Raw genomic sequence first — 72,089 nt, 5'->3', positions numbered from 1 at the left:
TATTCCCATCCCTCCCAACATGCGACCAAGTGATAAAATCAAAGAAAGCACAATTAGAAAAAACATCATCCAAAACTGAATCAAGGTAAGTGAGATAAGTAACAGCCTTCGAGAGTCTAGACACAACCATTTCACAGTCCGTGGTGGAGTCTAGTACCGTTTAGTTTAGTACCGTTTGGAACGGAACAAGTCTGGAAAAACTTTTGTCCTCCTGTAATTGCTCCGTATGTTACTATGGACAAATTGTCCATTAATATTTAAACAAGGTACTAAACGTCATTTAAAAAAAAAAGATACTTTGGATTATACTGTAATTTCATCTAGTGGAGTATAAAATAAAAAAACAAGGGCGCCGCAAAAAACTCCGGGAGACAATGTGGGCATGTTTTCATCAACAACGTGAGGTGAACATAACACAAGATATGAAATTAGTTCATCCAATTAGATAGAATAAAATGGGATAGTTGTAAAATTAAATAAATGAACATGGAAGAAGGATGAAGACATTAAATAGTGGAGTAGAAGAGGAAGAAAGTGGATATACTGTATTTATTTAATGATTAATGAATAGCGGGGTGCATCAACTAACATCCCTATCACGAGCCTTGCATGTCGCATGTCCGAACCTCGTCTTCTTTTTTTTATCCCCATATTCCCGGTATAGAATACTTAATAAATTACTCCGAGTACGGGGTAGTGTTTGTATTAGTATTAGTATTACTTCGATTTTGAATTGAGGATATTCGGTATTGTAGGGAGTTATACACTTACTCCATCAATAATACATTTCGAGATGATCTTAATTAAGATGTCATGATTAAACCATTTTTTTGTAGGTTAAAAATTAGAAACAGTATATATACTTAATTAAATAAGACAAATAATGAAATTAGTATGTAGTACGAAGTATATGAAATAGTAGATATTGGCTTTACTTGACAATTACGGATTACACGTTAGCTAATATTGCGAAGTTGTTTGTATTAAATGATATGACTATCTGATTGTATAAATTTTTTTTACTTAAACTAATTTGACTGTATAATTGATTTGACTAGTTGGACACATTATTAGTTATTTGTGAAAATTAAAAGATAAAAAATTCAAAGGGAATTTAAACAAAATTTATCATATGCACTCGATGGATGGTAATCACTCCACCCTAAATGTTCTTTCCATTGTATTATTAAGAAAACTATGTGCATTTTGTATATATAGCTTTCTATTACAACTAAAATAAGTTATTGTTACACTTTTTTAAGTTTAAGCAAAAAAATTAAATTCAAACAAGTGTAGCTATGATATTAATTCAAATAAGTGAAAGTGAATAGAATAAACGTTTACTTATAACAAGTCATTGCATTTTTTTTTATGAAAAATAAATCATTAGAAGGTTTTGTGTCGAACGGACTCACGTGAGTTCGGTTTATGACTATGAAAATAATGTATCGCGCTTAAAATCTGTCTACACCAATTTTTGATCGTTGTATTTCTTACAAGATTATCTCCGCTGTAGTCTGTCAGATTTACGGAAGAACAATACTCAATAATCATGTTGACGACTTTCTGGTCATCGTCAATCCAATAATGGAAGCCTTCGTAATGTTTTCATGGTCTAACGACTTCAATAGTCTAGCTTCTACACATAATTCCCCAAGATTTTCCAAGACTCTTCTTTTCCTGGTAATACTTTTATCTTACTCCAAGCAATTTCAGTACCTTATCTAACAGTGCCAGTTCCTTCTTCTTTGATTTCTTCAGTGAGTGGTGGACGGTACTACAGGGGAGGAGTTGGTAGGATGGGTGTTTGGTTTTTTTTTTACCTGATGAATATAATTTAATACCTGACCAATATTATCTAATACCTATCAATATTATCTAAAATCTGATTTTTATAATCTAATTTCTGACAATTATAATCTAATTTCTGACCATTATAATGTAATGTCGGACTATTATTATCTAATTTCTGACCATTATAATCTAATATCTAACCATTATTATCTAATTTATGACCATTACAATCTAATTTCTGACCATTATAATCAATTATTTGACTATTATTATCTAATTTCTGACCATTAAGATTTTTATTCTTCAATTTTTTTTCTTCTTGTTTGTATGATCGGACTCACATGAGTCCGTTCTACACAAAACTTTTACATAAATCATACTCCTCCGCAACGAAAAATAGTTAAATGGAAAAAAGGATATTGGCTTACACCATTATGAAGTAAGTATGTTGCGGCAGTGTGTACCTTACTAGCTAATTAATTGTATTTAACGAGTGGTCATCAGCTTTAGACTTTTTTAAGGGTGCCTGATTGGCCACGATCTTTAGTTTATTTGTACATTGATTGGCATACTGAAACATTAAGTTGAGTATTATGCTTTTATTATTAAACATACCAAAAATTAAATATGGTTGTTTGTTGTTAGAATAAAAAGGAACAATCTATTAAAAATGAGGGGAAAACGGTGTTGTGCATGAAAGAGCCAAAACACACGGACGCACCTAAATAATACAAGTATGTGAAACTTGTACGAAAACTGATTGAAGTAATGTTATATTGAAATTAATATGATAAATAAATCAACAAACAAGAATAAAGATTTTATGATTCACATGATAGTCATTCGAAGGGGGCTTATTGATTACTTAAAGCAATGATTCGAACTTAAGGGTATGTTCACATTTACTGAATTGAGCTGAAATGAACTGAATAGAGTTGAAATGAATATTTTTATGAGACAATGAAATTAAGAACTGAACTGAAAATAAGCTGAAGTGAACATGTCCTTCATTTCTATTTTAATAAACATTATACCTTGATCATGAATATTTTGCCTATCCTCTTGCAGCATTTCCCATAGTATGGGCCTAAATCTGAATTGCCACTACGAGTCTACGATCATGCATTTGAGCCTTTGAGGTTGTGAAAAAAAATACTTGTTTTCTTCAATGGGTAAATTAAATACCTAATTCTTGAATTGCCACTAGGATCATATCATGCAATTTGTTTTTCCTCAATATGGCACAAAAAAAAAAAAAAAAAACAGTGAAGTTTTATTGATCAACTTGAAAATAATATTACTACCTCCGGTCCAAATTACTCGCAACTTTGGGGTATTATTTGTGAAACATAAAATATTCCAAAGTTGCAAGTAATTTGGACCGGATATAGTATATCTTATGAGTCTATCCAAATGAGATTGAAATTTTTTATAAGGCCAAATATTATTATGCGAGAATGGGAAAGTTTAAAGGTGTCAAAGAGAGTAATCTATTATTATAGGATTTATAGCTTTGTATGGTTTATATTGACTTGTTCAGTGACTAATATGTCCAAAAAATCCTTCTTAACTAATTAGTTATACGTAAGAAATTAAACTTTGTGTCTTTGTCCTTTCAAACAAAGAGAAAAAAAAAGAAAGAAAGAACCGTTGTCCCTTAAGTATTTAAACAATTTTAGAAGGGTTACATTATACTAATTATAATTTAAACAACCAAAAGTAGGACGTGCAACTATCATGCTAGGACCTGTCAAAGTACTTGCACGACAATACGCGGTGATTAGCGGAACCAAGTTCATTAATCACTATATTATTCCCTAAAATCATGTAAAACTGTCTTCCAACTCATGAAATCAAGCTTACTTGTATTTTGTTTTATATTATGTAGTATGATGGAAGCATCATGGCCTTATTTTGAGGGGGAACGAATTAAATTTTTAATATCCAAATCATATATTATAGTACTTGGTACTCCGTATTAAATAATATGATTATATAGTAGTAATAAGAACCTAGGTAGGTATAAAATTAATGAGTTGATGTGAGTGGTGAGGCAGTAAGTTGAGTTAGTATGTAATCTTAGCTAACAGTTGTAACTTGAATTTAGTCAAAGCAGATAACACGTGAGAGTGTCAGCTCGCACGTTGGACTCATTTAATCACTTAACTCGTTCTGCTTCAAATTATGGGTTCATGACATTCTCATTACCTTGGAACATTTTTCTTTAATTCATTGGCAATCTAGCCAATAATAAACCTTAAAACATTGCTACTAATAATGATCTAGATCCTATCAATGATATAGGTTTGTTGATTATAATTGAGGAGAGTGCTTGTTTTTTAGTAAAATGCAAGTATAATAATACAATATAACTAGCCTTCTGACCCGTGCAATGCACGGGTTATTCATATAAAATTATATTGAGATATAAGTGAGGAAATATCAGTAAGTTATTATAGGGTAAAATATGTAATCGGAAACATGATTAAAGAAATTAAAATTTTGGAACTTTAATAAAAAAAGAGGCTTAAATAGAAGGTGTAAGGGCTAAAATTAAAGAGAGAATAGGAAAAGGTTGAATTAAAGGGGAGAGATGAAGATGAAGAGATGAAGTGTGTATGAAAGATGAAGTTTTTTTTTTTTTTTTTGGTGTTTAGAGAGCCACAAGGGCGGGTGATGAGAATCGATCCTAAGATCACCTGGGATCGGGAGGGGAGCTCTAACCACTTGAGCTATCCCTCACTCTCATGAAAGATGAAGTATAAGTTTAATGAAAGAATTAAAAAAAAAATGTTATAATAAAAAATTAATAGTGTAAGATGACATGTGACACTATGGTTAGAAAAGTGTAATAAAATGGATGGGGACATGTGTCTTTCTTAGTTTTTTTGGTTATAATTTTTAAATACTAAGTATAGATGTGTCTTTCTTAGTTTTTTTTGTTATAGTTTTTAAATATAATACTAAGTATAGATTGTGAAAGTTGTAAAGGTTTGTAAAAAAATTTACACAAGCTCATAATAAAATATGTAGTAACTACTCTATCATTGTATATATTTTGGAATTTGATTACTTGATAAATGCATATCCTATGTGACATTTTACTCTTACAATGATCATGTTATACATATTGAAATATACTCATAACAATAAGTAATAATAGTAGTAGTGAAAATTGAAATTAGGCGTGCATTTTGCAAATATAATATGGATCATTATCATGATATTGTGATAGTCACTCATTAGCGTTGCAAATTAATTATTAATCTTTCCAGATTAATGAATGGGAGGTTTCTATCACGAAATAACAACACTTATACTTGTGATCATGACCTTATATATAGGTACGCATATTAGTATATTACTAATTATTAACACATTCTATGAATATAAGTTAATCACAAGTGAATTTTAGCTATTTAATTTTGTTATGCCATCTTATAAGAACACAACTTTTGGACCGAGCATCACTTATAGAAGCGAACTTATGATCTAAGCATCCAATATACGAGTACAATTTTTTTTTCCTTCCATAGTTCCATTTACATTATACTTATCCTATTCATGAAATACGTACATGCTCCCTCTATATTTCTATTTGTTTGCCAAAATTTTCATAAAAGAGTATCTCTTAAAATTTGTTCCATTATAAAGAAAACATAAGCTCTTTAGGCATTATGCATGCTCTATATAATCACCTTAACAAATTTGTTAAAAAAAATACAAATTTAAATCATTTGAGCCACCTAACAAACACATGCTAAGAAATTGAACTCATATGAGTGAGACGTTAGGTTAGTTTATTGTAATATTTATGAATTAATTAATTGTGATTGCACAATTCCTAGGATTCTATTTTCTCCATAAATTAGGTACGTCCAATTCTCATAAAAATGACATTATACCCTTCTAACTTATTACACGTGATGATTAAAGGGTATCGTTAACTTCATGCAATTAGAAAAGACGTGAAATCAACCTGGACAATGTTGATACATATTTAATACAAGTATATAATATAAACAATGAAATTATGTAATTAAAGTAGTAATAATAAGTAGTGACCACTTACCAGGGTGTGATGAGTAGGATTTAGCGTAAGTTTATGGCAAAGTTATATAGATCGAGGCTTAGCTTGCGTGGCAATGGGCTTGCCTTGGAAAACAAGTTAAAGTTTTGTATTGGTTTCCAATTTCTAACTACCATATGAATTATGTGCATGTGTTTTTAGTGCATTAGTTCTTCAATCGTTTGCCAACAACATTTATTAGTTTATGTGAGAAATTAAGTAATTGTATAAATTGGCTAAACATGATTAAAGTTCTTAACAAATAAGTTGACTTATAAGCCATAGAGTGCTTATTCATTAGGTTATAACAATTTTTTCACGTGCGTAATCAAGTTCGACCAATGTCATGATTTTGGCTGAACCACGATAGTGTTATGGTATAAATCATCTTGTAAATGTAGATAAAATTAGTTTTTGTGTTAAAAGAGGACAATTATTGATAGAGTATTGTTTTAAAGACAAAATACTCGCTCCATTTTTGGGATAAAGTAAAAAAGGTATGATTTTACCACTTATAATCTATAAAATTCAACTAATTAGTACAATGTAATATATTTTTTTGGCAAAAGCTAATGAGTTAAATAATAAGAGAACTAAAAGTGGAAATATTAGAGTAAGCAATATTAATTACATTAACGACGCGTAATTTTGTTATGGATTCTTAAGTTAATACTATTTTAATCAATATATTCATTACTTATTGGGACACTAGTTAGCAAGATCTTAGGCCCTGTTCTCATCAGATTATTTTCAGTTCATTTCCTAATTTCCTTCTCTCATAAAATATTCAGTTCAATTCAGTTCAGCTCTAATAATTTTAGTTCTGTTTAGTTCAGTTTATTTCAGTCAATGAGAATAGGCCCTCAGCTTGTTTGGAACATTAATATCATTATCTCAAGTAATAATAAAAAGTAAAATACGGGAAGTTACTATAACAAGACACTGGCAAAATTGAATTGGGGGATGCATGAATGAAGTCACTGTAATTGACTTCATTGCAATATTTTAGTTGGAAAGAAACAGGTAGTTGGCCTGAAATTCCACCTTTCACCACCTACAGGCTACAATGCTCAATAGCAAATTGAGTTCGGTTTTTCTACTCTTAGTTTAGCAATAATTAATGCTTTAATTTTGTGATTTGGACATATTTACTTCCTATCGACAGTTTGGCTATAACTTACATTTACTGGCTTTACTAATACATAGTAGCACACAACAATAGTAGGGATGACAATTTTATATGCTTATTAGCAAAAGATTCATGACACGTATTCTTTTTTTTAATTGTATCATCATCCCTATAATTCTTATTTCTAATCCACAAGTAAATACAAGTTTCTCATGATGAGAAACTAAAATTGTTTCTCACATGACATACATGATATTTTCGTAAATAACTTAACAAGCAACAGGAACTACATGAGCTACAGGAACTAACTTTTTTTTTTTAATTATTATTCTGGGCTCTCTAATTGATGGTGATTGGATAAACTTATTACGGAGTAGTTTATTTACGAAATTACCATATAATGAGAAACAATTTTTGTTTCTTACTATGAGAAATTGGGGCAAGCCTACCCCTGCAGCCGGGTGAATTGGAAAGGAGCTACTAATCTTGCTAAACATCAGAGTGTAGGAGTCTATTAACTTCATCCTTCAATTCATCTCGGCTAAACTCAGCATCCCAAACTCGAACCTATATCAATGTCTTCGTCATGGCTAACAACAAGATTCTTCTCACCACTATCCAAACTCGAATCTATTACATTGTCATCCTCATGGCAGTCAGCAAGATTCTTTTCATAGGTTTCTTGCAATGTTTACAGTATGTTCAATCATGTATAACAATCTACGTAAAATTCAGCAGTCTTATTTCTATTATACATACGTCTTTAATACACAAGAACTAACAAATCCAATCAAATTAAACTTCATAGTACCCTTGTACAATACATATTAAACAACAATAACTTTATTTCAACCAACCTCTTGGTAATCAATAAAAAGTAGAACAATGTAGCACCTAGATAGTAAACTTAAACCAAATTTATGTTATATAGGCTCAATTCGGTAACTCTAGCTTTATCACTCAATCTCACCTAGATTAGTCAAGTTAAGAACATTTAGGGCTCATTTCATCGTTATATGTCATATTTTGTCCAAAATGTGTTGTTTCGCTTCCAACATTGGACTAATGAACCTAAATAATGAACAAAAACCTAATTTAATCTATGTTGAATAGGTATACTCCATCGATCTCACCTAGTTTGATCAAGTTATGGACATCAAAGGCTCATTTCGTCGTTATATGACTATATTTTATATTTGTACTGTCTATTTCATTTACAATGTAACATGAAAGAATAGAAACCAATTACCTTGATCTGTTTCGCTTCATTTACAAGGTATTTTAATTTGTCTTTAAATTACCCTATATTTCCTTCATATGGGACATCCCATACAAATCACCAGTAATAGGCAACACATCTTCATTCTTCTCAGCCTTAGAGTGAAATGCACTTGTGTCAAAAAAATAAGAAGTTAAAAAATAAAATCAAAGTTGTCTAAGACTTACCTTCCTTTATGGATGACAATAGGTTGGTTCTTCTTTAATTGAATTTGTCTCTTTATGATCATGGGACAAATGCTCATGGATATTTTCAAGGGCATCAACAAATGTAAACGGGTCGAGAATACTTGACCCAAACCCGCTTATTTCGTGTCGTGTCAGCTTTTGACAGCCCTAGGTGACATTTCGCACGGTTTAGTTAGGGGCAAAAATGTAAAGAAAATAAAACAAGCCATTTTGTAAGTTATTCCCGTTTTGAAATTAACGTCTGGTAACCGCTCTACTCTCTTTGTTTCTTAAAATCTCCAATTTCACTTCCTTCATCACTCAAATTGAAACCCTTAATGGAGATATAGTCAGCTGCAATGTATAAATCAAAGACGGCGACAAAATTCCTACTCTTTGGGGTTAAACATGCCCCTTATTTGACCCTTTAATCTTAGGGTGGAAAATGGTGGCGGTGCACTGGACATGGCTGAGAAGGTTGCCAAAAAAGTCGATCTTGACTGGCTGGTCGAGGAGTTGTTGAATAGCCGGGCTAATCGCAAATTTGATGACAAGTTGTTCAATTCGGAGTCGGTGGAGGAGTTGTTCAATTAGCGGGGTAATCGCAAAGTTGATAACCAGTTGCCGGATAGTCAGTGGAGGAGTTGCTCAATTGCATGTAATGGTGAATTGTTTTTAAATTTTATTGGTTGTTTCTCCAGATTTCATTGAGATGGCGTCAAATTTTCCATCCAATTAAGACCTGTTACACTATTGCAATAAAATATTGCAACTACGGAGTCCTAGTCAGGATTCCACTACTTTACAAACACAGATCAGAAAAAGTTCCAATTATTTATGATATTGCCATGATATCAACATAGCTTGTTGATATATGATATTAATGGGGACTAGCTCCTTTAACTGTATCGGCATCGTACATACGCCTGTTCTTACATAAAATGCATAGGGATCTTACTTCATCTAAGTCTTTGGACTCGGGACAAATTCAATAAACTCATCTTACTTCATAGAAATTTGCATTGAAAGATAATGAGAAAATACCAATATATCATTATGGGTATAATGTGTAATTCAAAATATAATTAAAGAGACTAAAATTTTGAAACTTTAATTCAAAATGAGGCTTTTACAAGAAAAGGTAGGAGACTAGGAGGACTAATATTGAAGAGAAATAAGGAAAATATTGAATCGAAAATATGGAGATGAAAATATAAGTTTAATGAAAGTATTGAGATAGTGTTTGGGAGATGAAACTATAAGTTTAATGAAAATGCAAGAAGACATGTCACATGTGACATATTCGGTTGAAAAAGAAAATAGGGAAGTGTAATAAGATAGGAACATGTGTCTTTTTAGATTTGAGTTTTTACACATTAGGTATAGATATAGATATAAACTAGCTTAATTATAAGAATTAAAATGGGCTAATTTAATTCGTTCACTCAAATTAATTAAATTAAGTTAAACCCTGATTTTAAAAAAGTTTGAAATAACTCTTATGAATATTATTTAGATAGCTACACCATCTAAAATCTTTATTTATTTCTTTGCTCTTATTAATGTAAATTGTTGCTCTATTAATTTTTTTTAAAATAGTGTATTGACATTTATACCCTTAAAATCATATGTTCACTAATTTTCTCTCACTAATCCTACCAACAACCAAAATAGTGACAATTTTGGTAATTTGGTTCTTGTTTCGATTTTTGAGTTATGTGCCTACACCTAAAAATATGCATATGAAGTTAACTTTTCTTGTTTGATCGCAGATAATACTTTTTTTTAGAATTTTCACTCTATGAAAAGGAAAGGGGAAGGTGGAGATGGTAATTGTGGCCCTCAAGTTTGATATGAGTAAAGCGTACGATAGGGTGAAATGGGTTTTCATTGAAAAAGTAATGCTGCAGATGGGATTCCAGATAGCCTGGATTAATCGGATAATGCAATGTTTGTCGAGTGTATCATTCTCGTTTAAGTATAATGGTGCTATTTTAGGTGCTCTTATGCCGTCTCGTGGTCTCCGACAAGGTAACCCAATTTCCTCGTATTTATTTCTGATTTGTGTTGAGGCTTTTTCTACTCTGATTTTGAAAGCAGCAATAAAGAAATTGATCCATGGGGGTAAGAGTTTGCAGGGATGCGTCAAGAGTATCAGACCTTTTCTTCGCGGATGATAGCATTTTATTTGCGAGGGCTAATTTTGCAAGAATGCCCTATAATTGTTGATATTATTAGTACCTATGAAAGAGCTTTCGGTCAGAAAGTCAATATTAGCAAAACGGAGGTATCCTTTAGCAAAGGTGTGGATTATGAGAGAAGACAGATGATTACAGAGACTCTTGGTGTACGGGAGGTGGATAGACATAAGAAGTACTTGGGATTGCCGACTCTTATTGGGAGATCTAATAAAGCAATTTTTACATGCCTTAAGGAATGCATTTGGAAGAAATTGCAAGGGTGGAAAGAAAATTGTTATCTTGCCCATAAGGAAGTGTTGATTAAGGCGGTGGCTCAAGCAATACCAACATACATGATGAGTATATTCCGAATTCCGGATGGTCTTATTAGTGAAATCCATTCACTTTTAGCTCAATTTTGATGGGGGTTCGATGGCTCGTCTAGAAAGATACATTGGCATCGATGGGAGATAGGATTTATACCTTCCAAAATCTATGGGAGGGATGGGTTTTAGGGACTTAAAATGCTTCAATCATGCTCTTCTTACTAAACAAGGGTGGCGTTTATGTGATGAGAACAATACTCTTTTACATAAATTTTGAAGGTAAAGTACTTCAAATATTTTGATTTTTGTGGTGCAACGAGAGGGTTTGATCCAAGCAACTCTTGGAGAAGTATTTAGGGAGCGAAAGGTTTGCTTCTTGAGGGATTGAGGTGGAGAGTGGGTAATGGTTCCTCAATTAAGGTGTGGGAAGATTCATGGTTGCCTATAAGCTGTAATAGTGCTACCCGAATGCCTCAATTGAATTGTGACATTGATTTGCGAGTTTGTGAGCTAATTGATTTTGATAATATGTGCTGGAATTCTGTGAAAGTGTCTTGTCACTTTTAAGGATGCAGACTGTAGGGTGATTGTTGATATCCCACTGCCAAAGGTGTGGTCGACATATAAGAGGTACTGGTGGCCAACATTAAATGGGCTTTTCTTTATCGAATCAGATTATTAGTTGGGAAGGCTAGGCAAAGTGTAGTCTTGGGAATTTTTACACGGTGATCGTGAACGTGAGCACTAGAGAGATGTGTGGGATTTAAAGGGACCTCCAAAACTTTGTCACTTCATATGAAGGGTGTGCAAAGGATCTCTCGGTGTGATGGATGTCCTATATATTTGCTCGTTATATTTGACCATCAAGTTCATTCTCTATTTGTGGAGCTGCGCGCAATGTTCCATTGCGCTTATGCTAACAGTATATGGCAGCACAACGAGTTTATGAACCCGATAAGTGAAGGGACCTCTTCCTTTTTTCATCATTTCTTTAGTTGAATTATGAGCAAAATTGATAAGACTCAACTCATGAAATTCCTATGTCTTGTGTAGGCGGCATGGCATTTTAGAAACAGGGTCATCTTTGATGGGGATTTGCGGTGAATGCGGTGATGGTGGTTTCTAGTTTCGTGAAATGGTACGAGGAGTATGTTACATACAATGCAAAGGTTGGGGGCTGTGTGTTTGCTCCGCTCAACTAATCCAAAGCGTGATGGTCTCGCCCTAATCATCATTGTGTTAGGGTGAATGTTGACACATTTGTGCCGAGGGATATGGATGTATGCTTTGGGGTGGTGATCAGGGATGAACAAGGGAGTCTCCAGCTTGTAGAGCCAAGAAGACAAAGTGTAATTGGACCCCTGAATTTGCAGAGGCAACAACGGCAAGGTATGAGATCGAACTTGCTTGTAGAAAGGGTTATGGCAATGTGATGTTGGAGTTTGATTCTTTAAGTGCTGTGAAGGCAAGCAAACTGAACCAGGAGGGTGCGGCACCTATATTTCATTTCTACGAGGATGTATCTCGTATGAGTATTGCTTTTATTAATTTTGAGTGTGTTCATGTACGATGGCGCAGGAAACACTGTTTCTCACCTAATGGTTAGGTGGGATACGAAATCTAGTGATGAATTTATTTGTACGAACTCTTTTCCCCAAAATTTACAAGCTTTGACGAACATTGATTTAAATGATATAAGTTTCTCGCGGCGGTTTAAAAAAAAACATCTACTATGGCACATATACAAATTTTATGTGCCTACACCCCTTTAGAAGTGTGTATGTAATGGATTGGGTTTTAAATGGGTCATCCTAAATCTGTTCAATATTAGCTAAACTCTCTTATATACAAATTTTTACCTACACTAGAGTGTAGGTAGAACTCCCTATACCCCATCCCCACTGCATCATCCTACACCTCTCTCCTCTCTCCACTACATCTCCTCCCATCCTTCCCCCGCTCATCCCAAGTTATAGCAGCTATAACCATTCACGACATCTTATCTACAAATTATATACAGTATTTATCTTTATTAACTCTAGAGAAATCCATTTTCAGCGATCTCATCGCCATTATCTCCTTCCCCAACGATATTATAAACCTCGACTCATTTGTGTAACTGTCGTGTTATAAAATCCAGTTGAATGACAAGACTAATCACTTAAAAACACTTGATTTTGATAAGGAATCTTTGACATTTGAAATTAAATTTAATGGCTGTTTACACAAATTTCGAGTCTAAATAAATAAAGACGGGAAATAAAGTAACAAATGAATTTATATTAATATGTGATTTTTGGGTACAATCTCTGTATAAAAGTTTATAATAAAATAAACTAAGTCCTCTGATTCTGTTTCGCAACTTGATGATGACACGTATGTGACACCTGTAGGTTGACGTTTGATGACGTCGACTTGAGTTTGAATGCAGGTGACGTTTGATGATGTCAACCTATATTCAAGGGTTTTGTTTGAATACACCTGAACGAGGGCTTTGAAGCTTAGTCCCGTTCAAATGTGTTTGAGTGTATCTGAACAAGTCGGCACGAGTTAGATATGCTTGTTGACTTACTTCAGAGAGAATTCCGTTTGAGTTTTATGAGCTCTTGGAATAATGATTTTTGGATCCCCTCAACTGATGGAGGAATGGTATATTTATAGGAGATGAGAACCCCTTAAGTTAACTTAGTTGGTTAGGGCCTGGCCCATTTTATGACTTAAAAGTCTTTTAACTGGTCCATTTAGCTTATTTTATAATCTGAATTGTATTTGATTAATTCGGATTAATTATTTGGGTGGGCCTAAAAATAATTAAAATGGATCATTCATATTATTTAAACCTAAATTAATTTATTTGATTTAATGTATGACACTTATAAAATTTCCGTGTCTACAAATTGCCCCCTCGAGACTGTGTCACATACACGATTTGAAGTGTTTGGCGTGACAAGGTCTCGACCCTTTTATTTGATCGACTTGGAAGTCACTAGTACTTTTTTTTTTTAAGTACTAGGTTTTGTTCACGGGAATTCTTGAGCCCCAAGGTTAGACTCCTAGTTGTACTAGGTTTTGATCTCCTAAAAGATTGTCGTCTACCACAACTTATAAATCAATGTAAACCTAATTGTCAACAACCCTTTTCTTGCCGAGTTAACATCCCCACTTTGATCACATCATCACTGTCGTTGGCCACGCTAAACCAACTAACATAGTCAAATCAAGGTAGTTCTCTTCCACCCCAAATTTAATCATTCGTCATCTAGGAGCAAGGAATCTCAACACCTTGATCCTTTTTATGTAGGCACTGTCATTCACAAGATTAATTAGGCTACAGATATTTGCTTAAGTTACATATTGACTTTGTATTGCCTAACTTCCTTGACGATTTGACTTGCTTTGTCACAAATTTGATAGATTAATTAATCAATCTTGCTCTTCTCTTTATTGGTGTGCAGCACCAAGATAATAAGAATTTGGGTGACTTTGGATTTTGTCTGCAGCCGAAATCTCCAAGAGACTACACAGATATATAGTCCTTTACGTCCATCCAAACCAATAAGTAGTCTGAACGGCTCCTTTTATTTTAAATTTTTTTTTTGCATTCGCACAGTAATTTAATTAAAGAACTAATCAATTACTTGTTAAATTTGCCACCCCTTAATTTGAGTATTCGTCAAAATCGCAATCTTGGCAAAGTTACACCAGTAACCAAAGGTAATTGTACCAAATTTAGGCCTCTTTACTACTCATATTCATGTCAATATAATCACAATCAATCATGATTACTTGTTTAATACAGTATGAGAGTGTAATTTTTCGTTTGCGGGTGCTCACGTCAACCACAATTATATTATGATACTACCTGCATCAAGTAATATCTTCCTCTTTTTTTTTTTTTTTTTTTTTTTTTATCAATCTTGATATTTTTTTCTTTTTGCAACCTAATATTTATTAACTTCTCCTTAAGCCTAGTTGCAATCCAAACCAAATCAATACCCAATATTTGTATTGTGCACTTTGCTGTGGTTTTTTTTGTGTGAAATCTGCACGTATATATCCTACAAAAATACACTTTTTTTTTCTTGTACTGTATATGTTTGTTCTTTGTAATGTTGTGCATATGACAGATTCACAAGGTAGCCATATGTTGCCGCCCATGTCGCGGTGGGTCAAGACTCTTTGTTATGAACCCATCGGGGATGTCAAGTCATGTATGCTAATCGTTATGAACTTGACATCCTAAGACTGGCCGTGTAACTTGAAGATTTGAAGTCGCCCTTGTCGCGATGAGTCAGGTTCCTTTGTTATGAACTCATCGGAGGCGTCATGTATGCCAGTCGTTATGATCTTGACGTCTTTAAGACAGGTCTGATAACTTGAAGATTTGAGTCACCCATGTCGCGATGGGTCAGGACCCTTTGTTATGAACCCATCGGAGATGTCAAGTCATGTATGCTATTCCTTATGAACTTGACATCTTAAGACTGGCCTACTCGAAATTCCAATACGAGATTGAAGACTTCATGACATACTCATTATACATGTGCCATGTCAAACACTAACGATTTTTTTTGCCTTGACGTTCACACTTTATACTCTTGTGAGCTAGGAGGGTTTTTTTTTTTTTTTTTAATTACTGTACACAATTTAAACTCTTGCGGACCAGGAGTAATTTTTTTTTGTTTGTTTAGCCGTACACAGTGTATACTCTTGCGGGACAGGAGTAGAGATTTTTTTTTGTTTATTTAGCCGTACACAGTTTATACTCTTGCGGGCCAGGAGTAGAGATTTTTTTTGTTTGTTTAGCCGTACACAGTTTATACTCTTGCGGGCCGGGAGTAGTACAATGATGATGATTTTTTTTTGATGTGGCTGCACTTGATTTTTTTTTTCAAGCTGCCTACGTACTTACTAAATAAACGGGTTATCTTGCAAGATCAAGCCAACGTAGTTCAAACAATGCTTTTTTTTTTTTTTTTTTTTGTAAGTAGTTTATCCTCTTACTTGGGAGTTGACAAGGCTTTCACTTCATGAATAGTAGCGCTTTAAAAACTTGCCATTAATTGGACCTACGCGCAATCCCTCAGCATCAACAATTTTGTATGCTCCATTAGTGTAGACTTCTCGTACCACATAAGGACCATCCCATTTTGATGTGAACTTATTTTCAGTTTTGCGCGAAGTAATGATAGGCCTTCTCACTGCCAGGACCATGTCTCCCACTTGAAAAGAATGAGGTCGAACCTTTTTGTTGAATGCACGTGTCATGCGAGCTTGATAGCATTGCAATTTCTGTTGAGCTTGTAATCTTTTCTCATCAAGTGCTTCAAGCTCAGCCAATCGAAGCTTGTCATTTTCATCACTAGTTAAATCCTCTTGAATGGCAATTCTTAGTGATGGAATTTGAACTTCTAAGGGTAGGACAGCCTCAACACCATACACCAACGAATATGGGGTAGATTGTGTTGCATTCTTGTATGTCGTCCTATATGCCCAAAGTGCTTCCCCTATCTTTTCATGCCAGTCACGCTTAGACTTTTCAACGACCTTGCTTAGCAAATTACAAAGCGTTTTGTTAAATGCTTCAGCTAGACCATTTGCAGGAGCATTGTACATAGATGACTTATGTTGCGTGAACTTGAACTTTTGGCAAAGGCTATCCATCAAGTTGTTGACAAATGGCTTTCCATTGTCAGTGACAATTCTTTGAGGAATTCCATACCTATAAATGATATGGGTGCGAATGAAATCGACAACATTTTCTTTTTTCACCTCACGAAGGGGAATAGCTTCAGCCCACTTAGAAAAGTAATCACTGGCAACCAATATATAAGCGTGACCACCAAATGACTTTGGTGTGATCCGACCAACCACGTCAAGACCCCATCCTTCGAATGGCCATGATGTCACAGTTGGATGTAGTGGTTCTGGAGGTTTGTGAATGAAGTTTGCATGAAATTGACATGCTTCACACTTTTTAACAAACTCCATGCAATATTGAACCATTGAGGGCCAATAATACCCCGCTCTTTTGATACGATCATGAAGCTTAGGACCAAATTGATGAGCTCCACAAATCCCTGAATGAAATTCCTCTATTGTTTTGACTGCCCCTTCATCTTCTAGACATCTCGACCATAGCTTGTCAAAAGATCGTCTATAAAGAGTCCCTTTGAAGAGAATAAAACGAGAGGCTCGACGGAGGATTTCTGTTCGATGTCGTGGATCATTAGGCAGCTTTTGGTAATCCAAATAGTCGATGATTGGTTGACGCCAGTCTTCTTTGTCAATTTGGCAGACAGTGATCATGTCAACCTCCTCGACCTTGTCATCTTCGACTTCATATTCTTCAGGTGCAACTACCCAATGATTGCAAACAGGCACATACATGATTTCCTCTGCCCCCAGTGCCAAAGTGGCTGCAAGACCAGCAAGCGCGTCAGCCATCTTGTTGGCACTCCTTGGAACATGGCTTAGCTTGACAGTGTCAAACTTGTCGAGCAATCTTGGTGCATGTTTGTGATAAGGAATTAAATCCTCTTTCTTGACTTCATATTCTCCTAAAAGTTTACTTATGACGAGTTGCGAATCTCCATAAACATCAAGATCTTGAATTCCCATTTCAACCGCCATTTGAAGACCCATAATAAGAGCTTGGTACTCAGCCATGTTGTTTGAGCACAAATGAGTAAGGTAAAACATACTTTTCTGGCGACACAAAGACTACCCCTGCTCCTGCGCCGTCTTGACAAGCAGCCCCGTCAAATACATTTCCCATGGTGGTAGTATTTCGATGTTAAACACATCTTCTCCAAGCAAATCAACGAACATCTCCCATTCAGGTGGTACTGGATGGACAACAAAGAAATCAGCGATGGCTTGTCCTTTGACAGACTTTTGTGGTACGAACATTATATCGTACTGTTTGATGTGTACGACCCATTTAGCTAGTCTTCCTGACAACACTGGTCTTGAGAGGATGTACTTGATTGGGTCAGATTTTGAGACGACATGGACTATATGAGCTTGCATGTAATGCTTCAACTTTTGAATGGCAAAAATTAACGCAAGACAAATTTTTTCAATTGGTGAATAATTCAACTCAGCACCCACCAACGTTCGAATCAAGTAATAAAGAGATATCTCCTTGCGATCTTTAATTTCTTGAGCACACATTGCCCCCAATGATCTTTCTTGAGCAGCTATGTAAAGGATTAGAGGTTTTCCTTTAACTGGTGCCCCTAAAACCGGCGGAGAGGACAAATACTTCTTTATATTCTCGAACGCTTTTTGACATGACTCATCCCATTTGAAAGGAGTATCTTTTTTTCATGAGATGACTAAATGGTTGACATCTGCTTGCAAGATTGGAGATGAACCTCCGAATATATGCAAGGCGCCCTTGGAGACCACGAAGTTCTTTGAGATTTCGTGGTACAGGCATTTCTTGAATTGCCTTAATTTTGGTTTGGTCAATTTCAATTCCCCTATGTTTTACGATGAAACCTAAAAATTTTGCTGAGGTAACACCGAACGCACATTTGAGAGGATTTATTTTCAATTGACATTTGCGTAGTCTTTCAAAGATTCTGAGAAGGTCACCTATGTGATCCTCCCTCTTTTTGGACTTAACCACTAAATCGTCCACATAGCACTCCACAATTTTGTGCATCATATCTTCGAAGATCTTTTGCATTGCACGTTGATACGTGGCCCCGACATTTTTTAAATCGAACGGCATAACTTTGTAGAAAAATATCCCTTTTAGGGTGCGAAACATCGTGGCTTCTTAATTTCAGGCGCCATTTGAATTTGATTGTATCCAGCTGTGCAATCCATGAATGACAATGCTTCATGTCCAGTGGTGGCATCGATCATGATTTCTGTGACTGGAAGTGGGAAGTTATCCTTGGGACATGCTTCATTCAAATCGGGGGAGTCTACACAAACTCGCAGTTGCCCATTTTTCTTCCTCGCAGGGACAATGTTTGCTATCCATGTAGGGTATTTGACTTCACGAATGAACCCTGCATCGATGAGTTTGTTTACCTCAGATTCAATTTCCGGGATCAACTCTGGCCTGAATCGCCTTTGTGATTGCTTTTTTGGACTCACACCTTTTTTAATTGCTAATCAATGGACGGCGACTTTCGGGTTAAGAACTGACATTTCTTTGTAACTTCATGCAAATACATCTTTGTACTCAGAGAGTAATTTGAAGTACTCTTGTTCTTCCACTTGGGTAAAAAGAGCACTAATATATATAGGGCGTGGGTCTTCAAGAATGCCAAGGTTTAACTCTTTTGACTCATCTACTGTTGCTTGCCCCCCGTCTTTAAGTGTCTTGGGAGCTTCATCAATTTCTATTTCCTCGTCGGGATTTGGCGCCTCTTCAGCCGTCACATGATTCGTGGAAACAATCTCCTTATGTTCCTCTATAGCATGGTCTGACGACTCATTTTGGTTAGTGAAAACCACAGTGCGAACTCTTGCCTTTAAAGGTTGTTTCTCAGTGATATCTATGTCTTGCTTTCTTTTCATGCGAGAGGGAACAACACTTTTTGACTCATCAATTTTCATAACATTGTCTTCCCTTTTCTTTATGCGACTAAAAGCTTACTGTCTTTGTTCTTTGCTAGAGGCATTTGTCATGCCTACGCGGTTAAAGACAGATACTTTTTGTCTTAAAGGTTGAGAACTTGAAGTTTCTTTCACCCTCTGGTCACATTCTCCAAGCCTATCAAACACTGAGACATGATTCCTCATAATAGATGGTTGAAGTCGATCAAATACAGAAGTTCTGGGTGTGGGGACATCGTTCTCACCTTCACCTTCCTTGAGTTCCTCGGTAGTAATGTATTGTAAGGAAGAAGCGTCTACTTTACGCCATACACCAATTTTGATTGGTTTGGGGTGTTGAAATCCTAGGACTGCCTTGGATTCTTGATAACTAGAGCCATAGTCAAGCAGTTTCTTCTGAGTATCATTGAGTCCGTTAGGTTTAATGTCTATGACCTTACCCATGGGTGTTGGGTTTTCAAAGTCATATCTGCCTTTGCCAATAGCTTGTATGCATTTTGGCCGAACTTTGCTTTGTTAAGCTCTTTTGCCTTAGATGAATCTGTTGATAACTTAGAAATTGGGCTTTGCGCGCCTTTACCCAATGGTACAGTTGTTTTACTCTTCAAGTTTTGGAGAGTAGTGCCATCAATTGGCTTTGCTACCTTAGCATCAAGGTTAACCTCTCGACACACGAAAGGTGATTCTCCCTCCTTGCGACGTGATTTTGGGATGTATCGCAAAATAGGAGTTGACAACTTTGGCTTTTCTTTTATGACGAGCCGAGAGACACTCTTTTCGTCCACTTATACCTTTTGTTGAGACTTCTCCTCAGCAGGAAATATCTTTTTGTCATTTCAAACCAAAGCAATGCTCTCCTTAACTTCTCTTTTTCCTGTTGAAAGGACTTGGGAAGGTAGTATCTCACTTGACGCCTCTTCTTCTTCAAAAAACTTGGCGTCAGCAAAGTAAGAATCTGCTTTGCTAAAGGGTTTGACATCCCCATTTATCTTATTTTCGCCTCCACGATAGTACTTGAGAAATTGATGGAGGGTCGATGCTACCACACCATTCTCATGCAACCAAGGGCGTCCTAGTAACATTTTGTATGACATCTTTGTGTCAATCACATGAAAGAGAGTTGATGACGTTAACTCTCCCATTGTGAGTTCTAGGCGTATTATGCCTATTGCACGCTGACTGTCAAGGTTAAATCCTTGGATCGCTATGCGACTGGTAGAGAGTTCATCCATCTTGATTCCTAACTCTATCATAGTGGATTTTGGCATGATGTTGACAGCAGATCCACCATCAACTAAAATGCGACTCACTTTTTGTTCAGGGATGTACCCTGACACAAACAAGGGTCTATTGTGGGGTTTTAACCCCATCAACAAATCATCATCTGTGAACGCCAAGGCTGCGTTGCACGACATACATTTCGTGGCATCTTCCGCAGGTTCTCCAGCATTTTTCATCTTATCGGCATACAACTCTGGTTGTTGAAGTGCAAGAGTTAACTGTTAACACATTTCTTTAGGCAAATGAAAAATTTGCCTCCATCCCATGCGTGAAGGAAGAGCATCCAAGACAGTAGATATTTTTAGATTTACTATCACCTCGGATTGTTGTACAACTGCTTTTGTTGATGTATCATCATCAACTTGTTCCTCCTCACTTTCCACAACGGAAACCATATTCACCGTAACCACTGTAAATTAGTCTTCCGGGAAATATTCCTCCAAAGTTACAGGAGACAACGGCTCTTGCTCAAGAAAATCAATAGGGAGGACCTTTTGCTTGCTGGCCTTTTTTTTTCTTTCTTTTTACCCTTTGAATTCTTGGATTTCCTCTTCTTTTGTTGCTTTCTTTTGCGATGAAAAGGTTGTGGTTTAGGATTATGCACTTGTTTCCTTGGCCTTCTCCTTGTCACCAATGTCCACCCTTCGTCATCATCTTCATCTCGGGAGTTAACATGTGTTTGGTGTTTGTAGGGAATAAATTCAAGCATTAACCCCTTGCTTGAACCCCACTCTAATCATACACTAAAGTATGGTGGCGTCCAAAAGGGAAAAAGATAGAGTAAAAGAGTCGCCAACAAGTTTTAGGAACTTATAAACCGTTCACAGGGTGAAGGTTACACCCCTTAACGATCCAAGAGATCGTCAACTCCATAAGGTCTAGAACCAAATAAGGGTTCGGGGATGAGGGTACAAATCCAATCTAAAAGAGATTGAATCTGCCCTAATAATAGGCCTCTACTTTATTCTGATTGTATTCATGTGCGCTTTTTGACTAACATGCAATCAATAGGATTAACCCTAAGCCTGTTTATCTATGTTGGTTGAATATAATGCACAAATAAATCTATTATTGGCGATCACTTGAAATCATAATCAAATTAACCCTAACAAGATTATTAATTATCTTATTAAGCGTGATTACAAGTACAAATTCCCTTTAAACATGCATAAAATATGTGATCAAGCAATAAAAATAAATTATCAAGCAACATAATAATAATAAATATCATGACAATAACAATCATCATAACAATAATAATCATAATAATAATAATAATAATATTAATCATCATATTAAAATGATAATCATAATAATAATAATAATAATAATAATAATAATAATAATAATAATAACATTCATAATCATAATAAATTATAATTATTATAATCATAATCATGTTCATGTTAATATTAAAGCATAATAATAGCAAGATCTCAGGCATGATACTAACAAGATTAATAACAAATCCTAGCATGTCACTTAAGCAATAAAAATCAAATCTTTAACCCTAACATGATACTAATAATCATAAGTATTAGGAAGAAAATAGGAAGCATCGTAACAATCATATTTAATATTAAAATTACCCTAGACATGATACTAGGAATATCATAATAACAACATAAACATGATTTCTACATCATAACATCAATAAAACAATCAAAGTACTTACTTTGATGCCTCGTACCTTTTTCTAATCACAAAATACACACGTTAGTAACTTCAAGGAAAATAATAAACAAACAATTAAACTAAATAATTGAAATAGAGATTTGGGACCAAACCCTCAGAAGTTAAACCTTTCACGTCTAGGGCGAAGGCAATTTCGAATATGGCTAGGTGTTTCTAGATCTTGTGAATGCGGAATTTTGTATGTAAAAACAAGTTTAGAAAAGAAAAAGAAAGAGAATGAATGAATGAAGGTTTAAGGAAATCTTGATCTGATGAGAATTAGCGAATGATTAAAGAGAATGAAAGAGAATTGAAAACTGGTTGTAGGTGAATGAAAACGGAGTTTTTAATACGTTATTTATAGAGAAATCAGCCAAAAAGATAATATTACAAAACAGAGCATCTGGCGCATGTGAAACAGAGCTGGCGCCAGGCGCCAACAGCTGGCGCCAGGCGCCAATGCCTGGCGTCAGGCGCTAGTCCTGCTTTTGACGCGTTTTCGAAAATCAGATAAGTTTTTCCGTACATAAGGATAAAATCGTATCTTTTCCTCGAAAATGCTTTTTGATTTTAATTAAAACTCTGAAAAGTCAACAAAAGTCAATCTATCAATGCTAATTGAATTAGGAATGAAAAGAACCTTCTAGAAGAATCTAGAAGACTAAAACCATTCCTAATTACATTAGGAATGATAAATCATATTAGGCCCTCCTCTAGATCATTGGGCCGCATATATGGCTCAAACCGGGCCCAGTTTAGTAAATTGGCCATAACTTCTTCAATATTCATCGGAATTGGGCTTATAATATATCGTTGGAAAGCTCTTGTCAAGCCCCATCCAACTACACTACTATTGGACCCTTTCCATGGACCAAACAAACTGGATTGGCTGTCTTCTTAAAATAATTTTTCAAAAACAGAGAGAAGAGAAAAGAAATTAAAAATATCCGCAACACTAAACTTTCCATACTTTCGCTTCATTCGATTATGATTCGACGTGAAAGGTACTCATCACTGGGTTTGGTTTTGGGGAGACACATTTGGGTGTTTACAATGTTCAACCTGAGATGAGACTTCGTGTTGAATAGGTTGACTGTCAACAAGTATGATCACAGGCTCCAAACTTCCAAATTGCAATGTTTAAGCCTGGTTCAGTAGCTACCGAGGCATGATTTGATGTCACTGGCTCGTCGACATCTAGCTCGATTGTCCCATCCTTTGCCAATTGCATAATTTTCTCCTTAAGTGATACACTTTTTAATAGGATGACTGATCAACCTATGATATGGACAATAATTGGGATCAAATGTCTTGTTCACCTGTTCAGGGCGCTTTGACTCAGGCAACTCCATGATTTTGTTTTACAGCAATTTGTCTAATATGCCAGACAAGTCAGAGTCTGGGAAAGGGTACTTCTTAGCTTGAAACTCTTTCAAAGTGGGTTTATCTTTGACAAATCTCGAAGATGAACCCTTACTTTCTTCTTTCTTCTTCCCTGAAATTTTGATGGGTGCAGAAGAAGTAGTCACAGACAACGTCTCCTTATTTGAACTTTTGGAGGACTTGTCATTTTTATAATACTCCTTTTTTTCTTTCCTGGCTTGTGAAGCAAGCCCCTTTTTCTTCCTGTTGTAGGTGATCGAGAGTTCCATGTCATGAGCTCTCATCGCCAACTCTTGAAAAGATCTTGGTTTGATACCCTTTAGGATGTAATGTAGTTCCCAACTCATCCCATTGATGCACATTTCTATGGTGGAAGTTTCAGTGAGTCGATCCTTACATTCCAAACTTAGAGCGCGCCAGCGGTTGATGTAATCAATGACTGGCTCTTCATCCCACTGCGTAGTTTGAGTTAGCTTAGTCATGCTAACGACACGCTCAGTGCTGAAGAATCGCCCCAAAAACTCCATTTCCATTTGATCCCAACTGTCAATGGACTCAGCCTCTAAGTTGGTGTACCAGTCAAAAGCAGTTCCCTTAAGAGAACGAACGAATTGTTTAACAAGCAAGTCACCCTTGGTACCACCAGTGCTGCACGTCTCTATAAAGTGTGCAACATGTTGTTTTGGGTTACCCTTTCCATCAAAGAGTTGAAATTTTTTGGAGGTTGGTATCCAAACGGCATTTTCAGCTCATCTATCCTCCTAGTGTAAGGCTTCACATAACGTCGACTATTAAATGAACCTCCCCCTCCAAGTTGGCTCCTGACAGCATTGACTATCATAGCTTGAACTTGTTCAGCAGTGATTAAATTTTGTGCCTCATTTGGCTTTAATTCTGCCAATTTAGTGCTACCATATGAGTTGTCATCGCTTTCAGTCTCACTCGTTTTTTTCTCAAGTTTCTTTGTCAAAGCAGCAATTTGTTCATTTTGCTATTTGATTTGAGCATCTTTTTCCTCCCCATCTTTCTTCAGCTGTTCAAGGGTACTACTCATTTCAGCCAGTTGTTGTTCGACCGTCTTAGTGTGCGTCACCATAACAACAACAAAAGTAGGTTTGGGTGAACTTACACTAAACTCGTTCTCATGTCCTTCATAAGAGTGATCGAAGGATGAGTTTGTATGGATGACAGGATCTAATGAACCAAACACAAGACTCTCATGTGGTTCATGAGTGGAGGACGTGAGAGACCTCACAGAAGCAACAAGACGAGCGCGACTTTTTCGTGCTTTGGTTGGGATTGACGCGGCACGCAAGCTTCTTGCGGCGGAGTCAACAACAGCTTGCATTGCTTCATTCCTCTAGTAGCGATGCCCTCATCAGTTTGGCTGTTAAGCATTTCAGCCAACTCAGCAGCCCTTTGTTGAGCTGTAGTAGAGATCCTTTTGACGACAGGGGTCTTTGAGGCCATTTCAAGTTTTTTTTTTGAACGTGCGAAAACAGTGATGAGAGGCAGAGATAGTCCCACCGGGCGTGCCAAAAATTTGTTTACACAAATTCCGAGTCTAAATAAATAAAGACGGGAAATAAATTAACAAATGAATTTATATTAATATGTGATTTTTGGGTACAATCTCTATATAAAAGTTTATAATAAAATAAACTAAGTCCTCTGATTCTATTCCGCAGCTTGATGATGACACGTGTGTGACACCTGTAGGTTGACGTTTGATGACGTCGACTTGAGTTTGAATGCAGGATGACGTTTGATGATGTCAACCTGTATTCAAGGGTTTTGTTTGAATACACCTGAACGAGGGCTTTGAAGGTTTGTCCCGTTCAAATTTGTTTGAGTGTATCTGAACAAGTCGGCACGAGTTAGTTTGATATGCTTGTTGACTTACTTCAGAGAGGATTCCGTTTGAGTTTTATGAGCTCTTGGAATAATGATTTCTGGATCCTCTCAACTGATGGAGGAACAGTGTATTTATAGGAAACGAGAACCCCTTAAGTGAACTTAGTTGGTTAGGGCCTGACCCATTTTATGACTTAAAAGTCTTTAACTGGTCCATTTAGCTTATTTTATAACCCGAATTGTATTTGATTAATTCGGATTAATTATTTGGGTGGGCCCAAGAATAATTAAAATGGATCATTCATATTATTTAAACCCAAATTAATTTATTTGATTTAATGTATGACACTTATAAAATTTCCGTGTCTACAATGGCAGTAGCAGTTTTGCTTCTGGGCAACAAATGTGGTTGTGATAGTAGTCACGGTTATGGTGGTGGTAGATTTATCTTCCATTATATGGAATAGCGGCGGGAAATATTGCAGTTGATATTCTATCCCATCCCACCACCATGGATTGTTTGTCATGGAGGAACTGCAGCTTGAGCTAATTTAATTGGGATGGCGTGGCGGGTTAGAAAATCGAACAGGGGAAATTGTTGGCAAACTTTTACAATTGAACATTTAATATTTTTGAAATGAACATTTTTTAATAGACGTAAATGAACAATTTTGTTTTTGATTGTAAATGAACATTTATAATTTTATAAGTGAACATTTAATTATGGAGCATAACATATTGTGTGTGTCACAATTTAATTATTTGATCAATAAATCAAACAACTTTTAAAGAATATAATTGAAAAATAAGTACTACATATCTAAAAGTCAATAACATAAAAAATTTAAGATACGCCAATTAAAAAATATTTAAAACTTATATATATATATATATATATATATATATATATATATATATATTATTTTAATGTTCATTTGTATATGCACAAATGTTCATTATTACAATATAAATGTATAGAAAAAAAAACAACTACTTCATGATAATAGGTGTTTTAGTATCAAAATGAACATTTAAGTATATGTATATGTTCATTTAAAATAAATGCATTTACTTGTTCAATATGAAATGATCATGAATCATAATGAAAATGGACAATTATCAATATGAAAATGAACATTTACATATTATAAAATTAATTTATTTTTTGAAAAGTTAGTAAGCATATATGTGTACTATGGAAGGATGGAGTTTTAATATGTTATTAATTGTTTCGGGTGAAAACAATGGGACCTTGCCGAAGGTCCGCTGAAATGGAGAAGGCTGGATTCGGTCCAAGTTATGTTGGGCCGAAGGTTTCCTGCACAGTAAACACACGTAAACTAGCCTCGGGGGTGTTGCCGAGGAAGGCCCCTCCGATGCTAAAGTCAGTACAATGTGTAAGAAGAAGACACTATGCAAGAGAGTTTGTTGCTTGAGGCTTTTATGGAATATACCAGAATATATGAATGAACATGTGAATCTATCAATGAATCAGAATGAATCCCCCTTGAATGTATCAATATGATGGCTTTTATACCTCATCATACATGGAGAGGTTGGGCCTTAGCCCAATTGGCTTGCTTTGTGGGCTGACCTTTGACTTTAGCACAATTGGAGAGCTGAACCTTGACCTTGGGCTTTTAATTGGATCATTTAGTGCTTAGGCCCAATTGGACTAAATTGGACCCAAACAACTTGCCCCCCAGACCCGATTTGGAAGGATGACGGGTCGGGTTTGATTTAATTCAGAAAAGGAGGGAAGTAAATGATTTAATTAACCCAAAAATTTGAATTTAAACCGTAATTAATGAGATAACAACGGTTAATGATTGTGGAAGTTGGACGGATAATGGGCAGTTTAATCACAAGATCATGTGTTTAACGGTTACTTAGTGGAGTATTTAAGAGAAATTAAAACGCAGACTCCTCGTATCCGATACCTGGAGATATAAACAGAGGCGCGTCATCTCTCCTCACTTATTCACCAACACAAACCCAGAATTCTCGAGAGAGAAACCAAAAACCCGCATCAAAACTTCGCAAATTCCCCGAGCATTAAGCTTAGAAACTGAGACTTGCCACTACGAACTCGTAAATCGGCAACTTTCGCTTCAGATTAAGGTAAATTCCTTTGATTTCAGTTTATTTTTCTTCGAATTCGAACTCCTTCCCCTTTTCTTTCGACTTTTTTTCTTCGAAATAATCAATGGCAAGAGGAGTTAGAGGTAGAGCCCGTGCTCCAAGAAGAGCAAGGCCGATTCCCGATCCTAGGAACAGGATTGAGACCTGGAATGGACAAAGGCCAGAGTCTGACCCTGCTGAAGGGATTAGGGCGACTCCCCTTTCCTCGGCTCCTCCTCAGAGAACGGAGGAGCCGAGCGCTTCTGGACGGGATGATGAAGTTCCCGCTGTCCTTTGGGATATCCTCCCCGGGTTTTCAGAATGGGAGAATGCCGAAGTTGCTTCGGCCATGATAAAGAACCGCCCCTACTCATGGTGGGTGGAGAATGCCGATCAATATCGATTTTCCGAGAAAATTGAGTTGCATTACGGCATTTTTGAAGCTGATGGGTATTGGTGTCGAATGCCCTCGGCATCCGATAGAATCCATCGTCCACCCCCGGGGTATGTGGGGGTGTACACAAGACAGCTTCAGTACGGGCTGAGGTTCCCTTTGGACGTATTCGTCCGAGACTTGCTGATCCATTACAACATCTCTCTATGTCAGTTAACTCCCACCAGCATCCGAAGGGTGATGACTTACTTATGGGTCTGCAAGTTCTTCAAGTACGTGCCGAACCTGCACTGCTTCAAAAAGCTCCATCGGCTAGTGCCAAATATTCAAAGTGGGCACGGAAGCCATGGTTCTGGGTGGTACCGGATTGAGTCCCGACCCCAATACCTAACCATGTGGCCAAACGACTCTTCAGACAAGGACTGGAGAGGTCAATGGATTTGGGTTAGGGCACCCACAGATCCGGGCCACCCTTGCGTCTTCAGCGCTCCCCGGTACCTCGCTGAGCCTGATCCCGAAATGGGAAGTCTAGGTCCCCCCGCAGATAACGGGGCGGATCCGAACCTGGATCAGCAACATATCTTCGGCAAGCTGCCGAACCGGGGGGGCAGTGGCCGAATGCAGCATATCCCGGAGACTTGGCTCCCCGATACGCATTACGTTTTCCAAGAGAACATGCTAGCAGCTGTTGGCCTCAGCCGAAAGTTTAAGGATGGTAAGCTTCTTCGGCTGGGGCCGAGGCTTTTTAACTATCTCTTTTTCTTCTCTCGCTTCGCTTTTTTATGCTGTGCCAACCTATCTGAGCTAACCTTTCCCCTTTCCTTTTTTCAGAGCGGGACGAGACCAACGTTGGCATTAACTACGCTCGTCTTGGTGTCAACCGAGAACGAGTTGTAACTGAACGGGCCCCGTCTATCACTGAGCCGAGGCATAGGGAAGTTCATCTAGACTCTTCCCACTTCCAAATTGAGGCTGTTGCTCTGTATCAGAGGCAGAAGCCTTGGTGGAAGAAGAGAGACCCCTGGTTTCAGCTGCTGGACGAAGAAGCTGAAGCTGCCCGCACAGCCGAAGAGGTTGCACGGGTTCTCGAAGCTTGCGAAGGAGGAGAAGGGTCCTCTAGAGTTGCTGAAGCCGAAGTTGCAGCTAGAGCAGCTGAAGAAGACGAGGCTTTGCTGAAGACCTCGGTGAGCTTTCAGACTTAACTTTTTCTTTTTTCTTTTCTTCTTTTCTTTTTTATTTTTTTTACTCACATTCTTCCTCCCCCCTGTCTGTTACAGTCTGAAGAGAGTAACAGACACAGAGAAGGCAAAGCTCCTGTTCGTCCCGAAGACCAAATACAAGGAGAGTCTTCAGACTCAGATATGGACGAGCAGCCCCTTCTGAAAAGGCGCCGAAGGATGGCCATCATCGGCCCTCATGACTTTCAGCGGAGGCCGATGACCATCGGCGTTGCAATAAGGGAACCCGAGGAAGGCAATGGATCGCCGAGGGTTCCCCGGCCACCATCCCAATCACCTCAAAAGACCCCTCCGCCACCTCCTGAGATGGAGGTGGATCAGAGAACTCCCGAATCTAAGGGAGGGGTCCAAGAAGAAATTAAGGAGAGTGCTGCTGAGCACGAAAACAAGGATGCCGTGATGTCCAGTGCTGAGGGCTTCACGGCAGACATCGCAAGAGAGGTTGAGGCTTTCGTCCTCACCCCTGAAGAAGAGGAGGTCATAGTAATTGACTCCTCTGAGAAGGATGATGCTGAGCCATCCAAAGCTAATCAAGCTCCATCGTCATCCTTCCCTTCTTTCCAGACTCTGCAATCTGGAGAAATGGGTTTCTCGGCCCCCCGAATTCCAATCCCAGACCACATCTGGGACCTCATATGGGGTCAGAACCGAGAAGGAGCTGCAGCCTACTTCGGCGATTTTGCTGGCATGTCCGAAGTAGATAGGGCAAGGATCTGGTCGCTGAAGGCCACTGCTGGGATGGGCGAATCCAGCAGATCAGTTCCTGACCCAGCCAGGTCAAATCAACTGCTGATGATGCAGGTAATTTTCCTTGTCTTCATTTCCTCTGAAATTCAGCTCTATATATTTTTTTTTATTTATTATAATTTTTTTTGTCTTCCTGTTTTCAGTTCGTGCACAATCAGACTCTCACTGTAGAGCTGATAGATACCCTACAAGATAGGGTAGACGCTGCTGTGCACGACAAGAAGGTAGCTGAAGAGGAATTAAAGCTTGCTAAGCTGAAGCAAGCAGCAGCTGAAGAGAAGCAGCAGAAGGGTGAGGAGTATGAGAAAAGAGCTGCTGAAGCCCTCAAAACCTTCTGCGACGCTATGGAGAAGGAAGTTTTTCCCCCACTGATGGAAGGGGAAAAATTCCTCCAGGAGCATATGGGAGTGGACGTCTCCAAATTCAAGGCTGCTGTTGAGAGCCGTATTCAGGAAGGAGCTGCTGCACAAGCTGAAGTGCAGCAACGTCTAGAGGCTCTTGAAGCCAGCCGAATGGCTGCTGAAGAGCTGCTCCAGGCCAAAGATGTCCAACTCTCAGAGGCTGCTGCTGCTGCCGAAGCTCAGAGAGCTAAACTCCATGAGGCTGAGGATCAACTGATGACCCAAAAAGTTGAAGTGGCCCAAGCTCAGACAAAGGCTTCCCAAGTTCAGCAGGAGCTGAATGAGCTGAAAGGTTCCTCCTCCAAGCTCGCTGATGAGCTAAAGAAATCCAAGGAAGACTTGGAGGAGACCCAGAAGAAGCTGGCTGATGCTGAGGCTCTACTCAAAGTCCGTGTCTATACCCAAGAGGAATATGAGATGGGTTTCAGAAACGGGTTCCGAGTATGCCGAAGAGTCTGCCTTCATGCTGAACCGAAGCTGGACTGGTCTAAATGTGCTGAATGGGTCCAGAATCCCGAAGACCCTCATATGAAGTATGCAACTCCAGCCGAAGCTGAAATCCTTAAGGCTGAGGAAGCCAAAGAGGAAGCTGAGAGAATGGAGTTGGAAGCTGAACAGAGGGAAAGGGAGGCTCGGCAGAGTGCAAAGCCCGCTTCTTCTGCTGCTGGGGCTGAGGCCGCCATGGGACTCAACGCTGATCAGTCTGATCCTCAGGCTGAAGCATAGGAACTCGGGCAGTCGTCTTCAGAATCTTGCGGTTCATCATGTGCTTAACTTTAGACTTGCCGCTTTCTGAATTTTTTGCCTTGTTTTTTGCTTCAGCTTGCCTTGTCGTACAGCAGTTTATTTTTTTTGCTTATGTACGTATTTCAGCAGCTGTTATTTTCCGCTTGTGGGCGGCTGCCGATACAGTTTAATTGAACTTGTAGCTCAATTTCTGAGCATGAATTATATATCTGATGCTCTTTTCTTCAGTTGCTTTGTTTTTGAATGCTTTACTGTTTCTGTTTCTTCAATTCTGCCGTACATACTTGCACTGAGAGTGCTTCTTGCCCCCCAGAAATTGAAGTATGACTTCAGCGGAATAAGCAATTTCTTCACTTCTTCAAAATGGGTATCCGAAACACAGGGCCAACTAAAGGCAATGCTTCTGGGATACAAGTCTTACTGAAGATTGACTTCATCTGAAAGTTGGATATCCGAAACACAGGGCCAACTTAAGGCAATGTTTCGGATAATGGCTCTCTGGGATACAAGGCTCAGTTAAGGCAATATCCCAGAATTGTCCATGGACTAATGTCTTTGGAGAACAAGTCTTACTGAAGTTTGACTTCAGCTGAAAGACCTGTGTTCTTTAAAAAGACGAGTTTTGTCAGCAATCTGAAACCCAGTTACCCGAAGGCGAAGGTTTCAGACGAGGCTGATATAAAAAATTTTCAACTGTTGCTGTTATCCTTGATTTTCTGTCTATCTTTGAAAAATGGATATCCGAAACACAGGGCCAACTTAAGGCAATGTTTCGGATAATGGCTCTCTGGGATACAAGGCTCAGTTAAGGTAATATCCCAAAATTGTCCATGGACTAATGTCTTTGGAGAACAAGTCTTACTGAAGTTCGACTTCAGCTGAAAGACCAGTGTTCTTTAAAAAGACGAGTTTTGTCAGCAATCTGAAACCCAGTTACCCGAAGGCGAAGGTTTCAGACGAGGCTGAATAAAAAACCCTTAAAGAGTAGATAGAACAAAGAAAATTTTGAAAGGATAAAAAGTTGCAAACATTTATATAAATGGCGGCTCCAAGGCCTTTCATTAGTTCAAAATGTACTTACAAAGATTGTTCTGCCCCGAAGGGTTTACACATGGTATTTTTTCAGTACATCAGCGTTCCAGTGATTTTTCAACTCAGTTCCATCCAACTGCCGAAGTCGGTATGTCCCTGGCTGAAGCTCATCATAAATTTCATAAGGTCCTTCCCATGCAGCTGAGAGTTTCCCATGGATTCGGCCTTTCTGAACTGCAGCAGCATTCCGAAGGACAAGGTCTCCAATTTTGAGAGGCCTTGCATGGACCCTTCGGTTATAAAATTTGCTGATTCTCTGCTTATAGGCGGCCATTCTATTTCGGGCTGAGTCTCTTACTTCGTCGAGGAAATCGAGAGATTCCCTCATCAGTCGCTCATTCTCAGCCGAGAAGTGGTGCACTCGAAGGCTCTCAGAGCCAATTTCCACTGGAAGGACGGCTTCGGCACCATACACCAGTTCAAAAGGTGAGTGGCCCGTTGCCTCTTTTTCAGTTGTCCGAAGGGACCAAAGGGTTCCAGGGAGCTCCTCTAGCCATTTGGACTTCTGATCTTCCACCCTCTTCTTGAGGGCATTTAAGATCTGTTTATTTGCAGCTTCGGCTTGTCCGTTACTTTGCGGGTGGCATACCGCTGAATATGCCAGTCTGATGCCGAACTGATCTGTATACCGCTTCAGCGGTAAGTTATCAAATTGCCTCCCATGATCGAAGACAAATACTCTCGGGATGCCAAAGCGAGTGATGATATTCTGCCAGATAAATTTTCTGACAGTTTGCTCTGTAATGTTCGAGGCTGCTTCGACCTCGATCCATTTACTGAAGTAGTCGACACCAATTATCAGCCATTTTTTCTGGTACACAGCCTCTGGAAATGGTCCCAGTATATCCAGTCCCCATTGGGCAAACGGGAGTGGATTAAGGATCGGCTGAAGATCCCTTGCTGGCTGATGGATAACTGGAGCGTATTTTTGACATTTTTCGCATTTCCGAACCAGCTCCTTAGCATCTGCGATCATGGTGGGCCAGTAATATCCAGCCCTCAATGCCTTGTGGGCTAAGGTTCTTCCCCCAATGTGGTTCCAACAGATGCCGAGGTGAATCTCCCGTAGGATGTAATCTGCATCTGTTGGTCCCACGCATTTCAACAATGGGGCTGAGAAGGACTTTTTCAGAAGTTCCCCCCTGAAGACAATGAACCTAGAGCTGGTTCTCTTCATCTTGGAGGCCAAAGCTTTATCCTCAGGAGTTTCTCCCCGAAGCTTGAAAGCTAGGATGGGGTCCATCCAGCTAGGCTCTGGGTCAGCGCAGCACACTTCAGGTGCTTCGTCGACACTTCTCTCTCGACGCACTTCTACATATACAGATCTGTTCAGCTCGGTAAAAGATGAACTAGCAAGTTTGGAGAGTGCATCGGCTTGAGTATTCTGACCCCTTGGGATCAGCTGAACCTCAAAAGTTTTCAGCTCTGCAATGACTGATTTGATCTTGGCAAGATAAGCTATCATGGAGGGCTCTTTGGCCTCGTAGCTGCCACTGATCTGATATGCAACTAGCTGAGAGTCTGTTTTTAAGCAGACATGATCGACTTCCAAGGAGATGCACAATTTTAGGCCGGCGATTGCTGCCTCATACTCGGCTTCATTGTTCGAGGCCTTAAAAGAAAACTTTAGTGCATACTCAAAGGATTTTCCTTCGGGAGAAGTTATCACTACCCCTGCCCCCGAACCGTTTTCGGTAGAAGATCCATCCGTAAACACGGTCCAGACTTTCTTTTCACTGTCTAGCGCTTCTTGGTATGAGCATTCGGCCAAGAAATCCGCTAGAGCTTGAGCCTTAATGGCAGCCCTCGGACGGTAGCTGATGCTGAATTCGGTGAGCTCAAAAGCCCACTTGGCTAGCCTACCAGATTTTTCAACCTTGCCGAGAACTTTTTCCAACGGTTGATCAGTTAAGACCACTATCTGATGGCAATCAAAATAGGGCCTCAGCTTCCGAGCAGCCACTACTACCGCGAAAGAAACTTTCTCGAGTAGAGGATAGCGAGTCTCGACATCCGTCAGTGTATGACTGACGAAATAGATCGGTTGCTGACTCTTACTCTCTTCCTTCAGCAATACTGCGCTGATGGTGGCTGGGCTAACGGCCACATATAGGTACAAAGTTTCTCCTTCAGCTGGGCTAGCCAGCGTTGGGAGTTGAGCCAGATGCTCCCGAAGCTGTTTAAAGGCGTCTTTTTGCTCTTCCTCCCAAACGAGCTCTTTTGTTTTCGGGAGTTTCAGGGCTTTGAAGAAAGGTAACCCCTTATCCGAAGCTCTGGAAATGAACCTCGAGAGGGCTGCCATTCTTCCGGTGAGCCGCTGAACATCCCGCTTCGTTTTCGGCTCAGGAAGGTCGAGCGCCGCTTTGACTTTAGAGGGATTGGCATCAATCCCCCTTTTGCTGACCATGAACCCAAGGAATTTCCCTGACTTCACGCCGAAGACACACTTCTTCGGATTCAGCTTCATTTGATGCTTTCTCAAGGTGGCGAAAGTTTCAGCCAGGTCCTTTACATGGTCCTCTAGTTTTTTGCTTTTGACGATCGAATCGTCAACATAGACTTCCATGTTTCGGCCCTTTTGATCGGCGAAAACTTGATCCACCAGCCTTTGATAGGTTGCCCCCGCATTTTTCAATCCGAAGGGCATCATTTTGTAATTGTACACCCCAGCGTTCGTGACGAATGCTGTCTTGGCTCGATCGTCGGGGTGCATAAAGATCTGATGATACCCCGAGAATGCGTCCATGAAGCTAAGCAAGGCATGGCCACTTGTCGAATCGACTAGCTGATCGATTCTCGGCAAGGGATAGAAATCCTTCGGACAAGCCTTATTTAGGTCCGTGAAATCAACGCACATCCTCCAGGTACCATTGGGCTTCTGAACCATCACCACATTTGCCAGCCATTCTGGATATTGGCAAGGTTCAATGAATCCTGCCTCCAATAATTTTTTGACCTCGGCTGCGATGTCTCGGTTCTTATTGGCGGAGTAATTCCGCTTCTTTTGCTTAACTGGTCGACACGTCGGGTCAACATTAAGCTTATGGGAGATGAGGTCTGAACTTATCCCGGGCATATCAGCTGCCGAGAAAGCAAACACATCTCTGTTGTCCCGAAGGAGCTGAATAAGTTCACAACGGGTGTTTGGATCAAGGTCCATCCCAATTGCTACACATTTCTCACCGTCTCCTTCGGCCAACTCAACTGTTTCAGTCTGTTGGTCCATGTCCATTGCCGATGGACTGGACTCTTCAGAATCTGGCCTGCTGCCAATGTCAGCAGGTGTCCCAGTCTTTTTGTTCTTCGGCTGGCTCTCTGAGTCTTGCGGCTCAGCTGAAGAGCTAGCCTTTTCCCTTTCGGGCCCTTTTTCTCTGGGCACAGATCCTTGGGCCGAAGCACTTAGGCCTTTCGGCTTTTTTGTGCTTGGCTCTCTTTCTTTCTCCTCCTCATCCTTGTCGTCATCTGGGCGACTACTGGATGGCTTGAGGTAGTTGCACCTTCGGGCGTCCTTTTGGTTGCCCTGTATCCTTTCTGGGAAGCCGGCGTCTGAGACGTAAATCATCAGCTGATGATAAGTTGAGACGACCCCTTGGATCTCGTGAATTATGGGTCTCCCCAAAATCACGTTGTACACTGAAGGAGCGTCGATGACCAAAAATTCAATCATGACGTTCCGGGCTGCCTCATCGCAACCGATGGTGACAGGAAGTGTCACCTTCCCATCTGGATAAGTTGAAGCCCCATTGAACCCGGATACCGGATAGGGTACCGGCGTAAGGTGCTTGGGCTTCAGCTTAATTTGATTGTAGGCCTTTCGGAACAGAATGTTTGCTCCACTGCCACCGTCAACAAGGACCTTACTGACGTCGTGGTTGGCCACCGTGGCGATGATCACCAACGGATCCTCGTGAGGGAACGTAATCCCCCGGCAGTCGGCGGCTGTGAACGTCATGTTCGGCACCGGCGACTGGGGAGATTGAATGTCAGCGTTGTTCACCTGGTGAGTCAAAGCTCTAAGGTGGCGCTTGTGCTCCCTCCGAGAGTATATTCCTCCCGAGATAACATTGATCGGAGGGAATTTCCCCTCCGGCTTTTTACTGTTTTTCCGGGGGAAGTCAAGGTCCTGCCGAGGGTCCTTTGCTGACCTCTCGGATTCTTTTTTCTCGCGGTGATCCGCGATGTATTTTTTCAAGTATCCCTTCCGGACCATGTCCTCTATCTGGTCCTTCAGTTGGATACACTCCTCAGTGTTGTGGCCTGAAGACTCGTGGAACTCACACCACTGATTTTTATTTTTTCGTTGATACCACTCTGGGAGTGGTCTCGGCTTTCGGTAACTCTGCTCCTCCTTCGTCACACTGTAAATTTTGGCGCGTGGAAGAGAGAGCGGAGTGTAGGACTCGTATCTGCCTGTGTATGAGGCAAATCTTTCCTTCTTTGGGTCGTTGGCCAAAGATTGCTCCGGGGCCTTTGACTTTCCCTTTGCCTTATGGCCTTGGCCTTCAGACAAGGGTATTTGCCTCTGTTTCCCACCCCCGGATTGAGGTTGGGTTTTCGCTTTGTTCCATTCTTCGGCTCGGATGAACTTATCCGAAGCACTAAGAGCTTCCTCCAAGGTCTGCGGGGTATGCATGACCATGAAGTCTAGGAACTTTCCTGGCTGAAGGCCATTCTGCATTGCGAAAACGGCTAGCCCCTGGTCCAGCTGGGAGACGCTTGATGACTCGTTACTGAAACGGGTCAAGTAGTCTCGGAGGCTTTCGGTTTCCCCCTGTTGCAGACTCGTGAGCTCTGCGGTAGTCTTCTCTCGGCGGTTTGCCGTGGAAAACTTGCTCCTGAACTTGGAGGACAGATCATCCCACCCTGTTACGGAGCCTTGCCTTACTCCCTTGGAGATCCACGCTTGCGCGACCCCCTTGAGAGTGGTTGGGAAATATTTGCACCAAGTCGCCTCGGATCTGGGGCAAAGATGCATATGAGTCTCATACGAGGCCACGTGATCCTTCGGATCCGTGGTCCCGTCATATGTGATGTGCGACGGTATTTTAATCGTGGGTACGCGCTCTTCCAGTATCCATTGCTCGAATGGTGAACTAGCGGGTAGCATAACGGTCTTGCCCTTGTTCCTGGCCGAAGGGACCGCGCTCCGCCCTCTTAGAGAGGTAGGAGTGGTTTTCGTCCCTGGCTGGGAAGTCTGGGCCTCGGCTGCAGGGAACGAGAGCCGACTACGCACGCTCGGTTCCTGGCCGCCGAGTCGGTCAAGGACGCTTCTGCGAACAGTCTCAGGTTCTCGGTGAGTAGATTCTGGCCGAGAAGCTGAGCTGCTGCTCTTATGCGCTTCTGGTCTTGAGGATGAAGATCCTTTTAAAAATTGAGGGTTCTTTTTCCTCTGTTTTTCATTTTTCCAAGAATCCTCCTCCCACTCTTCCAGTTCCCGGAAGGAAGGAAGCTTCCCACCATCATGGTCTAACTTCCTCCGCTGATGCCGGGTATGCGGAGGAGTTCGATCACGAGGTGGTGGCATATTTTGTGCCCTCATCGCCTCCATGAGTACTGCCAGCGCTCTTGCCACCTCTTCCGAGCTGGGCCCCGTCAAAGGGGTCCTCGGCCGAGTGTGGGAATGAGGGCGCGCAGCCGATGGTTGGCTTTGGGACACTGAATATGTCCTATGATCGAACTCACCCCTGCTAGACCGAGAATGGCTCGGCCTATAATGAGAGTCATGAATTACGGGAGATAGGGAATCCTCCTTGTATGATCCTCCCCCCGAGCCGGCACCCTTGGGAGAGTTCCGGTCCGGCGAGGGCGATGGTGTAGGGGTTTTAGGCTTTTCGTCCGCTCCTTGACGGAGGCTTTTGCTCTTGCGGTTCTTAGCCATTGCTGCTAAGATAATTGCAAGATGACCTTGGTTAGGAATTTGGCTTAAAGATTTTTGAAAGTCTTCCCCACAGACGGCGCCAAATTGTTTCGGGTGAAAACAATGGGACCTTGCCGAAGGTCCGCTGAAATGGAGAAGGCTGGATTCGGTCCAAGTTATGTTGGGCCGAAGGTTTCGTGCACAGTAAACACACGTAAACTAGCCTCGGGGGTGTTGCCGAGGAAGGCCCCTCCGATGCTAAAGTCAGTACAATGTGTAAGAAGAAGACACTATGCAAGAGAGTTTGTTGCTTGAGGCTTTTATGGAATATACCAGAATATATGAATGAACATGTGAATCTATCAATGAATCAGAATGAATCCCCCTTGAATGTATCAATATGATGGCTTTTATACCTCATCATACATGGAGAGGTTGGGCCTTAGCCCAATTGGCTTGCTTTGTGGGCTGACCTTTGACTTTAGCACAATTGGAGAGCTGAACCTTGACCTTGGGCTTTTAATTGGATCATTTAGTGCTTAGGCCCAATTGGACTAAATGGGTAAGATATGTAATTACTAATATGAAGTAATTTTATCTTACTATATATTTTTTGAGGAAAGGTTGTCTAACAATAGTTCTAAAAAAAATTTAATTAGAGTATAAGTATATCTTTTAGTCTATTTTGCCCATTTTACTCTAGGGATTTAAGATATACAAGTATAACTTTTTGTGACCATTGTGAACTGTTTAAATGATGTAATTAGTAGAGAATATCTTTTTTTTATTTTTTATTTTTTTATTTTTTATGTTTGACAAGAACCTTTATGTTATTATATTGTTTATGAATATTTGATGATATGGTCATAAACATATAGTTAAAGATGATATAATGTTGAGAATTTAATGAATTACTAGTACTGATATGATAATTTCACATTTTTTATAATAATATCTAGCAAACAATTCTACTATTGTATGAAATATGACATACAAAATATATAACTTGTTTATACATCAAATATGCAAAAAACAATGTTCTATTTAAAGCAAAAAGAAATTGCTTATATTATAACTCATTTATCAATCTTCTTGATGCCCTTCACTTTTTTTTTTCAATACATTTCATTCAAAAAGCATTAGTTGAGGTGTGCATTCCAGTTGCAGCTTCCTGATTTGATTTTCCTGTATATCTACAAAACCAATATATATTATAAAGATAAATGGTTTATTATTGGAAAAAAGTGTCTAAATTTTAATAATATAAAAGTAATAAAATATGACGTAGAACATTCAATAACATATAAATGAACATGAAGAAGTATGATTATGTACAATTATATACTTAAATTATTTGTCTTCATGTCACAAATCCATTTTTTATTAGGGTATTGGATACACACACGCAACAAGTCCATATTAAATACTAAATACCTTATATAAGGGTTGTCTACAAGTACATAATGTTATGGTTCTGCAAATATTAGTACATATGTTCAAAATAAACATATTATTAGGAATGAATGAACATTACATTTTTGAATATGAACATTTGAATGATTATTTGAAAATCAATTTTAAATTATTAAACATTAATTAAGCTCATTTTTAAATCAACAATACGTATATGAACATTATTCATTTTATGAATGAGCATATGTTATTTTTTACAAATTAAATTAAAAAAGAAAATGAACATTCATTAGAAAAAAGAATTCCCACAATAAACTACATTTACATTTCAATCTCAACGAGTTTTGATCAAATTAAACAGAAAATTATTACAAGTAAGATATGTTTCTAATTTTTTGTGTCGAACACTCTTATAATTTAATAACTCACCACAAAATAGAGTACATGATACATAATTTAACTATAATAATAGGAAACCACAATAATTTCACATACATCATAATTTGATGGCTAGAATTTTCTGGTGAAATGGAAAAATTCAATAAAAATATATAAATGAGTTAGAGAGTGTGTTACTGTGCCTTAAGATGAATTTTTGTTTGAATGACGACGACCTAAATTATTACACTGTATTCAACAATCAAATTGGGAAAAAAATAGAGTAATCCAAATAGTCATTGAACAATCATATCAAATTACTTCAAATGTTCACTTTCATTAAACAACAATTCACAAAATAATACTACGTAATTACGTAAATCAAATTGAAAAACAAGGGAGACATTGGTACCTTAGCTTAATAACAATCTTGGATTGACAACGAGGTGGTGAAGGACAAAATGAATATAGGCAATTTCTGGGAGTAATGTACAACACTTTATTTTTTTAAAAGAGAGAATATGGGGGAATAGCAAGGAAACTGATATGCGAACGAAACGTGTCGTTTTGAGTGGGGGTGTAGGTACATTTCCCTACTCTAGAGTGTAGAAATAGATAATTACTCTCTTATATGCCAATCTAACACATTTTCAAGTTTCAACCAATCAACCATCCAAAAGCCCAGATCTACTCACCCAACACGAAAACGGTGCCGTTTTAAACAATCAGTGAGCAAGACTGTCTGAGACCAATCCACAAATACTACTCCCACATTGTTCAATCTCTAACGTCTTCTCCAACCTTCAACAATGGCTGCCACTTCCCAATCTATCTCTAGAATAATACACTCACAACAATTCCCAGATTTCAGAAAACCATTAAAATCATCTAATTGCATTTCTCTCTCTTCACAGAATCCATTTCTGGGTAATCTTACTTTCTCTTTCATCAATCCTTCTTCAACAAGAACATCTCAATCACTCTCAATTTCAACCAAACGACGCCCTGTTTCTGCCGCTATCACTGTCAGCCTCCCAACTGTGTAAGATTTTGTATTCTCATTGCTTTTGAGAAATACCGTAATTTTGGTTTGAGGGTTTAAAGTTTCAATTTTTATTTGTTTTGTTTGGGCAGGAGTCCAAATGGGGTTGTTGGTGATAAAACTCCCAAGTGAGTTGAAAATTGTATACCTTTTTGGTTAATTTTATGGTTTATTTATATTGGTTTTATGTGTTAATTGGGGTTTTGATGATTGGTTGAATTAGGTGGTCAGGGAGGGCTATAAAGTCATTTGCAATGAGTGAATTGGAAGCTAGGAAGCTCAAATACCCTACAACTGGGACTGAAGCACTTCTTATGGGTGTACTTATAGAAGGTTAGTCCCTATGATGATTTGATGAATTGGGGATGATCAAACATATGGTTATGAAATATATTTCTTGTTTCAATTTTCGAATTCTATTGCTTATTTTGTATGTCAATATGTTGCTTAAATTGAAAAAATTATGCTACTAAGATATGACAATAATTATATATATGCTGTCCTTATCCTAATTTAAAGGGAACCAATGTAATGAGCACTAGAATAGACCCGGTTTACAATAACTTATTGTAGACCCAACCTTCTAGTATACTATACGAATGTAATTATATCATACGAAATGTGCTTATATTATTACAAAAGTGATTATATCATCTTGAAACTGTTATGTAAATGTATCACTCAAAAAGTGAATTTATCATTATAAAAAGTATCAAATTAATAAATCACATCATTTAAAAGATGATTTTTAAATTTTATAATCCTAAACATAATTATATAATCTCATTAAATGGTTTGATATGAGATCAAAATATGACTCACAAAAAGATAATTATATCATCTAAAAAAGTGATTATATCATCCAGAATGTGATTATATTATTTGAATTATCAAATTTTGGGTCTAAAATAATTTATTGTAGATCGGATCCATACAAGATCAATTGAATGAGCAGAGGCGGATCATAGAAGAGACTTATCGGGGCTTGGCTCCAGATAGATTTGGAAAAAAATTATACTATATGTAGAAGCCTGGTATACTACGTATATTGAGCTTTAATCAAGTTATCTAATAAAATAGCATGTGGAAGGCCGAAGGCCCAATAAAATAACAAAACGGAATGCTTTATTATTTACCTAAAATTATTAATACTCAGCTTTAATTTCCCACTCTCCAAAATAAGATGGACCCACAAGTCCACAACCCCTCCCTCTCTTTTAGAATTACCACGTACTACGTCATCACTTTGACAATATCCATTTGCCAAGTTACAATTCAACCATCAATTTAATTGAAGAATGAAGTCATCGACATCACACCATCATTGTAATTTACTACGGAGTATTTAATGAATTCGTTTATTGCTATTAATCTTAGGTGTCGTTTGGTTGCTATGAGAATTTACTTCCCATAGGAATTTGTATTTTATGGGAATTAAATTCCTACATCAAATTCATGGGAATTGTATAAAGTTGTTTGGTTGACAGGAAGTTGTAAATCATGGGAATTTTGACTTACCTGGGGGGTTGGGTAATTAACTTCCCATATTTTGTGGGAAGTTGCAATTCTCTCATTTACACCTTTTAATGTCAACCAAACAACTCACTCATTTTCAAATTCCCATGATTTTTCACTCCCTTCAGTTTCTTTGTGCAACCAAACAACCCCTTATTATTGTTGTTTTATTTCGTTTTTTTTTTTAAAAAAAAAATGTATTGTAAGAACTTTTTTTTTGTGCAATCAAATTGGTATGTTACTTTGATTAATTTAAACATTCAAAAGAAAATTGATAATTGTAAGGCCACTAGATAATTTTGAGGTTAATAGATATCTCACTTAGAAGTATTGAGTTTTTACCTACAGTATGTTGTTATTTTCTAATACCTATCAATTAAAGGCTTGTTTTCAATACTTGTTATTTGATATTGCATTGATAATAGTAATGAACATATGAACCTATGAAAAATGCATTCAATTGTAAATTTATAGGTTTAATTGTTTAGAGTTAGTTTCTTGTATATGTTCATATTATATTTTAAAATTGGTTGCTTATCTTATTCTTTTCTTGTTTTATATATACTTTATGTTGGAAGTTATTGGCCCCCGAAAGAAAAAGTTTCAAGATCCGTCACTTGTAATGAGTACTATTGATTTCCTTAGTGTTAAATATTGAGAAAATATTTACTGACCATCTGAATTGAATATCGTTGTTGGATTGATCTTGCGAAAAGATCCTCGATTCCTAAGTACTTAGGGTTGACAATTGTTCATCTAGATCAAGCTTGCCAAATGCTAGGCGAGAGGATCTGTATTGGCTGGTCTTTGCTGTGAGCAACCAAGGTTCAGTATTTTGTGTGGTTAAGGATTTTTGGATTGTTTATGAGTGTTAGTATCCTTAGGTAGCAGACTAGCAGCAAAGAACAAAGACCTTTCTTGGGTCATGCAGTTTATGGAGAAGTTGATGGATGTGTAGGGTCATACTCATAGTAATGGAAATGGTTCCTTTGTGGTGATTGCCTTTTGTTCATCAATTTCATCTTCTCAAGTGCCTTAGGTTTCTAATTCCTAGAGAAAGGGATCATGGCAGTAATAAGAGGAAAAAATATAATATGAAATTGTCTAAAGCTATCATAGGCAGTTTTAGGAAAATGAAATACAAGGGAAAAAGAGGTTAGAACATTAGAGTCAAAATTAATTAGTGTCCGGCATTAAAGTCTCAAGGATGCTAAAGAACCAAATGTGATTTCTGCGGTTGAAGTTGACGATATGTAGATGTGGGCCATGCAGTGGAATTTTTATATATGTGCTTTTAGGGGATGTTTGGTTCAAAAGTAAGTAATTTAGGTCCGAGTTGTGAGGTTTAAGTACCCTAGGGGAAGGTGGGTAATTCGGGTGAGACTTATACCATACCTTTGGGTGTCAAATAACAGAAAAGGGTTCATTCCCTAACAAAATCAAACCCATGGTATTAAGTATCAAGTTTCAACCCCATGCCATCATAATTTCATTCTTAATTCCAAATCCATACCACTTAGTGAATCAAACACCCCCTCAACAATTTGGACGATATTGATAGTTGTATATGTGGTCTAATTGCATCAAATTCAAGTAGGAATAGGAGAAAGCTAAAGAAGCTATGTGAAAGATGAAGATTGAGAAGGCCAGTGGGCCATCAACTCTTATAGTAGCTTGGAAATTCCTTTAATGTTGTTTGAAAGGTTAAACAATTAGCGGTTTGCCATGTTATAATTCAATAGAATAATCCAAAACTCAATTTCTTCTTACTTTTGTAGCCCCACTTTAACTCATATGTTGGAATTCTCCGTTCCATATTACATTGTAGTTGCAACACTTTAATTCTTGAAAATTTAGACCAAAAATATAGTCATTGCTCACCGGTATGTTAGAAGTAAATTTAGTCAAGTGAAATCTTGTTAGATTTATTTTAGTGTGTATTGTTTACATGTTAGCTTTTCTTAATTGTACTTATAACGTATTTAGAGGTAATAATAGACTAATAGCCAAAGTAGTACGTTTGAGATAAAAAAAAGTGTTGTAACTAATATATAATGAAGATATGTGTTTTAAAGAAATTAGAGTCAATTTGGTTGTTGCTAGATGAGACAACCTTAGCTGACTCAACTTGATCCGATATAGGAGAAATCTAGGTATTGAGTTGATGTATAACCTTAAGATGATAAGTATAGAGATTGAGTCGAGACAATTCCATCTTAAGTAACAAATCATGCTTCATGGAAAAAGTATTATTTACCTTTTATATTGAAGGAGAAATGTCAAAGTGATGGTTTTACACATATATGTTTTTTTTTGTCAATCACCGGCTTTTTTTTTTTTTGGGGGGGGGGGGGGGGGGAAGAGAGAGGATATTGTGCATGGATCTCTAAGTTAAGTCTCCACTCTCAAATAACACTCACTCAACGTAGTTCAAAATTGAGGGGATTTTATTTCAAGTGGGAGAAAGGGAAATGATTGAGAAGGGGAGATTTGTGTCTTGTGTGTGTGGAGCATTGGGAAAATAATCTCTAGTTTCGCTAATAGTTTAGTTAGGGTTTAGGTAGTGGAAGAACTATATTCCATTAGTTAATGTTTGGTTTGAGAAGGTGATTCAGACCCTCGTATAATCAAACAATGCCACTGCTTTCGCCTCTCTAGTTTAGATAACCTAAATTGATTAAAAGTTCCCCTGAAATGAATAAAAGTTACCCCCAATATGCGTTAAAGTAACCCAATTCAAGTAAAAATTATCTACGCTTTATTAGTAACGAATCACATATTAAATGACTAAAAATCAATTATTAGTGATTGAATGTAATTAAATTACCTCTATAAAACTTTTCTTGTTGATTTATATAAAAATTGTAATATGTTTAAAGTTACCCCAAAAAAGACAAAAAGTTATCCTAAAATTGACTAAAAGTTACCCTTATACGGCTCGATGTACACTAATATTAGTGTAAACCGGATGTATACAAAAGTTTTTGAACTGTAATTGTCGAAACTTCCATTATGGCAAAGTGCATGGCCCCATCCATGATGGTTATATGACAATACTTTTATTATCTCTAGGGTTATGCCATTGTTTGCACCTCTTGCTGTTCGACATTACCCCAGTTGAAATTGATAGTTTTTTCTCTATGGACAGATTCTAATTGAATGGAGGGGGTAGAAAGGATCTTGTGCATGGATCTCTAACTTAAGTCTCCATTCTCAAATAACACTCCCAAATACCTTTTCACTCAATGTAGCTCAAAATTAAGGGGATTTTTTATTTATTTATTTATTTATTTTAATTTTTATTTATTTATTTATTTTTTAATATTCAGGCGTGAAAGGGAATGATTGAGAAGGGGAAATGTGTGTGTTTATGTGGAGGATTGGGAAAATAATCTCTAGATTCCCTAATAGTTTAGTTAGGATCTAGGTAGGGGAAGAATTATATTCCATTAGTTAGTGTTTGGTTTGAGAAGGCAATTGAAACCCTCATATTAACCAAACTATGCCGCTCTTTTCACCTCTCTAATTTTCCTTTGCACATCCACCGTAACCACAATTGTCAAATCTTCTCTGATGGCGAAGTGCATGGCCCCATCCATGGTGGTTATATGACATCACTCTTATAACTCTGGGATGATGCCATTGTTTGCACCTCTTGCTGTTCGATATTACCTCAGTTGAAATTGATTGTTTGATCTCTGTAGACAGATCATTCAACCAAATGGAGGTTGAATTTGTATGGTGGGTAATGGATGCGGGCATGTGGCTGTGATGATGAAATCGGCTTGCAAAGCTGTGATGCCAGTGGGTCATGTACTCATGGGTGTACAATGATGATGCCTTTTGTAAAGAAAGGGTAGGAGGTGTTTGAGTGAATCTAAACGTTTAGGGACAGGGTTATGGGAATCAGACTGGAGAACATTGGACACAACTTTAACTGTATAGAGGGGAAAGGGTATTGGAAAACAATGAACTAAACACCAGCCTAGGAAAAAGATGTTATCGAATGTCTTCTCTTTTATGGACACTTGTGTATCAACTGGCCCTTGTATGCATTAAAGTTAGAGGTGCTAGAGATCTACATGGTGAAGGTATTTTGAACTTTGGAGGTTAGATTATATTGGCGGTGGGGGTGTTTAAAGTTTCCTATTGATATTATGTACTTATATCCGTATAATCAAAGTAAATTCCAACTTTGAGTCCGTTTCCTAATACAATAGTCTAATTAGAGAATAGAATTTTTTTAGAGAGAAAAGGGCTTCAGATGAAGTAAAAAAGATGATGTACGAGAATGTGACCTCAAACATGCTATGAATGTCACTGTTAAAATTTTGGATCATTGTACTGTCTATATTTATTCAAGGATTGCTTCAGGCGTCTTTTGTTAAATTGAAGTTCATTGTACTCAGTACTAATGCTTGATGAGAAGATGAGGTTCTCGGGGTATTGAGCATTAGATCTAGAGAGAGAGAGGGGGGGGGGGTCATTTCCTGGAGCTTTTATGTTGCAGTTATTATACTGTGCAGGATCCCGTTTTCCCTGTTTCCTTATTGTGCCTTTTTCTCTCTGGTTAATGAGGTTATCCTATATGGCTGTTGGTTTACCTTTAACAAAAGCAAAGTAATGGTAATATAGTAGAAACTATACTTATAAGGAAAGGTAGACAAAGATCAACCCAAAGGGCCGTAGTGCAGTGGCTGTCTTTTTCTGTGCTATCAAAGCTGTAAGCTGAGTTAGGTGTTTATAATCATGAAGTTGAATATTCGTATGGATGTGATGACAATTCTTTCAGTCTTCCTAATATCAACTGTTTATGTTGAATTAGACACATAAGCTATTTAAGAGGATTAGCTTTTGTAAACAAGAGTGCAGCCACAGATGATGGCAACGATGTTGAGCTGGTTGCAGATAATTGGTTCTTCTGCCTTGATCAAAGAGTTCGTTTTCTGTAATTGCTGAAGGACCAAACTATTACAATTTTTATGCCGCAATGGTGAGATTACAGATGGCAATGGATCGGATTTGGATCAGGTGGAGCTTCACCCGCATCCATCCATTATCCTAATTGCTCCATCCACATCCATCCGTCATCCGCTTCACCCATCATCCATATCCGTTCGTCCATCATCCGCGGATGAAAGGGGTGGAGCGGATGATAAATGGATGAGTACTAAAATGAAAAAAAAAACTCAGATAAACTTTAATTTTTGGTTATTTATATAATAATTTTTTTAATTTATTAATAAAAAAGAAACAATAACAACATATTGTTTGAAAAATTAATTTGCAACAAAAAAAAGACAAGTAATTTTCTTGCACAATCTATATTTTATTAGTAAAAATCTTTGATTAAAAATTTAATATATGTTAAACGGATGGGTGGATGGTTAGCGGGTGAAAAAAATATCATCCACATCCGATCCGATCCATCATCCGCTTCATCCGTCACCCGCTTCTCATCCATTTAATTCGGGTTTTCGTCCATTTATTTTAAGCGGGTGGAGCGGGTTAGCGGATATCCACTTAATATTGTCATCTCTAGGTGAGATACTGAGATCCTGCGTTGATTCCTGCTGTCTATCGCATTTGAACTGGAAATTGTTCATATTAGTAAACAGTGTTTGTTCTTGAGTTTGAAGATGTTCTATGAGGATTATTCAGGAGATTTTTCTAAGGATTAAGTTGTTGAAGAATGCTACTCAGAAAATCAGTTGATTTATTTTTCCTTCAAAATGTTCCTGCCCTTTACATTGCTACTTCTTTGTTAGTGTATCATTGTTGTCACTAATCTGCTTTGTACTAATCTGCTTGGCAGTGTATCTTTGTTGTCATTTACTCTTGTAAGGAGCTTTTTTTTTTGGTATATTATCTCCCTCTTTTTAATTTTTTCCATAGAATATTGGATAAACAAATTGGGCTTGAGATATAGCCATAAGCTGTAATCATCAATTTTTCTGAAGTGATTGAAGTAAATTTTTTAGGTGCATTAAATATTTAAAGTACTCATCTATCATTGGCTCTTACAACTGGAGCTTCACCTTTGGTTCTCTGCAGGAACTAGTCCTGCTTCAAGGTTTTTAAGGGAAAATGGAATCACACTCACTAAGGTCAAAGAGGAAAGTATAAAATTACTTGGAAAAGGTGATTTGTACTTCTTCAGCCCAGAGCATCCCCCTTTGACTGAATCCGCTCAAAGAGCACTAGATTGGGCATTGAACCAGAAGGTGAAATCGGGTATGCGTTTTGTTCATATTATCTTGCAGCTCTTCAGCATGCTTGATTGTAATGGTGTTACTATTATCTTAAATCTTAGTGATTTGCTGAAATGATGGCATAGCTGGGTCTTAGTGTTGTCAATAATAAATTTGTCTCTTTAAGCTCAAAGCTTACTACTTGATGACCAATAAGGTTATATAAAAAGATGGCTTCTTTCATTGCTTGGTTTAATTGAAGGTTAATGGACAGGGGGATGGATGTGGGGTCATGGGGAAAAGTTAGTGATGTAGCTGTCAATTACTGGTGCCGGCAACTGGTTGGTGGGGGATATGTGTTTTGTAATGAACTATCACTTCTTCCGTTCTTTTTTTCTTGACCTAGTTTGACTTTTGCACTATTCAAAGTTCAAACATTCATCTATTACCTTTTTTGTTATCTATACATGAGGTAAAACACTAAAACATAATCATGTGGATCTTGTTTGACTTGTCTCAATACATAATATCATAATATCTATTTGTTGTAATTTTTACTTTACAAGAATTTAAATTATTGATGGTTAAATGTATACATTGACAAGCGTGTAAATGAAATAAGTCAAGTGAAATAGAACAAGTAATTGGTGTTGTATGGACCCGGTCTACAATAAATTATTGTAGACTCAAAATTTGACAGTTTCAAATAGTATAATCACATTCTGGTGTAATTTACTATTTGATACTTTTTATAATGATAAATTCACTTTTTGAGTTATACATTTACATAACAGTTTCAAAATGATATAATCGCTTTTGTAATAATATAATCACATCTCGTATGATATAATCACATTCGTATGGTATACAAGGTTGGGTCTACAATAAGTTATTGTAGACCGGGTCTATTCTAGTCTTTGTATTTTCTTTTCTGTAAAATATATGCCAATAGATATGATAATTATTGCAATGTTGTAAATTCTGTTTGGTATTGCTTCTGATGTTCAACTATATCATTGTCTGAAAATTTTTCCAACCAAATCTTTAAAGGGGCCAATTATAATATCCTTTTGTTGTGGATTGCACCTGTAAAAAGTAGTGAGTACTGACGACACATTACCACTATCTTTTGGATGTTGATTTCACTTTTGTTTATGGTTTATTTTATCTATCAAAATTTAGACTGCTGATTCTGAACAAAGAAAAAAGAAATGGAACTTCAGTTTATATTATGACTCGTTACGCATTGTCCTCTATGCAGATGAAAATGGGGTAATTACGACAATTGATTTACTTCTTGGCATATGGTCTGAGGAGGAGTCTCCTGGCCATAAGATATTGGCTGCCCTAGGTTTCGATGATGAGAAGGCCAACAAGCTTAAATCAATAGGCTCTAAACCTGGTTTTGATGAAGATAAGTAATTCATATTTAACTTTCGATGTTGCTAACATTGTAATTCTTTGATATTAGAAAGCATGTGAATGGTGACTGAGCTCAAGTAACGTGCTCAATTCATAGCTTTTCGTACATTCTTCAGTTGCGGAAAGTCCCTTTGCCACTCCACATGCTTTTTGTGTACTACCATTCCCTCGATGGAAAAATTTCCAGATGGGAAAATCATGATTCACTTATTCTAGAATTTATGAATTATAAAATCCGAATTACAATTGTTTGTATCTTCGGGTTTAGTATATAGAAATTTCATACAATTGTCTCTTACATTTACATTTGTATCCTACGTATCGCAGTGATTCATGGACATAGAAGATTAAATCATAGCTGAATCCATTGTTTTCCTTCAGTCAGATAATTTTCTTACTTGTAGGTGTGCCTGAATTCTCTGTCTTAGAATGCTGACCAATAGTGATCACGTAATAACTTCAAAATTCTCTCTTTTTTCCAAGGTTTTAACTGAGCCCTCATTTGATAAAAACTCTTCGCCTGTTGAGGCGCGTACTTGAGCCTTGCCTGCCTCTTTGACCCAATCAATTCTTGCTATAAACACCAGTAACAAAAGCAAGCAGGTTGATGCACCTACCAAGAACCCCAAGAAAAGACCCCCAAGCCCGAGCTTTGCTTTGAAACCCAATGCACTCCCCAAAGGTAAAGCCAGCAAGTAGAACCCACCAAGGCTTGCAAATGTACCAAGCCATGGCCTTGCTGTTCCTCGGACAATCCCTCCGGAAACTGTCAATGGAAAGTTTGCCACTTCAATCATAGCCATCAAGACCATCATTTTTTTGACCCCTCTGATTACCCCCTTGCTATGGCTGAACACTGAGCCCCACCAACCCCGGGCTGCCACCATAACCATGGCCCCCAAACATCCAGAGAACGCTGCTGTTATGAGGGACACATAGGCTGATTTGTAAGCATTTTTTGGTTGGTTTGCCCCGAGCTCATTGGACACCCGGGTTGATGCACTTACAGAAAGGGAGAGCATTACCGAGAAGAGCAAATAATCGAAGTTGATCACAATTACAAGCACCCCAACCGCTTCCTTAGCATTAGGAAGTCTCCCTGTGAGAAGGACTAGGATCTCGTAGCACCACCACTCTAAGCAGGTTGTCAGGCAGCATGTCCCGCATAAGCTGAGCAAGGCAAACCATTCCTTGATACCCTGATCCCACCACCCCCCTTTCTGCCACTTTTCTCTCCCCCTCAGTTCCATGTGTAGCACGTATAATGCGAGCAGTAACATTACTAGAAGATCACTAATCCAGACTGCTATGGCTACCCCTTCAATACCCTTTGCTTTTATCAAAAGTATGTTGATGGGAACATGAAAAACTACTGCAAGAGTAGAGCTTAACATAATAGGAACGGTGATACCCTGAGCACTCAAGTATGCTTTCAGAGGGCAAAGAAAGGCGTTCACCATTAAATCAGGGAGCAGATAAAGAAGATAGCGTTGAGCCATAGCTACCATATCCTCTTGTTGCCCAAAAATAGGAAGAACTTTGCTAATATTCAGCCAAAGGATAGAGATTGGAAGGGTGGCGACGAGCAGCAAAAGAGTTGCCATGAAGAGGGTCCTATGAAGTAGTCTGTAGTTCTTTGCACCATATGCTTGACCACATATTGGTTCCATGGCTCCACACAAGCCCGTCAGTATAGAGTATCCGGTGACATTTGCAAACGTGAACCCTAGAGCACCTCCAGCCAATTGTAGCTCACCAAGTCGCCCCAAGAAGGCTACCGTGATTGCCTGCTTGATAAACCACGTTAAGTTCATCATCACCAATGGGACCGCCATCCCCTGTTGCTTCCTTAGCTCAGAAGTAACATCTTGGACCAAGTATGTTGTCCATGACGCCACTGTAGGAGGTAAAGATTGATGATTATCTTCTAGTTTCGGTATTGGCCGTGGTGTTGTAGACATGGTTGTTATCTATTGAAGGTGTGGATGATAGGGTATGGCAAAGTTAGTGGAATAGACTTTGATAAATAAGCAAGGGGAGATAGTGAGGGGTGGGGTTGTGGTCAGATAAAGGATGATTAAGCGTGAGTGCATGAGTTTTGTGATGGTTTTCTATTTGGTAAAGAAATTGTGTAAAAAAAAAAATAAAGAAAAGATATTATCTTATAATGTGGAATTAATTGAGCATACAATAATTCATGAAGATTATATCATCGAGTGTGTAATGACAAGCGATGAATCATAAGTAGGCCAATGCCAAAGAAACCTCCCAGCTCCTTTGTTTAACTTTTTACAATATTCATATTGAGCTCTTTTTAATCATTTCAATTGTGATTTATACATAAATAAATATAGTCAATATATGATCTTGTTAAATTTGTATCGATTAATATAATCTAAATATAATGTTTTATGATTTTAAATATTAAAAATTAAACATATTTATAAAATGCATAGAATTATATAAACAAGCTAAGGAAGCATATATATAACTGTATCATATGGTAAAATGTTAATTAATTATGTGACTTCTTGTTAGTGTAAAATTTGTTAAAAATTCTGTTAACAATAGATTACGTGTGCATTTCGATTCTAATTTTATTGTTTCTTTCACGCTAGATAGCTAACATATCAAAACTAAGAGCTTTTTTTTTTTTTTTTTTTTTTTTATTATTATTTTAGGAAAGTTAGCCGGAATTTTTTTTGCAAATCAAGTTTCACCAAAGTTAAGATACTTTGGGGGAAAGAGTTCATACAAACACGTTCGGAACAATCATTTGTATCTCATCTAGCTACTAAATGGGCCACGGCATTCCCGGCTCTCTTAACATGAGAAATAGTAAAAAAGCTAAAAAAAACTCGAAAGCTTCTTAATTTTAGCCCTAGTTGATGTATCAATTGGCCAGTAAAGTTACTTTATTTTTGGTGGAGTTAAAGCTTGACCTCTTTATTTTGTCCAATTGTTTGTTATTCAAGACAATCAATTTCCAATCACAAACAAAAGAAAAGTTAGCTTCTGAGAGCCAAAAAAATTATAAAATAATGCAAATTGTCAAACGCGGGTCTGAGCCGCACCCGCAAACTAAGAGAGAGAGTCCACTTCACAAGTCCAAGGAGGTTCCATCCCAAAACCATATGGCAATAGGAGGAGTAGCCCCTTAGCCTTATAAAGTGTTTAACTCTCTCTTCTTCAATCAATGTGGGACACTTATATGTGGTGACACTTGAGAGGTTTATTCTTCAACACTCCCCCTCACATGTAAGGTCCCTTTTAACTTTGTCTCATGTGATTTTTCGGGCTAGAGTGCTTCTTCACTCCCCCTCACACGGACCTACTCTTGGCCCAGTGAACTTTAGCCATTTAAGGTCCCATATTGTGGGCCTGGCTCTGATACCATGTCAAACGCGGGTCTGAGCCGCACCCGCAAACTAAGAGAGAGAGTCCACTTCACAAGTACAAGGAGGTTCCATCCCAAAACCATATGGCAATAGGAGGAGTAGCCCCTTAGCCTTATAAAGTGTTTAACTCTCTCTTCTTCAATCAATGTGAGACACTTATATGTGGTGACACTTGAGAGGTTTATTATTCAACACAAATCAAGAAAGCTTAGGAAAAAAAAAAAAAAAAAAGCAACCCCACTAGATGATCGACTATCGTATTCAATTCAATAATCTAACTTTTATCAAGTGTAAAAGAGGGTATCATTTGCCCATTGCCAATTGAAATTTTATGACATTATAAAGAACTAAAGAAGTTGCTCCAATTCAAGGCTACTAGGCAATAAGTTCCTTGCACCATGGTGTTGCGTCTTCAATTCAACTGAGCAAGAACAAATATGATAAAATGCCTCTTTCATATCCCGTTTATTAAATAAAAAAAGTGCTACTCGTGCATAATATTTATCATATGGCAGGTTGACTCATATTCCGTTTTAAATTATTTCCTTAGCTTGGAACCTATAGCCTTTTAGAGTGAATCAGTGAGACGGTGATGCCAAGATAGATGTGTTTTTTTAGGGGAGAAGTCTTGCTAGCCGGAGGAATTGGGGATCCCACACTTGCTTAATTGGGGTGAGAATTGAATCCCAGGTGAAGGAGGTTCTTCAACCATTAGGCCAACAAAAAGTACTCCATAAGTCCATATAAGCAAATAATAAAATATGGAGTACAAGTACAACGTATGTGTATATGGAGTACGTATCATTATTGTCTATTAAATTTTAAGATTGTGAGGAGTTTTTTTTTTTTTATAATAATAATAATAATAATATAACTAATATATAAAGCTAAACTTTTAGCCAGGTCACGAGGTATTGACACTTGGCATTTCAACTTTTCTCCAAGTGTCGCGCCACGTTTGATAGATTTAAATAGACGATTAAAAAATTAATTTAAAATTCTATTTGGATAAAATTTTAGGATAAAATTGTTAGTTTAGAGTTTTATTTTCAATAAAATACCAATATTTCAGAGGTACAAATTGAATTATAATTTTGTTAAAAAAATTTCAATAAAATATAGCAAATCGTCATAAAAGCACATCAATTTCCTAATTAATTTTGTATCAATGATATATTTAAAAATTTGACATATAGATTAAAAATTTATCTTCAATAAAAAACCTGGGTATCGCACGGGCACAAAACTAATAATAATAATAATAATAATAATAATAATAATAATAATAATAATAATAATAATAATAATAATAATAATAATAATAATAATAATTATTATTATTATTATTATTATTATTATTATTATTATTATTATTATTATTATTATGAAAAAAAGTCCTATTTAATTTGCTAAAAATGCTCTTAGTTTCTTTCTTGGCTTCCTCCCTCCCTCCATTTCCAGAAAATTTCTCTCTAACAACATCTCTATGTCCTCTTCATTCTGGTGTTGAATTTTTGGTGCACTAGTCTTTCAATCATGCCCTTTTCATATTAAGGTTTTGCGCCCTTCTCTATCTCCCAATTTTATTTTATTTTTCATGTACAAGTTAATTATCTATCAAAATCATGAGATAATTAAACAATTGATGCTTAGAATTATTATTACCAAATTTAGCTACGTTTTGGATAAAGAAACTTACAATTTGCGTTATGTCAAGGGTGTTTGTTTATATATTGCACATGTACATTTATTTGTTATGTTCAATTCAATGTTATTTATTTCTTGATATTACACAAAATTTTGATAACAAAAGTATTTAATAAAATGGCGCTTCTTCTCTAGAAATCGAATAAAAGATTTCGACTCATTCATTCGTGCGTACTCCACATCGCTCATTTGGTAGAGCGTTACTCTTACAATTGTGTCATTGCTATATATGACACCTTTGTCTTATGTTAAAATGTATGTGTTCAATTAAAATCGACACAATGTATAGAAGTCGTGTCATTCAAATTGTTGTAATAAGGCTCTCACGTACGATTTATAGTCGATATTGCTATGCATAACTTGTACAATTCTAGTGCAGGATTATTTTGTCAAGTTGGTGACATTTGATACAGGCAGACGTAAATATTAATTTCGCGACTGAAGTATTGACAGTCACAAATATTCAGTAGCAAATTCAACAATTTGATGTAGTGTATAAAGAGCTTACTTTCTCAATTTGCTTAAGTTGATCTACTTCTCCACGAATTTAGATATGTCGGCTTACAAATCACAGGTCATGAATGGTCAAAGAGAAAAATTCGTAAGGTATACGAACTCATAATCTTGTAGCATTATATGTTCATAATTAACTTTAGCTATAGGTTGCTCTGCTTTAGCTTCATTCTTATACTAATTGTTCGTGTTGAATTTTGTTACATTGATACTACTAGTCTAGATTTTGTTTAAAAGTGTGGCATGTATAATGGTTTCTTATATTTTGACAGACTAAATAAAATGGACTCATTCTCAACAAAGAACAATGACTCTACAAATCGTTTCGCCTTCAGTATAGAAGGACTGAAACGTAGTGTTTATAAGTCACAAAATTCAACAAGGTCTTTTAATATAGGAATGATGAAACCTCATGGACTAAGGACAATTGGTAAATCACTACGATCAGGGGTTACTCGAGCAGTGTTTCCAGAAGATCTGAAAGTGTCTGACAAGAAAGTGTTTGATCCTCAAGATAAATCTCTTCTTCTTTGGAATCGACTTTTCGTTATATCTTGCATCATTGCAGTGTCTATAGATCCTTTGTTCTTTTATCTACCTATAGTTGAACATCAGAAGAATTGCTTAGGCATGGACTATGGATTAGCTGTTACAACTACGACTTTGTGTACCATGATTGATGCTTTCTATCTTATTCACATGGCTTTTCAATTTTGTACTGCATATATTGCACCATCTTCTCGAGTCTTTGGACGTGGTGAGCTTGTTATTGATACCGGAGAGATTGCTAAACGTTACCTACTGCGCTATTTCATCATAGATTTGTTAGCTGTTCTGCCCTTACCACAGGTATTATATGTACTTGTAATATTTTCTTGATGATGTCAAGTAGAGGCAATGTTATTTCATTGATTCGTCGTTCTTGGTTGTGTAGATTGTGGTCTTAAAATACCTTGTTAAAGCTCAAGGGAAAGGTATAATAGAGACAAAGAAATGGTTGCAAATAATTGTATTTTCACAATACATTTTTAGATTTGCTAGGTTTTATCCTCTGACTTCAGACTTGAAAAAGACTGCTGGTGTATTTGCTGAAAGTGCTTGGCTTGGAGTTGCTTATTACTTGCTGTGGTACTTGCTCTCTAGTCATGTAAGCGCGTTTAATTGTTATTACACTCTTTGTAAGTGCGTTCTAGTCTTGTTGTGGTATGTTTTGGTACGTGGAACAAGCATGGAAACACAATTCGCTACCTGATTTTGTTAAACTAGTCTAAAAGTGTACCACTAGGCCATGTACCATGTACCAATTCGTAGTTTGTGAGGGTATTAGTGAATTTGGTAACAATGGCCGGGTTTGTTTGTTTTAGTCTTGAAGGCTATATGCTAAGTATCGAGGACATCATTGCAGATTGTTGGGGCGCTATGGTATTTATTTGCTGTGGAACGCATAGATACATGTTGGAAAAATGCATGTCAAAGTCAAGGTCATAAATGTGATAACGATTTTTTGTATTGTGGGAGTCATGATATGGCTACTTTCGAGGTATGGCAAAATATTAGTGTGGATGTTCTTAATAAGATGTGCTCAGTTGAGGAAGAAGATTCAAACTTCAACTTTGGAATCTATACACAAGCACAATCCTCTATAATCGTCGAATCTCAAACTTTTGTTAATAAATTTTGCTACTGCCTCTGGTGGGGTCTTCAGAATCTAAGGTTATTCGCAACTACTAAGCATTTCTAGTTCTGCTAAACATGTTAGCTATTTAGCCTTACTTTTTAACTCGTACATTTGTTGTACTAACGGCTCAAAAACGTTAATTTTTGCAGTACATTGGGTCAAGGGCTACAGACTAGTACCTATCCAGGGGAAATTATATTCTCTATATGTCTTGCTATATCCGGTCTTATTCTTTTTGCACTTCTGATTGGAAACATGCAGGTATTTCCTGTTTCGTACACGATTTTCTGTTGATTACTAGTCAGTTTTACCTGAAAATGAAACATTATTAAACCATGTAGGGCTTAATTTTAGGAAAGAGATGTGACTTTGAACTCTGTAACTTCATGTTGTTGTTTGCAGACGTATCTACAATCACTTACTGTTAGGCTAGAGGAGATGAGAATAAAGAGGCGCGATTCAGAGCAATGGATGCATCATCGTTTACTGCCACAAGTTCTTAGGGAACGAGTAAGACGATATAACCAATACAAGTGGTTAGAAACACGAGGAGTTGATGAAGAGAGCTTGGTTCAGAGTCTACCAAAAGATCTTAGGAGGGACATCAAACGCCATCTCTGTTTAAATCTAGTCAGAAGAGTAAGTGTCTGAACTGTCAACTATACTAATTGTCAGAATGTTTTCTTTGAATTTTGGTGGTTCTAACTTCAACTTAATATGTATTTCAATTGTGCTTGGTATCTTTAGGTTCCTTTATTTGCAAATATGGATGAACGACTGCTCGATGCCATATGTGAGCGACTGAAGCCTAGCTTATACACCGAAAACACCTTCATTGTCAGAGAAGGAGATCCAGTCGACGAAATGATCTTCATCATAAGGGGACACCTAGAAAGTGTGACAACAGATGGTGGAAGAAGTGGATTTTACAACCGAGGATTGTTAAAGGAAGGAGACTTTTGTGGCGAAGAGCTTTTAACATGGGCCTTAGACCCGAAATCCAGCATAAATTTACCACTGTCAACAAGAACTGTGAAAGCTCTCACAGAAGTAGAGGCCTTTGCTTTAAGAGCAGAGGAGCTGAAATTTGTTGCAGGGCAGTTTCGAAGACTTCACAGTAAACAGGTGCAGCACACCTTCCGGTTCTACTCTCAGCAATGGCGGACTTGGGCAGCTTGCTTTATACAAGCTGCCTGGAGACGCCACATGAGGAGGAAGATAGATGAGCTTCGACGATTAGAAGAAGGGGAGGAAGAGGATTATAATGATTATTTAGAACATGGAAACAGGTCAAGTAAGAAGCGTAGAGCCAAGGGTGACGAAAGTGGCTCTAGCCTTGGTGCTACCATCTTTGCCTCAAGGTTTGCTAGGAACGCTCTTCGTGGAGTCCATAGACTTCGTAGTGGGAACAACACCACCGGCTTGGCGTTGCAGAAGCCTCCTGAACCTGACTTCTCCAACATTGATTGAGGTTTGTAGTCATGATTTTAGTTAGTAGTATAACCTATGTTATGTGATAGAGTTGTACTATGTTTTGCTTGGGCCAATTAAATTGTACAGTTACTTATATGTTTGAATGGTATAAGGTGATATAGAATGTACTTTGTATCATTTGTGTGTTACATTTAGAAATGACTAGAGAAAATTGCCTAGAAAATAAGATAATGGAAACTTAAAGAGGCAATCAAAGAGAGATGAAGCATATGAAGTATGAAGTTGATGATTATTGTAGGTGATACAAAGAATTTGACTCCATGATCTTGTTATAATTTAGGTGTACTCAGTTAAATCGTGTCATCGTGAGCAACAAAATTTGTTTAACGTCTTGCATATAATTTACTTGAATTCTTCGAAACCTTTTTTTTCGTTCCTGTTCACAATCTCCATAGTGCAAAATTTTGTTCTCAAATTTGCATTTCAGAAAAGCTAATCTTTACATGATTAATAAAATTTATTTGCCACTTCATTTGACTCACGTTTTTTTTCCCATAATTCTTTTGTTATTATTTTACTAAAAGACATTAAAAAAAAAAGAAAAAAAGTAATTGTTTCTTTTAAAATAAAACAATACAATTTGTCCCTATAAATGCTTAAGAACAATGACTTTTTCTTAATGCTCTATAACTTTTTTTAATTCTTAAATAGAAAGTTCTCTTGATTTTAGTTTTCAAGAAAAGATGAAGGAAATAAACAATGTTTATTGGCACTATCAAGATTTTTAATTTTAATCAAACTCGTTCTAATGGATTTTGTAATGGACCGTTTTTCATGAGTGGGCCCGTCTTCTTTTAGATGCAGAAGTATGTTTGGGCTAGGAATTCTAAGAACTTTCGTCCAATCCTTTGATTCTCAACTGCCAACTCGCTTAAGCTTAAGCACATTGATCGTCAATTAGTAGTGACAAAATTAATTTGTTATTCTCAAATTTCACTGTTCAAATGTTCCATTCAAAGGGGGTGTTTGTGGACTCATATTTGATGGGAACGTTGTTACTTTTTAAGTATAACTCCGGACACTGGTGAGTTTGTTCTGTAAGACACTTAAACGGATACCACAAAGTCTTATATGTGGCTGGCCGGTCAGCGCTAGCCACTATAGGGATTACTTTGCTAGTGTAATGGAGGTTACTTGGTCAGTATTAAAGGGGTTACTTTGTCATTGTTATGAAGTTACTCAGTCAATGTTATAGGGGTTACTTTGCAAGTGTAATGAGGGTTACTTGGTCAGTATTAAAGGGGTTACTTGGTCATGGTTATAGAGTTACTCAGTCAGTGTTATAGGGGTTACTCGGTCGGTATTATAGGGGTTACTTAATCAATGTTACAGGGGTTACTTTAAGTGGCCACACGGTGTGGCCGACCGCACACAAAACGGGCTTAACAGATAAAGATATGAGCTTTAACTTATAACGTCTCATAAACTAATTCGATGTATCACAAATTGGTTTTATTAGAATGATCTCTAAATGAGATTTGATAGGAGATTTTAATTTCACTGTGTTTATTACTATGAACTACCATTGTCCATTGTAGACTTTTTGAGTTTTTTGTGCTTGTAATATCGTTCGTTACCTTGGTTACTGATAGAGTATAAAACATATTCCTGGGCCTCAACCATCAGTTTAAGCTTTTGGTTGAGTTGGTCCTCTAACACTTACGATGAACCTAACAACAACATGCATTATTAGCACTGATTAAACTGTAAGTTCAATGGTGATAGAGCTCATCGAAAAAAAAAAAAAATTCTTATCTTGGCATTGATCAACTGATGTGTAGTTCTTATCAACGGGTTTGTAATAATAAAAACATGCATTTAATTTGCAATATTGAATAGCTTATTGAGATATAACTAATTGTTTTTATCCAAAAAATTATGTACATAATACATCAAATGTTTTTAATGCTCATAAGATCAAATCTATATAGGTAATCTACTTAATTTGGTTATGAATGATAGCCATTTTACTAATGATATGTTAGTGGTTAATTATGTGAGATATCACATCAAAAGTTGAAGATCATTTTTCATGTTAATGGAAACACAACACTAATCAAATATTATCAAAACCAAAGGTGATCAAACCAATCCGTATATTATCAAATTAAAGATGAATAATCAACTTGGATCATACCCAGTATATGACTTTGACCTAATAATTTTACATCAAATATGTGATCTCTTTGATTTATTTTTTCTCCATACATACTTTGCACTCTCCCAATCCAAATTTGATCAGACTAATTTTGTTTTACACGTATCATTATTCCTGTGACAGTTTATTCTACTTAATTTTCTATAGATAAATCTGAATTGTGATTTATAAATATATGCTATGTATAAGGCATAAGAATGTCATATAATGTTGTATATACTATATAAAACTTACAGTATTTAGGTTATTTTTGTTAATCAATGAATAGACTATTGACACAAATGCACCACATCGGGTAAAAGAATGCCATTTAATGTCTATTGTGCACCAAAAGAACACAAGTACATAAAATGAGTAATACAAGTACATATGTGATTGAACATGTGATTTTATGTGATAATAGAACATATTTTACATTATCTTGTTCCTAATGTCATGCTCTTGTACATAACCACATGTGTTTACAATACTACATGGTATAGCATATCAAATTAGTATTAAATCCATGCATCTAATTAATTTAATTATTAAGGGTGTCTTTTATTAATTTAGCTTTTATTAATTCAATTCAACTCATAAAACAATCTCGCAATAACTTATGATAGAATTGAGTTTTTTTTTTTTCCATATTTAAATTTTGAACAAAAAACTTTAATTTGTAATCTCCTAATAACATATATATACAAATGAAACACATAAACAATATCATATAAGACTATCCCGACCCTTAATATAAGGATACACCATAATATATATGGCCATATTGTTTAAGGGTTTATTCTCTTCAACTTAATTTTAATTCAATTCAACTTAGTTCAGCTCAGTTTCTATTTTCCTTCTCTCGTAAACAATTCATTTCATCAACTCAGTTCAGTAAATTAAAACAGGCCCTAAATCCGCAATGTTCCTACGTGAAATCCAGAAGATTGGACAGTTTACAATATAGGAATAGAGCCAAAAACAAGAAATGAAAAAGTGGGGTAAACACTTAAGATTGAAGCAAGCAATTGAGCCTTTTGGAGGTGTTTCTACTACAGGGGTTGCATAGGCTGACTACCTCGAAAAGGAGCTCTGATCTGTTTTAACTGTAACGAGTGCACGTGCAACTCAGCACCCACAATCCTCATTCACCATCTTGTCGACTAACAACCCATTTATGCATGCCACTGCTCTTTCTTTCTTTCTCTCTCTTCTTTATGTTTTCTCAAATTTAATTTTTCATTCATTCTCGTAAATGGAATAATCTATCTATCAGTCACCCTATTACTCCTCACTCACTTCCATTCATTTCATTTCTTCCTTTGCTTTTAATGCTCTACTCTACGCACTCTTTCACTCCACCCCCCTTTTCTCGGAGCTCTTTTTACCCTTTTTTTTTTTTGGATTTACATTCATGCATGAAACAAGGAATGTTGGTACCTATACAACTTTCTTTTACTCACCCCTTGCTCCATCCGGGATCATTAATTGTCACGATGCTAATACTGAAACGAGTAATATGACAACTAATTCCAGGCAGAAGTGGGAGGTGGTGGTGTGTACGTGTTATTTTATATATATTATAGGGGACAACGGATAACAGTTTCATATGATGGAGTGTCATGTTGTTTAAATATGTGATTTGTTTTTTATCAACTTGTTTAGTTAATGTTCAATGATCAAATACAAGTAGATAGTTTGTTAAGAGGAAAGTTAGAGGAAGAATACAAAAAAAAATATAAAGGATTGGTTAGTTAAGATGAATGAAGTTATGTTGATTATTGTTGGAAATTGTGAGTAAATGAGCTTTGGACCAAGAATAATTTCCATTGAATAACAATGTACAATGATATATCATCCTCAATCAAAAATTAATAAAAGCATCATGCAATCTCACAAAAATAATTAAACACCAACTTCAATGACCAACAAACTACCATCAACTTTAAAGTAAGGAGAAAAAAATTGCAGCAATGGGTGCACCAAACCTAAATCTCCCCAAAAAGAAACAAAAATAAAATTAAAAACACATGGCAATTAACAGTTTTTTCTCATCGATCAGCACTCATCTTCTACCTACAATGTAAGTAAAATTTGAAAAGTAGAAAAAAAAAAAAAAAATCCTAAAATGAACCTCTTGCTAGCTACTTACTTAGCTTGCACTACCAACAATTAACCAAAGAGTTTTCTCCAAGCGAAATACTTGACTGACCTTTCTTTTTCTTGGTGATTCATTCATTGTAATGCACCGTCCTTGCATTTGCGTTCATCACGTAACCAGCATCCCCCGTCCACAATTAGTTGTCACATTTCTGGTTCAAATTACAGATAAATATTTCAGGAATATTTAAAATTGAGGTCGGCCAGAACCCCAATACCCCTCCGGGGGCATTTGGACAGAGTTAAGCAGATTAGGCGGCATCCCTTGGAACAACCCGGCCCCTCCGTTTGGATCGTTTCCAAGCAACTGTTGAGCTGACGGCAGCATCCCTTGATGATCCATACCACCACCGCCACCACCGAGTTGACCACCACCCCCTTGCATTCCTCCCATAGGCCCACCACCTTCTTGGTCTTCCTCTAATGGCAATCTTTCATAAGCAGCATTGCTAAAAGAAGCAGCCATAATAACAACAGGACCAGACGCTAACAATTGCCCAACCACACTACCACCCACAACTTGTCCCTGCCCGCCCGCTAAGTATATGCTAAGCCCCGTAGCAGCAGGCGGGGCAGGAGGCGGAAGAAACGATCCCGCCAATGACAAGATCTCGAACCTCCCGTGAAGCGTGACAACGGCGGGAGGACCGCCGTTGCCGCTAGAGGTCGAACCCGGTTGCCGTATAGTAACATTAGCAACCGTCCCAGTACCACTAAGAATACATACACCTCGTTGTCGAAGGCGAGCAAAAGTAGCAACACTTTCCATTATGTCACAACCATCAGAAACCTCCATAACATGGGTTCGGAGAGCGTTAGCGCTATCTCGAGTAATGATGATAGGCGGCTTAGGCTTGTTCTTAGACCCAGCTGGTCTCCCCCTCGGCCGCCTCGTCATCATATTGTGGTGATCTCCACTTCCATCTTTGGAATCTTGGTTGTCGGTGCCGGTATTATCGGTGGTGCTTGTGGTATCGTCGTCTCGCTCTCGTTTACCAACCCCGCCAAGGCGGGGGGAGAGGTCGGATTCGGAGTTGTTCTGAGGTTGGAGTTGGTGGAATTGGTGGGGGTGGAGATGGAAAGGAGGTGGAAGTGAGTGCCCATGTGCCGATGCCGAAATCGGATCCATATTCATCCAACAACTACTCAATAAGCTTACCTAGATCAACTTGTTAAAGAACTCAAGATAAAGGAAATACAGTACTTTGTAGAAAGTAACAAATAATATAAGAAATTAAACAAGGCAAGAAATAATCTTGACAAGTATAATTAGTGGGTGATTAGCAAACATAGTGGAGGTGTAAAGGTTAAGAAAATGGAGCGGAAAGGAATTTGTATTAGTGGAAGTACAACGGATGGGTTGGATGAATAGTATGTAATATATATGAGTATATCAATCAAAGCAATATAAGCTAATAAGAAGAAGACTTTTTTCACAAACTTTTTTTTGGGTTTATCTAACTTTTTGCTGGCTTAGCTAGCTAAACTTTGGTTCTTTGTTACAGCTTTCGAAGGGTGTTTTTTTTTTATTTTTTTTTTTATATCTCTATTGAATCATAGAATTGAAGAAGAAGAAGATTAAAATAAACTCACCATAATATTTGAATTGAAGTTGAAAATTGTAGCTAGCTACTCAACTCTGAAAGGAACAATAATTTACAATTAATAATCGATCTGAAACCGAACCGAATGGATTAGCTAGAGAAGAAGAAGAAGATTTGAGAAGAGAAGTGGAAGGATGAGGGGAGTATGGGTGTTTTTGGGAGAGAGGTGGGTTAGGGTTAGATGAAGAGAGGAGGAAGAGAGAAATGAGTTAATGATATGATGGGGAGGTTGGGTTTTTGGTAAATATAAAATAAAATTAAATAAAATAAAATAAAAAAAGAAAAGAATAAATGGGGTCCATTTAATTTCAAGTCTTGCGCCTCCCTCTTCTTCTTCTCTAATAATATTGCTGTCTATGTCAGTTGTATCATGAGAGTGTATAGGCCAATAGTTTCTAAACCATCATTCAACTATATCCTCGTCTTGTAGGTTTTATTTGCCTTTTTTTGAATTTTTTCATTTTACTAGATTTTTTCTTCTTTTGTTAGATTGCTTGACTTTCTTTTTCCATTTTTTACTACTAAATTGATGGCTTAAAATTATAACATTATTTATAGTCTTAATTAGCGTCATTTTTACATTTAGAAAATTATATATATTCCAACGTTTTTTGATCCTATTCGTGTGCATACGAATTATTGTTAATAGTGTTGATGGTTGGAAAGGCACACATATTTGTGCAATTCTAGTTTTGAAATTATGTTTAGTCACTGCACAACTACAAAGTACAAGACTAGCATTAATTGTTAGTGAGACGATGATTGATATAAAAGGGTTTTAGAGATGTTGAGTAGGAAATAAGAGTGTAGGATCCCTAAATTGATATTTAATCAATGAGTGTAATGATTACATGGTTCAAATGATAACTTTTTTTGAAGAAAGGTTTAAATGATAATTAGTTGCATTGTATCCCAAAGTGGCCAATAGGGCAGTATTTATTATTGAGATTAAGATTGTAGCCTAAATAAGTAGGCTTTACCCTTAATAACTCTTTTGAAAATTTAATACTCGCATTGATCATCAATATTTTCTCTATGAGAAACTATATTACGACTTATGGCCATTATGAGACTCATTCTACTAAGTTTGATTATATATTCTTCATCAGTATAATGCCCTTAGGATTTGTTCTCTTCAGCTTATTTTCAGTTCAGTTCAACTCCAATCAATTCAGTAAATCAGAACAAGCTCTTAATATTGATATGTGGATCGGGTGAGGTTTGTACTAAAATATCTTTACCAATCATGCAAGAGTCTAATCAGTGTAAACTATATATAAGATATTTTTAATTTGAAACAACGTTTTTAGGTTAATAGTTCTATATGCCCATTATTTAACCTACCGGACACTTAATTTAGCAAATAAAGCTTTCTAAGACATTCATTTTAATAGATTCATCATTACCATCTCTAGGAAGCTGACCTAATAAGGTACTCTATATGATCTTAGCAGCTCGAGTACAGGTAGATAATGACTGATTGATGAAATTTTTTTATTTTAAGACCTTGTTTGGAGGTAGCATTTGTGGCAGTAGATATAGTATTTGCCTAGGTCAAAATCACTAAAAACACTAGTTCGAAAAAATAGAAACATTTGGCAAGGTAGTAGATACTGATAGAAAAAACGTTTGGATATATAATGTTTCACATGTTAGAGACCATCTCAACCAAAAGCTTAAACTTATGGTTGAGGCCCAGGAATATGTTTCATACTCTATCACTCCTCCTCACATGAAAGGCCCTTTGGGTTTGAAATGTGGATGCCACACAGACCCACCCATACCTGGTGCGAATTAATTCCACTTAAAAGGAGGGGTGGATGAGATTCAAACCCGTGACCTCTATGTCACGTTGGCTCCGATACCATGTTAAAGGACCATCTCAACCAAAAGCTTAAGCTTATGGTTGAGGCCCAGGAATATGTTTCATACTCTATCATCACAAACGTTATACTTGTATGTAGTAGCATTCGAAGATATCGAGTAACAAATAATGTCAATCTATATTTTAGATAAATATATAGCCTCTATTGTGTAGCTTACAATTAATGGCTACTTTTGCGAAACACTAAATTAATACTATCATCAACTATTTTGAAAACTGGCCTTTACCAAATACTAGTTGATAGCTACTTGTTTCTCTGTACCCAACAACTAACAGCAACATGTTACCACTAGTTTTGCCTAATAGGGTATTATAACGAATATGCGTAATGGAACGATATGAAAACTCACCCTCTTATACAATGTAAAATAAATAGAAAAACACGATAATAAAAAGAGACCACGTTTATGAGGAAACACCCAGCCACCCCCTAGTCCCTCCCCCAAAACCCTAGCCCCTCCCCCACCCTAAAACCCTAGAGACTAGGGTCTTGTGGTGGGGGAGGGTGGCTGGGTGTTTCTGAAGGTCGGGGAGGAGTTATAAGGAATTTTTTGAATGAGGGAGGGTTACAAAGGTTAGGAGGGAGTGGGTCTTGGTGGCACCGACGCTAGGGAGCTAGGGAGGTGGTGTCTGGCTGTTAGCTGACGCTGGGGGGTAGGGAGGTGAAGCTAGCGTGGGTGGAAGGGGGGTGGCTGCTGGCATGGGGATGGGTGGTTTTTTTTTTTTTCAATTTTTAAATTTTTTTTAACCAATCTTGTGTCACTTGTTGACCGGTTGGGACTACTACAGGTACAGGTAAAGTGATAGCATAGTTGGGATTAGTAAAAGTATATTGTCCATGAAGGGAGTAGTTCAAATTTTTTCTTATAGAGTGATCAACATAAATTAGATCCTACAGGTAAGAGCGTATGTGATATACATCCTTCTCTCAAAAGAACATATATAAAATTTAATAAATAGATTATATTGTTTCAAATTAATGAATACAGAGTATATATTATCGTCATATGGATGTGAAATATGTGCATGTAGTAATATTGTTTTGCTAAACTAAATAAAAGCATAACAAAGAGGACTTGTAGGTGTAACAAAATTAAAATTACTATACATAATGATCTTGAATTTAAAATCTAAGTGTGAGGAGTTTAGGATCAATAGTTCTTCGTGATCTTCGTAGCTAGGTCACTTATTAACTTAAAAAATCACCTCTCGATCTTGTTAGTTCTCTTGTATATAATAAGATTAGTAACAATCCATAATTAATATGATTGTATGATGAGATATGTAAGATGACTTGATAGTGTTATGAGCTCCATCTAAACTTATTTGAAGCTATCAATGGTACTTGTGTGATGATGATACGCATAACGGCACAAGTATATTTTACATCAAGCATTTTCTCAATCATCATCACCATTAATATACAATAAATAATTGTTACATGTTTGGGGAAAGGTCTAAGTTGATTCTATTAATTTTGTAAGTCAAAATGTTATATTTTTGAAACTTTCAGAGTCATTTTAGATAATCTTTTTTTAAATAAAAACTTATAGCTTATAATAAACAAATTACTTATATGTATTTATTCAACATTCGTCGTTAATCACCTCATCTTAGGACTCCCACTCCCACTCCCACTCCCACCTAAGATTTTGTTATAAAAATATAAGAACGATAATTTGTTTTGTAATATTCTAGTAGTTGAATGAAAAATAAATAATAAGCGACAACATAATATGGGTTAAATAAATAAAAAAGAAGTGATAAAATGATGAGTCAATGACAAAACTAAGTTTGACGAATAAATGTAGTCCTACCATAAACCATATAGAGATGGATGTTGAGAGGGGGAGAGGTGGGGCCCATTGGGACGGCTGATGAGAGCGCAGGTGGAGCCCACATTAAGCAAGTCTGATGTATGTACACCAACAGCAAGTTGAAGTGGGACCCACACACACATCCAAATACTCGTCACCTGATTGATTCCTCTATTTTTCATCTTATCGCGTTCCTCTTTAATTTTCCACCCCGTTACCATTTGCGCTAATTTTTGACTAACCACTAGTCAAAATAACGCAATCAAAATTTAACCACCGTTCATGATTACTTATAAGGGGCCGTTCCGTTGGGGGTAATAATCAAAGAAAAAGAGAATGAACAAGCCCTATTCCCTTTGTTGTTGTTTGTTTGTTACTATCAATCATTCCCTTTACCCTCTTTTATTATTGACTTTACCCATTTTTCCTCTAAAGTGATTCCCCACCCCCCCTAGACTTTTCCATTCCCTTTCCCTAGCCACCATATCCACCCTAGCTAGCACCTTCTACAGCAGAACCACCACCCAGCCACCACGACGTCCCTCCGCCGACAAGCGCCGCACCTCCCACACCCTTCGCCGGAACACGGCGCACCTCCCCCACCCACCCCTTCCCCCCGGAAACATCTCCCCTCCTCGAAAAAACGTCCCCCCACCCTAGAATAACCCTATAAAACCCTCCCCCTCCCCTTAAAACCGTCGGCCGCCCCTCACCCCACCCTCGAAACCCTAGCCGCTAGGGTTTCGAGGGTGGGGGGGGGAGGGGCGGCCGACGGTTTTGAGGGGAGGGGGAAGGTTTTTTAGGGTTATACGGGGGGGGGTAAGTTTTCCGGTAAATGAAGGTCAGAGATCGAACGAAGGGTGAGGGGCGGCGAGGTTGGAGGAAGGAGGGTGAGGGGCGGCGAGGTCGAAGGAAGAAGGTTGAGGGGCGGCAAGGTGGTGGTTGAACTGTAGGGTGGCTGGGAATTGAAGAAAAAGAGTTGCTATGGTGGATGTGGTGGTGCTATGGTGGAGGTGATTCCCCTGTATTTTTTATAAAACAAACAACATGCTAAATGGAAAGGGATTCATTCCATTCTCTTTGATACCCTTTCTCTATTCCATTCCGATTCCACCGTGCAAACCAAACGACCCCTAAGTATAATCTACATACTTTGATTTGGCCAGTTATAAAAGTAGTTAGAGTCTTAATGGGTACTATTTAAAACCCGAGATTAAATTTTGTCTACATTATTTATATTTGTAGTAATCTTTATACTAATAAATATTTTTTTAAAGTTATAAAAAAAAATTAATATGGAGTACGGAGTAGTATTTAAAAAATATTTTGTATATGAAGATTAATCTAATAATTCTTATCACAAAAAGGAAAAATATATTTTAATAATCCCTATTATGTGTGATTTATTTCTTTTCTATTAATCGCAACTAAGGTTTATTATCTAATAATAGTGACCTGCTGAAAGTTTTTTTTTTAATTGTCACGTGTCAACACGCGAATGGTCCAAAAGTTTTTTTAAAAAAACTTCTAAAACATTAAAAAAAATTAATAAATCAAAATCCAAGCCACCCTTTCCCTACCCCGAACCTCACCGAAACCCTAACCCCTACCCTCAATCTCGCCGAAAATTGGCCGGCCAACCCCACCTAACAACCAAAACAGTCAGTCGTCTTCCATTACCCATCCCCAACCCTCGAAACTACCCAGCCAACTCTCCGAAATCCCTAAAACCACCTTAAAACCCACTTAACCACTCGAAACATCTTCCGCTGCCAATCCCACCACAGATGTCATCTCTGATGAGAGCATTTCTTCTGACAACCACCCTCCTTCCCCCGTTAGCGAATCAATTGTACGACGTGAGCTCGAGATATTCGGTGAAAGAGCCGTTCAGATTGAACGAGTCTCGAAAGGAATTGTACAGTCACCGTCCATTTTTATGATCTAAGGGCTGGGTAGGTGTTTTCGAGGGTCGAGGATGGTGCTAGAGGTTGGACGACCGATTTTTGTGGTTAAGGGATTGGCCGACCGATTTTCGGGCGATGTTGGGGGTGGGGAGTAGGGCTGTGCACCGGTCCAAAACCAAAACGGGACCGAAATGGACCGAAACTCAGAATCAGTTTTTTTTGGAGACCGGGATCGGACCGTAATCATCCGGCCCGGGTTCCGGTCCAGACTTGTTTAATCCGGTCCGGTTTTGGGCCGGTTACATTTTTTTTCATTTTATTATCTTAATGTATACATACATTTTTAACGTCTTGTTTTTGTTTGTGTGCTTTCCTATTTTGCACCTAGAATTTATAAATTACAAGTTTTGTACCTAAATTTTTTAGAAATTTAAACATATAGTTTAAAATTTTCACCCAATAAATTACAAAAATACACTTTTCGATCCATTCCGGTCCGGATCGAAAACCTGAAATCCCCAATTTGTGAGGACCGAAGATTGGATCAGAATCAACCAATCCGGTCCAATTCCGGTCTAGTCCCGGTCTATTTTCCTGTCCAGGTCCATTTCTGCACACCCCTAGTGGGGAGTGGGAGGCTGAAATTATTTTTTGTTTTTATTTTTTAAAATTTTTTTGGACCAATCATGTGTTTATACATGTTATGGTCGCATGCTATAACAAGTCATTAACTCATCATTGACCGGTTTGGACCATTGGAGGCAAACTGACCCCATATAGTTGGGATTATTAAATAATAAACTTTAGTTGAATTATTAGAATTAAATCGCCCATAATTGAGATTGTTAATGTGTATTTTCCTCACAAGAAATCATTAAGAAAATGTAATTAGAGTTTATATGTGAACAATGTTAAGTCATATTATTACAAAACGAAGGAGTATATGAGTAGCATTTTGACCAATCAACTTAGCTTGTTGATTTAGAATGCTTAAAAAATTGGCTTAGAAGGTTGTGTTATACTTCAAAGATGTCCTAGAGTAGTATTTATAGCACTTATTAGGGTTTTTTTTGGTGCCATTGGGAGTACGGCGGCTGGTTAGGAGACTTGGTCTTCAACGGAAATATCTTTAGGAGAGTACGATTGGAGATAGTCCTTAGACTAAGTCAATACTTATCTTTTTCTAAAAAATCAAACAAGAGATTTTTTCGTTACCACTATATAGTTCAGGTAGTAATAAATTAATAATGACATCTTGTGACCACTACTAGTCGCTGATGTTGTCACTACTTTTCAAAATTACCCATATCTGTATTTAGGGTTCAATGAACCTTATGGCTTACTCAAATTCTAATAAAGTCTAATCACAATCAAGTAAAGTGTGACATGTATGCTCATAGATTTTGAAAAAAAAAATAAAAAAACCACTCGTAGCTAAGATTTGACAACTTTGTTAAGAATAAAATTTCTGGTAAGAGTACAAGGTAACTCCCTAATCCCTATGGTATAAGTACG

At 37.4% G+C, this 72,089-nt stretch overlaps 4 protein-coding genes and 1 long non-coding RNA gene across 5 annotated transcripts; 2 read left to right on the top strand and 3 right to left on the bottom strand.

Annotated features, from left to right (window-relative positions):
• Positions 1–39,107: 39,107 nt before the first annotated feature.
• LOC110702577 lies at positions 39,108–40,598 on the bottom strand. The gene is made up of 2 exons (XR_002507494.1): positions 40,517–40,598; positions 39,108–39,506 (listed from the first exon to the last, which is right to left on the bottom strand). It is a non-coding gene; the product is annotated as an uncharacterized LOC110702577 (long non-coding RNA).
• Positions 40,599–40,870: 272 nt separating this feature from the next.
• On the top strand, positions 40,871–50,572 carry LOC110702576 (ATP-dependent Clp protease ATP-binding subunit CLPT2, chloroplastic-like). Its single transcript, XM_021880304.1, has 5 exons — positions 40,871–41,146; positions 41,239–41,274; positions 41,370–41,479; positions 48,716–48,895; positions 50,114–50,572. The coding sequence occupies exons 1-5, from the start codon at positions 40,914–40,916 to the stop codon at positions 50,272–50,274; spliced, it is 720 nt and encodes a 239-aa protein (XP_021735996.1). The 5' UTR covers positions 40,871–40,913; the 3' UTR covers positions 50,275–50,572.
• LOC110702575 (protein DETOXIFICATION 56-like) lies at positions 50,463–52,528 on the bottom strand. Its single transcript, XM_021880303.1, has one exon. The coding sequence runs from the start codon at positions 52,233–52,235 to the stop codon at positions 50,721–50,723; it is 1,515 nt and encodes a 504-aa protein (XP_021735995.1). The 5' UTR covers positions 52,236–52,528; the 3' UTR covers positions 50,463–50,720.
• Positions 52,529–55,932: 3,404 nt separating this feature from the next.
• Positions 55,933–59,109, top strand: LOC110702574 (putative cyclic nucleotide-gated ion channel 8). Its single transcript, XM_021880302.1, has 7 exons — positions 55,933–55,985; positions 56,165–56,741; positions 56,827–57,039; positions 57,298–57,605; positions 57,720–57,831; positions 57,973–58,209; positions 58,318–59,109. Exons 1-7 carry the CDS (start codon positions 55,933–55,935, stop codon positions 59,038–59,040), a joined length of 2,223 nt encoding a protein of 740 aa, XP_021735994.1. The 3' UTR covers positions 59,041–59,109.
• Positions 59,110–63,008: 3,899 nt separating this feature from the next.
• Positions 63,009–65,370, bottom strand: LOC110702573 (AT-hook motif nuclear-localized protein 22-like). The gene has a single exon (XM_021880301.1). The coding sequence runs from the start codon at positions 64,494–64,496 to the stop codon at positions 63,549–63,551; it is 948 nt and encodes a 315-aa protein (XP_021735993.1). The 5' UTR covers positions 64,497–65,370; the 3' UTR covers positions 63,009–63,548.
• Between the last annotated feature and the right edge of the window lie 6,719 nt (positions 65,371–72,089).

The sequence above is a fragment of the Chenopodium quinoa genome, unplaced genomic scaffold (genome assembly GCF_001683475.1).
Source record: "Chenopodium quinoa cultivar QQ74 unplaced genomic scaffold, ASM168347v1, whole genome shotgun sequence".
Taxonomy (NCBI): Eukaryota; Viridiplantae; Streptophyta; class Magnoliopsida; order Caryophyllales; family Amaranthaceae; genus Chenopodium; species Chenopodium quinoa.
This window is presented reverse-complemented; position numbering and strand designations above follow the sequence as displayed.

Coding starts and splice junctions, on each gene's coding strand:
- LOC110702576 (XM_021880304.1), top strand. CDS start 40,914: ATGGCTGCCACTTCCCAATCTATCTCTAGAATAATACACTCACAACAA. Junction 41,147..41,238: donor ACTGTCAGCCTCCCAACTGT/GTAAGATTTTGT, acceptor TTGTTTGGGCAG/GAGTCCAAATGGGGTTGTTG. Junction 41,275..41,369: donor GTTGGTGATAAAACTCCCAA/GTGAGTTGAAAA, acceptor TGGTTGAATTAG/GTGGTCAGGGAGGGCTATAA.
- LOC110702575 (XM_021880303.1), bottom strand. CDS start 52,235: ATGTCTACAACACCACGGCCAATACCGAAACTAGAAGATAATCATCAA.
- LOC110702574 (XM_021880302.1), top strand. CDS start 55,933: ATGTCGGCTTACAAATCACAGGTCATGAATGGTCAAAGAGAAAAATTC. Junction 55,986..56,164: donor CAAAGAGAAAAATTCGTAAG/GTATACGAACTC, acceptor ATATTTTGACAG/ACTAAATAAAATGGACTCAT. Junction 56,742..56,826: donor CTGTTCTGCCCTTACCACAG/GTATTATATGTA, acceptor TTGGTTGTGTAG/ATTGTGGTCTTAAAATACCT.
- LOC110702573 (XM_021880301.1), bottom strand. CDS start 64,496: ATGAATATGGATCCGATTTCGGCATCGGCACATGGGCACTCACTTCCA.